At 40.4% G+C, this 58,662-nt stretch overlaps 1 protein-coding gene across 2 annotated transcripts; it reads left to right on the top strand.

Annotated features, from left to right (window-relative positions):
• The first annotated feature begins 12,707 nt into the window (after nucleotides 1-12,707).
• On the top strand, nucleotides 12,708-17,839 carry LOC139652008 (keratin, type II cytoskeletal 8-like). Of its 2 annotated transcripts, none has more exons than XM_071528930.1 (9): nucleotides 12,708-13,212; nucleotides 14,981-15,189; nucleotides 15,307-15,367; nucleotides 15,472-15,567; nucleotides 15,722-15,886; nucleotides 15,999-16,124; nucleotides 16,254-16,474; nucleotides 16,580-16,635; nucleotides 16,774-17,839. In XM_071528930.1, the coding sequence occupies exons 1-9, from the start codon at nucleotides 12,835-12,837 to the stop codon at nucleotides 16,905-16,907; spliced, it is 1,446 nt and encodes a 481-aa protein (XP_071385031.1). In that variant the 5' UTR covers nucleotides 12,708-12,834; the 3' UTR covers nucleotides 16,908-17,839. The 2 variants fall into 2 exon arrangements, with proteins under 2 accessions (XP_071385031.1, XP_071385030.1); XM_071528929.1 differs by having other exon boundaries at nucleotides 12,709-13,212; nucleotides 16,580-16,638.
• The last annotated feature ends 40,823 nt before the right edge of the window (nucleotides 17,840-58,662 follow it).

Raw genomic sequence — 58,662 nt, 5'->3', positions numbered from 1 at the left:
ATAAGTTTGGTATTGCATCCCTTACAAATTTTACATTGGTGAATAAAACCTTTGGCATAGTGATAGATACAGCATTAAAAACAAGTTATTTCAAATGAACGGTGCAGCAAAATACAATGGCTTTTTCAGATCCGCAAGTGCATAGGTATGGGGTGAGGCTAGTGACAAGAGTAGATCAGAAAAATGAAAGAAACTTGGCTGTGTTGCTGTGATTGATTGATGAGCACCTCATATTCCCTCTCGTTCTCCACCTTAACGTTGACATGGGGTTAATGACATGTATTCAATGGTGTCAACTCTAACTTTATGTTATGTAAGTCATACAACAGTCTCTGTGTACTAAAGTATATTCCAATTCCCCAAGGCTCTCTGCATAGTAAATATGTTCACACCTCAGTGAGAAAAGAAAATCAAATTAATGCATTTCTTTTTGCTTCATCCAATTGCCTGCAGGGCAATGTTGTAACACTGTGTAAAATACTTGTATAGTCCTTATGATTATCTTAGGTTACAGTTATAAGGACATATTCATTCATTTTCCTAAATTTCCATAATATGATGGAAAACCTTTCCACAAAATACTTGATTAATATAGTTTACAGTTCTTTCAGGAACATTAATTTGACCATGTTCAGTGTTTTCCACTGGACATGCCACTGAAATTTCACTGCAGGCTCGCAAGGCAGCACATGTCACATTTCTAATGTAGTTACAGCCAACATCACACAAGCATACTGTACAGTATGTATTGCATAATTATTGAAACACATAACAGGAGAGTACTGAGCACCTCAATGGGTGGCGAGGCAACAAGTCAGCCCATGAGCGCAGTATAACACCTGCAGCCACAGTCTCAATGAGACTGTATACGAGACTTGGAAATAAAGTTTGTCATGCTTGCCAACTGGTTTCTAAGAGGTTAAATTACTTCGTTGTGCACAATGACTCTTCAGTGGTGCTTAAGTAGACTAATTCAGTAATATTAAAGGCCAATTTAAGAAACAGCACCATTATTTGTAATAAACTATTACATGTTTGATCTCTCTCCAGGTTAGTCTTGTAAAATGTCAGATTTAATAGCCTCTATTCACTCTCACACTACACCCCCGGCAATACAATTCATTACCAAGTCAATTTGTCTCATCCTGGATCTGTCCATACAAGACTCAACATAAACTGTGCAAGTGTACTCTACAATAGCAATGTAGACTGCAGATTTCAACCTCTCTCAAAGCTTGAGTAACAGGTTTGAATTCCTGTTGGCTTGGGTTGGGACCACTGACACATGGATGTGCAAAATCAGTAGAAACTACGATTATTTTACATAAGGTCATGAATGTCTGGGTGAGGTGTGTCTCACTCCTTGTGTTGGGAAAGAAAACAGTGAACAACAACAGCTTTCTCATCAAGTCAAAATCTTCTTAAAATGGTTTGGTTGCAGGGCAATTGAATGTTTACTAGGTGTAACCAGTCCAAAAAAAATATATATATTATCATTGTAAAATGACAAAAAGCAATTTATGGAAAGCATCCTAAGAATTGATTATTTAGTTAACATAACCTGCCACAGCAGCTTGCTCTTTTAGAGATACCATCTCCTGTCATTCTCCATTGACACTGATTGACAGGTAGTGCAATCACTCTAGGACACGCCACAGGACTGGATAGACGCTTTGGTTAAATTACTGCATAACTCAAGACCACCTGACAGCTGAACCAACCTGTAAGATGGACCAGTTCAGTTTCAGCAAGGTCTATCTCAGCTATGATCTGACTGCACCAACCTGCCCTGCCCCAAGGGTGGGGTCTGGTTGTGGGTAGCTCAATAGTTTCACTGTTGTCAACAGAATCCATTAAGTTCAGTTTCCAAAATAAGATCTAATAACTATGTGACAGTGACATCCAGGTTGAGAGGTCAACTCACCGGTTAAAAATCAACCAATAGGCCGGTCACAATGTTTAGAACAACAGCCACTCTGGCATCTGCACAGTGGCTACGTTGCATAACTCTATTGTCCTGTTGGCAAATCACACAACTAAAACAATACATGGTGAGAGTTTTTCCTAATTCTCATCCATTCCCATGCAGATATCAATTTGTCTTTTGTTATACCGCATCTATGAATTGCTTTGTTGTATTGCTGTATGTTTTAGACCTGGTGGGACAGAATCTATGTATGTATTAAGATGTCTATGTACTGATTGCAATGTCAAATATTTTGTTTTGGTTTTTGTGTTCAGGTTCATTCTATAGCAACAGAAAACGCTCTCTCAGCAAAAGGTTTGTGTTAAAATGACAAAAGGCGACATGAAGAAGATGTGTTGACATGGTGTGACTCAGTCTTTCATTGTGTGTGAAGCCTTGGGTTAGTCACTCTCACTGATCTTATGGGCAACACCTGCAAGTCTGCTGAGGGTTTGTTACCTCATTTCAGTCTGTGATCTCCTCTCCAACAATCACACATGATGAGATACTGAGGTCTAGGATTGTCCTGCAGAGTAATTAGTGATCTCCAGCTTTGGTTGACAATGCATCTGGGTCTGCACGCACTCTCTCTTTTTTTCTTTCTCTCTCTCACACACACATACACCTTATTGTCACTGATGAAGAATGCAAGGGTGTGTCCCTAACAAAACGCTTCTGGTCCCACACATACTTTCAAATGGAAAAAGATTCGGCCAGGTCTCATGTCAGAGTTAAGATTGTCGACTTGATTTTCTCTTTCATGATGAGCTGTTGAGAATGATCCTCATGCATAACACAAGTGTACATATAAATTGTACAAAAAGGTTAAATTAACTTAAATTTACTGCTCATGAGCAACTGCCCCACCGCGAAGTGTCAAGATACTTGTTTAGAAATGAATTTTGTTCCAAAACCAGGTGCGTATAGATTATTAAAGGCTATGTTCACACTGCAAGCCTTAGTGCTCAATTTGGATTTATTGCTCAGATCCGATTTTTTTGTTTGGCTGTTCACATTATTAGTCACAGTCTGGTCACAGTCTGGTCACAGTCCTGAACTGACCCACATGCACAAAAGAACAATAAAAAAAGACGTCACACGCAGCACGCTGTCGTACGGAAGTAAACATGGAGGCCACTGAAGTCAGCGTTTATGGTTTCATTTATAAGTTGATGTGCAGTGGAAGCCAACAAATTTGTGAGCAGATGATAACGAGGACGAGGATGAGGAGAAAGAGAGACAAATTTTTACTTATGGCTTTTTGTGGAGCAATGGCTGCTACTTCTGTACGGAGGTGTGTGTGGATGCGGAGTCGGAGCCAGGAGTGGTGGGATCGTGACGTGAATGGCTTCACTGAAACAGATTTCATCCAAAATTTCACCCCAAATACTTATGAGGTCTAACACCTCACTGTCCCTCCACTGACTACCTCCATCGCAGCTGTCTTCCATGTTTGTATTCACCGAGTGACTCCCGCCAGCGCAGAACTGTGACGAATGTCGGTCTAGAGTGACGTAAAAGTTGCATGAATTCCGATTTGACTGTTCAGACTGAGGTTGCATTGCAAAAAATCAGACCTGTATCTGATTTAGGACCACATATGAAAGTGGCCCAAATCAGAATTGAAAAGATCAGATTCCATGTGATTTGTGCTGTTCACACTGTTCACACACAAACAGATCTGAGTCGCAAAAAAATCAGATTTGGGCCACTTTTGCCTGCAGTCTGAACGTAGCCATATACTCAAAGGAAAAAGTCAGAGAACATTTTACAAATGAGACCCCAGATCCTATTCATGTACTCTGTCATGTGTGAAGACTACTGCTACTATCATTTTTTTTTTTTTTTAAATGGGATGAAATATTGCTTCTATTCCCCACTTTATTTCTTTGATCCAACCTCCTGATTTTGGCAGGCAGGCAGATTGTTGTTTTTCCTTAAAAGTCAGTTTATTCATTGTTTAACCTTAACATTATCTGAATGAAGGCTAGGAATGTAGCGTTATGGTGATTTGAATACTGACAGGTTTGCCAATAGCACAGTTCTGGCATTCTGTTGACAGAAAGCCGCTCCACACACCCAAGTTAATAATTTCCCACTATCTCTGCTGAGTTTTAGTGGTGATCTGGCAAGGACGTAAAAAAGGGTGGGGAGGGTTTATGGCCACACATACTCACTTTCGCTCATTCAAACATGCAAGTATGTGCCTAGTAGCGCATACCACACACACACCACACCCCCAGACACTGCAAAATTAAAGTTTGTTAGAAATCTACAACTGTCTGCCATCTGCATTTTTGGTACATATGTTTACCGATGAGAAGCTAAATCTTTCTTGGAGCGATTCCTCTCTCTGAGGCACATGAATGAATTCAAGTGGAATTAATACCTGATGATGCAAGCCATAACTACACAGACTCTCTCTCTCTCTCACACACACACACACACACACACACACACACACACACACACACACACACACACACACACACACAGTGGATGTGTGAGTATATAATGACAAGACAGTGGTTGCTAGGCACTGCATCAACAATCAACAGGAGGTGGCTAGACATCAGTCATGATGAACTATGGGAGAGAAAGAAAAGATAACCTCTCTGAAAACAGGAAGCAGAGTTGTTAATCTTTTTCTCGATATGTGCTGCTGTTGCAGGACATTCAGAAAGTGTATACCATTTATGTCGCTGCCCAAAGGAAAACATTTATACTCAACATTTGTGTTTACTACACAGACTAGCAAATTGCAGTAAGAATGGACTATGTGGTTCCTCAGAAAATTATGTAACACATAAACCTTCACCCTCAAACAGTTACAGGACACCAGGACAGACAACTAATATATGACAAGAATAAAAAGTACTAAAAACGAGAGGTAGAGGTGTCCTCCACATAATCCTCCACAAGTCATCATGTCTGTCTTTACCACTCTAAAACCTTTTGACAGGTGAGCTAGTTGCAACACCAAACAGGTTTCTAATCCTATAGGGGCCTTTAACTCATGAGTGCATTGTTGGAGCGGTGTGAGCACAACTATTCACATCTTTTATGAGTTGATTTGTAGACAGATGCTATAGGTTTATCTACGCATAATGTAGACTCTTGAGCATCTGGCAGTAAATGCTGCAGATTGCTATTGAAAGTGGTGATGGATGTGTAGGCTCAGAGAAGTGCATGCCTTTGGAGATATGGTGCAGTGAGTCAGCGTGAGGCCAGTGGTAGCACTAAACGTCTGACTGATTGAGGAGTGGTTTCACAGGAATGTGTTTCACCACAGGGCGGAGTAGACAGACCTGCTTTGACAAGTTATCTGGGTCTTAAAGCTGCCCAGCACTACAGGTCATGAACTGTCCAATGTGAGAAGTAGGATATATAATATTATGGTGAGACATATAGAAAATGTATATCTCTATATTAAGTCCAAGATTGGATGGCAAAGTAAAATGATTGGCAATAATAAACATGAAAAGAACATTGTGTCAAAAGGGGATTTGTATTTTTACTCCAAAAACTGGAAGCAAATCTGCCAGTTTTATGAATACAAAGGACGTTGCTAGCATTGTTTTGCCGATGACCTCTGAATTGTGTCCTAAAGACAGTGAAATTGAGTGTGACTATTTTATTAAACCTTAGTCTGCACACACAGAGTTGGTGCTGGTCATCCTAGTAACAGTTTAAACAAAAACAAAAAGTCACTAGCAAAGTTCTGTACATGCACAAATATATGAGATCATGCAAAAGCAGGTGTTTTTCAATGCCCACTCACACAAACACACCTTTGATTCAGTTGCTAGGTTTTTATTTGGCTAGACAAGTCACATTATCTTCTTTCCTTGTCTCACTGAGTGAGTCATTCGACAGGACCGCAAGACTCACAAGTCTTTGTATCAGTGTTCCCATGCCTGATTTCTTCCCCCAGTTATGGTGAGGAGTTGTGTACTATCAGCAAGATCTTAAAGTCCAAACAGTATTACAGTAATAATTTCTAGTAGTAATTTCTATGCGGAGTGCGGATGTCTTCTGACACTTGTTTGCATGCCAACATAGTGTTGACATAGCAACTCTTCCAAAGATGAGGAAACTGTGGCAACTGTGGCAACTGTGCAATATGACTGAATTTGAGGGAGCATTTTTACAGTTTCATTTATCTTTTCCATTTCATGAGATGCTCGTTGTTGTACTAACAATCCTTTTACTCCACACATTCATTGCAGGTAAACCACATTCCCGTAACTGTGCCATTAAGGGTGTGTACCTTTGCAGGTGGTGAAAGCCTGCAAGAGTCCGAGAATCAAATCCGATCCAACAACACTCCCACATGAACACACCCACTACCCTATGAGGAAGCCAAAACAAGCATGAAGGGGTGTGTTTGTGTGTGAAAAGGCTTCAGATTTTCTCTGTTGTGTTTGCACATTATTCTTCATATAGTCTATGAATGGTTTGATTATACTCAACCTGATAGGGTTGGTTGGCTTTCTGATCCTTCTGAATGTTGCTGTGATGAAGCTGCAGTTTGAACACAGCTGTATTAATCATATTCTAATAATGCATCAAAATAAACAAAAGTGCTATTTGAGTGAAATTCAATCCTTAAAGCACGTATTGAAGTTGTGCAGTCTATCTGATTTAAACACATTGGCACAAACAACTGTGAAACATAATACCCAATGGGTTAAATAAAAGTCCTCCAGTAAATTCCCTCATTTAACTGAAAAACATTTTAGACATTAAAGTTTGTGGTATAAAGCTGCTTTTCAGACATCATATGCTGTTTGTTATATGCATGATTACACTCCTTACACTCCTTTTCCATATGCTTCACATCCGCTGAACTTGTGCTTACACACGTTTAACTAATTTGCCACTGTTAGCTCAATACCAAGCTACATAGCTTTCTACAGTTGGCATGTTGGCCCATTCAAAAATATTTATTGTAGCTACCACAGTTAATGTTGATTAGTGCTTGAACTGGGCACATTAAGGGTATGTAGGTGTGTCACTGCAGTGACACACCTACATACTGGCACTTCCATTGCACATCACCACTTTTGATGCATTCCAGTGCCTAATCAAGTACAGTATATTTAACTAATCAAGTACAACAGTAATCTCACCAAACAGTAATTTGTAGAAAAAATTTAATTCAAGCTTTTCATAACAGATCATTTCATATAAAAGACACAGGCGACAGTGTATGGTGTAGAAGCTAAGAGTTGCTCTTACAGGCTGGGTCAAAATAGTGGATGGACCAAAAGGATCATAATAATGAAAAATCAAAGAGGTTGGAGTGAGACAATAAGAAACAGTTTGATCCTCCCCGAGACCGACTCCCACCATCACCACTGACTGAGCCTGTTCTGACCAGGCAAACACTATGAGAGGATATGATGCACCTACTGCAGTCTGTCTGTTTGTGTGTTCAGTGTTATAGGGAACAGAAGTGGTAAGAGATGCTGTTAGGCTGTCTAGGTGGATGAGGGGATGAGACAGAATAACACATGTTGCCTTGCCTTGCCTTGCATGCTTGCAAGAGAGTTTCACAAATTAAGACCTGGGAGACCAAACTTTATGTTTCATTGTGGCTTTCCTGGAGATGGGCATTAATGACATTAAATGTTTAGTTACAGGTACAGTTACATGTTACATACTTGGACTTGTTTTATTATCACAACTAAACTGACTACTGAAGCAAGCAATGGTATAATGTTATACATTGTGGCTTTACACTTAAAATTATAGCTTTTGTGATCACAAATGTTGTGACAGTTCATACATTTAGCATAAATTTAGGATGAAATTGTGACAGCAAATATCAAATTTGAAGGCTATCTTCATGTCCAGCTGACTTGGAGTCTTGTGTTATATGTGGCAGTTTCTGCAAGCATTTGAGAGAAAGGATATCTGTAGATACATCTATAGACTTTAAGGCCTTACATATTTTCTTTGTAGGAAATGGTAAAATCATACCTTGGTTAAATTATAATGAAACACAATTATTTGAGTGTTTGTTATTATATTGGTATTTGAAAACTGCATCATCACAGAGAAATATGTTTTAAAATCTGCCCTTGGTGGTATGGTTTACATTGTTTTCCAATTCAAACACAGGTGGCAATAATAAAGACACATAATATTAATGTTAGCTAGCCAGCTAACAAGCTAGCTTACAGACATGGTAGTGATTGTGTAGTGCTACCAACCTATGTTAACAATTTCAGAGGATGTTTACGTTAAATAAACAATTTAAATTAAGAGGCAGACAATGAGAAGCCAAAATAAATTACCGCAGGACCTGGGTGGTTGGAGCTGTTCAACAGGTTTCAGCTGATCCTGAGGCAAAGCTGAAACACTGCAAAGAAAACTTGTGACCACAATGCCTGAAGCAAGAGACAAAGGGAAAGTTACTGTTTCTCAAGTGGAATTCCCTGTCTTTTATGTGAATTCTTGACCAGTGACCTTTCGGTATGGGGGGAATTTTTTTGTTTTATTACTAAACCTTTATTTAACCAGGTGAGTCCCATTGAGATTACAAGATCTCTTTTTCGAGGGAGCCCTGGCCAAGATAGCAGCAATACAGAGTTTCAAACAACATACAAGCAAACATTAAAAGCACATAAAACAAATCATACAATAGCAACTCACAGAATTATATGCCTAAAAGACAGACAGGAGGAAACAGGTCTAGCTAAGGAAGCAATTACAAATTCCAATTGAATTTGGCTCCAAACCCTTCACTACATTTTGAATGCCCTAATCATGATCATCTCATCTAGCTGCAAATCTGTCTGCAAGTGGTTCCAGGCTGCAGGGGCAGAGAATATAAAGGCCTGTTTGCCAAATTCAGTGCAAACCTTAGGGACGGACAGTAAGAGGGTGTAATTTGAGCGCAAACAATAATTACTAGATATGGCCATGTAGCAAATGATTGCTACATGGCCATAAAACATCTCTTTCAAAAAAAAATTTAGCAACCATCCCTTCTATTCAAAGACTGTAATGAATGATGCATTTCTCTCTTTTAAGAAAACAATTCAAAGTGTTTGCACTGTCCTGGGCTGGCATGACATTGTTTTAGCACAGTCAAATGTAGTTGCTTTTGAATAGCCTGTGCAATACACTATAGCAGTTTATGCAAAGCCTTATAATATAGTCTTAGAAATTTAAATATACGTTGAAATATTTTGCTGCAAATATACTGTGAATACACTAATTTTGAGCAGCAGACAATGCTTCCCTTTCCCCCTGTGAATGGCTTTTACAGCCTTAACTTTCTCTTCCACCTCCTGTACTCTTCACAAGCTTGACGACTTGCTTGACAAGCTGCAGTGGGTGAAAGTAGATGACAGCTGCCAGGGTGTGCACCTTGAGCAGGTGTGAGAGGATGCTCAGAGCTAGATGTTGAAAGATTTTTATGTATGTATGTGTGTTTGTAATGCGTGTGCATACCGTAACACTTTACATTTTTTCAAGGATAATAAGCGTCCAGTCACTTAATCTGTACCCAATAAAAACCCTGTTTTATGAACAACAACCCTTGGAAATTATGTTGGGCCACTGCAACACATGCAATGTAAATTTGTATCATCATAGCACATGAATAAGACATGGAGTTACTAGTTGCACTATGAGCTGCACCTGTTTGACCTTTTATGCTGACATTCAAAATGTACCGCTCAAGACTAAACTTGATTTTGTAATTTATAGTACTGTATGTATAGTGACTTTGAGAACAGAAAATCTCATAGGCAGTGTCCCACACACAACATACAAAGACATGACATGAGTTGCATAGGCAAAACAGATCCTTATATAGACTGGACAGGGCTTTCATTACAATGCAAAACCTGCCTTGCTCAATCCATTAGATGGTGATGTGCATCACTACATTTGTCTGTATAGCAGCTCATTAATATATTCAGTATATCAATGTACCAAAGGATAGGCTGTCAAACTACACTTCAAACATTGTAGTGTCCACACCCAGTTTTCACATACTGCAGAGGGACAAAAGGACAGACCAGTAAGTACACTAACAGACTAAGGTTTTGTTTGTGAAGTTGAGATGAGAAATTAAACCACTTCGTCACCTCTTGTTTCTTGGAAATGTGTCCATTCTCATGAAGAGTCTTAGTAAGACAAACAAACAAACAAACAAACAAAAAACTTTGATGCACTGATATCTGGTCCGGCCACATACTTTATGCATTCCAGTGCCATTTTTATTCTGGACCAAACCTGCAAACCTGCATTCTACCACCTAACCAAACTGTCAAGTTTCAAGCATCAATGACACCTGCAAAGATTTCTCAGCCAATTTAATTGCGATTTCAACCACTGAGAATATGCAAATCCAGAATGGGCAAGTCAGCCAAGAGAGAGTGAGAGGATGAGCAGTGTGGGAGTGAGACTGGGGAATGCAAAAGGCCGGGCAGGGGCAGTAACACTTTCCTTTACAGAGGCCTTGTTCCAGTGTCCTCTGGAAAAAGTATTTCATCTAGTATTACTGTGTGTTTACAATGCTTTTCATTGGTTAATACAGATTCATGAACTGGAAGAGAGACACTTAAAGTTAAATTGTTACCATGTAGGTCAACAGAGATTGTCAGCTCAGTAAATGAAAGTTTAAATGAAAGAAGGAGATGGTTAGAAATATGATAAAGAGAATGTATCATATAAGGATGTGCATTACCACTTTGTCATTGTCATTTTACCAAGCGACGGAATTTATAATTTGCTCCACATCTTTTCTTCACTCTTATATTATTATTATATCACAGGATGAGGATAGGTCTCTCTTTCTATGTGATTGTGTGTGTGTGTGAGCGTTTGTACACAAGTGTTGTGTGTGTTTCTGATAAACAAAAGTAAGTAACAAGTAAAACAAAAAAGTCATGATGTGGCAAGTGCCTTTCCTTTGGGTGATTTTAACATGCTTCTGCTAGAAAACAATTCCCATTCACATAATTCACATTTGCCCCTGGACAGCAGCGCATTTGATATATATCTTACACATTAACACATGGATGCAACAATGTGTCTACCATTTCTGACATAGCACTGCATGAACTGATAACCCCCGTCCTGCCCCTAGGGCACATGTGCATACGTTCACATTTAGAATTAATATTCACTGAGAAACCTGTGCAAAAACATACACAACACGATCTCACACACCCGGTAGCATAAACCTCAAATTCATAATGAGGATGTATGAGGATGTGGAAGTTGAGTTGCTCCAAATGATAGAGGCCAGACCAGCGTCTAGGACTTTCAAAAACTATTACTGCCATTTCAGACAAGCACAGGCAAGGCCCATACCAAGTGTGATCTATGTCTACCCTTTCTGCATGTTACATCATTGACAAACCTTAAGCTTTAGGCTGTGATGTGTATTTTCTCTGGTTCTTCCTCTCTTTAGTAGTTTACTAGGCTTTTCCACAATGCGGCTATTGATATTGGCTGCCATGGCCTCACCCTGCTTGTCATCTGTATTGTATGTTTGTGATTTATTCACACCATGTAGCACTCAAGTATGTACACAGAGTGTTTCTGTTTAAAGATGCCACAGCATGAGAAAATGAGATGAGAGTTAGAATTGGTGTGTGTGTGTGTGCTGAGGGTATTGATCAGTCAATAAATGTTCTATTTTTTTGTTGTTGAGTTCTATACATCTGCCCATAATTACAAGGAAGCAATAGCACATAAATTTTCTCCCAATGGCTGCTGGAGAGCAGAGATGGAGCTTTAGAGTAAAGTTCCACACCATGGTAGAAATGAAAGGCATGTGCATGTGAAAAGTTAGAGAAGAACGAAAAAGAATGCAGGCCTCACCTATACCAAAGGTATAGAGGGAAAAAAAACTGGGGTTAGTGTTTGAGTACAGCACAACTGGGTGTGGTAACATTTCTCAAGTGTAATTACTACGATGAAAACTGTGATGCACATCACTCATTCATGTGCAAAGTTGTTTTCACCAGTGTATGGATGTTTGCCAGTACGTAGTAATGTTCTAATTAAACTTAAATTGTGCACATAAAATCCCTTTACACAATGAGATGTAACTCTGCCCAAGGCATTTAGTTGAATAAGCTACTGTAAAGTTTAGTTTAATTATGCTATGCTGGAGTTTAGCACTTACATTGTAGCTACAACTCTGTTGAACACACAAACCTGAGTAGAAGTTACAGTCTAAATGTTTGCATATGTGAATGTGTGTAAGTTTGGAAATGTATGTCTCTATGATTATAAGCAAGCACTGAGTATTCTGAGTACTCTCCAAAACAACTGTTATTTTATTCATTCACTTATAATCACATGATCGTGCATAAATGAACTCTGAGGTCTGATGCTAAATGAATCGTGTTTCAAGCCAATGCACATTCTCCTTGTTTGTCAAACACTAATTTTGCACTTTTCAAATTAAATAAACTTACGTAAAAGACGCCCTGCTTCCTCACATAATCGCATTTTCACTTAATTTGTTCACCACTCTCCCTTCCCCTTTAGCCAGTCCCAGTGAAGGGAGTGTCACGGCTTATCTCCTGACAGTCCCTCTCTACCTGTTTTACAGGACTAGCCACTCCTGCCACCCAGAGCCGGAGGCGGGTGGGCTGAGGTGGAGGGGAGGGTAGACGGCAAAAGTGAGAGCGCAGGTTGAAGTGGCTGAAAGTTGAGGAAGGCCCTCCCACTGGCTCAGCACAGCCATAAAAGCAGGCAGAGACAGCAGTTAGACACTCAGAGGGACTTGACTCTCCTTTTGAAGCCTGCTCATCTCCAGTCCTCCTCCGGGCACACACGCTCTCTTTCCGAGTCTTCAACTTTTGGCTTGTAAAACCCTTACAACTGCAAACATGAGCTTGAAGAGAGTCACTCAGAGCTACTCCTCCAGGTCCTCCACTGGAGTACCTTCACGCTTCTCCTCTGGTTCCAGAAGTAGCGTATCTTACTCCAGTGGCTATGGCGGTGGTGCCGGTCAAGGCTTCAGTGGTGGTTCCAGTGCTAGCTTCGGTGCTGGCCTCGGTTCTGGCTTCGGAGGTGGCTTCGGAAGTGGCTTCGGAGGTGGTGTCAGTGGAGGATTTGTGTCAGCTCCCATCACAGCTGTGACCGTCAACCAGAGCCTGCTGGCCCCCCTGAACCTGGAGATCGACCCCAGCATCCAGGCAGTCCGCACCCAGGAGAAGGAACAGATCAAGACCCTCAACAACCGCTTCGCTTCCTTCATCGACAAGGTTGGTTCCTGTTTGGCTTTCTTCCATATGCACAACTTAGTCCTCATCACCTTAGTACTGACAAACCACATGCTGACTCTAGGCTATATGCACATCTTTTAGTAGCTGTCACAAGTAAATCTTCTAAATTCTCTCCTTTCATTTATAATAGCATTTCAACAGTAATTAAAAGAAAGTTAAAGGGTCAGTGTTGAAATGTTGTTTTCAACGATGCCACAATTATATAGCAGTCATCACAGATATTTGAAGGTGGTCTTGTATGATCTTTTTATACCTATCAATGTGTAGGTTAGTCTTAACCTGATTGAATAATTGGATTCAGTAACAGCAGTGTGCTTCTAGACATTCATTAAAACTGCTGAGCACTGTTCACTAGATGCAAACATACATGCTGACAAAGCTTTCACTGACATGTCATAACTATCCTGAACCTCAGGAATCTGAGTCTGTGTCTTGAAATGGGAAAAAAAAAGATTAGCAAAGCAAGATAGCTGTGAGTCTTATCTCTCTGGTGGTGCATCAATGAGTTACAGCCTCTGGGATTAGGAAAGCTTATAAAAAACTCTCAAAGGCTGTTTCTGATCATGCATCCATCTGTAAACTTACCTTGGGTGCCCCACCCTAAGGTTACCTATGTAAAGAAGTTACGCTGTAGCCTTGTCTGAGTCAGTGGCAGTCTCTTTGCCCACTATCTAAACATGGGTGTGGACTTTTGCTCTGACTCGCCCATCCCATCTCCCACCTAGGAGACTAGCAGGCAGAATAGGGATCTATCTGCACCATTCCCACAGAGTCCAAAGTCTGGCACCTGCACATTAGGCCTATCGCCTGCTTGAACACTGTACTTAGCAACATGAATGCTAAGTACAGAGCAGTCAAACAACTTTCACTTGCTTTTGACCTGGTGGAGTCGTACTGCATATGCTGCAACCACACTCTTCATTTGCACTTGCATGCCAACTGCATGTTGATTTCCTTTATGCACAGCAGAGTGACACTCCCTAAACACCATAAATTGGCAATGAGTCAAACCCTCACAAAACAAAGCACACATCCCTTGATACTGAGCTGCTTTGTCTTCTGTGCTTTATCTGCCACACCTAGTTTTATGGCTGGACTGTGTGGCCTTCAGAGCTCAACAGAGCATGTGGGATGAGTCATCATAGTCAAATGAGAGATAGGTGAAACATTTAAATGCACATACACAATAGGCTGACAGAGACAGTCTGCATAAATTATAACAAATATATCACAGCAAACTGTCTTTTGTTCTTTTCTTTTGAGAAAGAATAATTAGAATGATGAATCTTATGGTTTTATGGTATGGTATTAAAGATAATGTCCTCATATTTCTTAGGATCTCAACTGGTCAGACAGGGTGTATACTCAGAGATTACCATGCCTTCATGAGTTACAGTTGTTGTGAACAGGGTGTGGCAATTCAGATGGCTATCTATTCAGCCATACAGGTAAAGGTGTGGTATTTTCCTGTGTTCCTGCTGCTTGGTTAAACTTGATATAGCAGCATACCACAAAATGACACACCCTTAAAATCCTTTTGTACTCATCTTTCTTCTTTAAAAATGATAAGAATGTTTCACTTCACTTTTGTGCTTCGAGGCATTTCAGGAGGTTTTCAAATCATGAAAGTGGCAACATCCAATCCATTGCAATGCATCCTTATTTACATATATTGTTCAATATAAAAAACAGTGAAATTAAAGTATTTGAAATAGCATCTGACAATCTTCTCTGTTTCTCTCTACAGGTCCGCTTCCTGGAACAGCAGAACAAGATGCTTGAGACCAAGTGGAGTCTCCTGCAGGACCAGACCACCACCCGCTCCAACATAGACGGCATGTTCGAGGCCTACATTAGCAACCTGCGCAGACAGCTCGATGGGCTCGGCAATGAGAAGATCAAGCTGGACGGAGAGCTGAAGAACATGCAGGGCCTGGTTGAGGACTTCAAGAGAAAGTGAGTGTTGGCATTACATGGCCAATATATATTAATATTTTCACCAGATAAAAACATTACTGTTCTCAAGATGCCCAGAGAGAATGTGCGCTAAAAGGTTGCCTTGTGTTTCAATAGGTATGAAGATGAAATCAACAAGCGTGCATCAGTGGAGAATGAGTTTGTGCTGCTGAAGAAGGTGCAAATTCAAGACAGTCCCTCTAATTTTTCATCCTGGAGTTTGATACAGTGTGTTTGATTGAATCCCCTTCTGTTAACATTTGTTAATGATTCTCTTTACAGGATGTTGATGGTGCCTACATGAATAAGGTGGAGCTGGAGGCCAAGGTCGATGCTCTTCAGGATGAGATCAACTTCCTCAGGGCTATCTATGAGGCTGTAAGTACTATCCATATTGTGTAATACAACCCAGTCATCTGTTACATACTACATAACACTATCAGTACAAGCTGATGATCTTCCAGTCATAGTATAAATCACTTAACAATAAGACAAAGATTCAACTGTTCTGCAACATCCATTGGTTCTCTAGGAGCTGCGTGAGCTGCAGGGCCAGATCAAGGACACCTCAGTCATTGTGGAGATGGACAACAGCCGTAACCTCGACATGGATTCTATTGTGGCTGAAGTGCGTGCTCAGTATGAGGACATCGCCAACCGCAGCAGAGCCGAGGCAGAGACATGGTACAAACAGAAGGTGAGTGAAGAGCAAAGCCAAGAGATATCTCATGTGCCTTTGATTAAAAACATGCTTCTCCAACTTTCTGGATCATATTTTTCACACAACTTGCTGTGTTTTTGCATAACAGTATGAGGAGATGCAGTCCTCTGCTGGACAGTATGGTGACGACCTGCGCACAACCAAGGCTGAGATCGCTGAGCTGAACCGCATGATTGCCCGTCTTCAGAATGAGATTGAGGCTGTCAAGGGACAGGTACAGTATATTTCTAGAACCTCTTATAGACAACCTCTGCCTAAATGTTAGCAAATGCTAAACGTAAGAACTAACTAACTGACAAAGATGTCTAATTATTAAACCATTTATGCCATCTATTTTCTACAGAGGGCTAGCCTTGAGGCTCAGATCGCAGAGGCTGAGGAGCGTGGTGAGCTGGCAGTGAAGGATGCCAAGCTCCGCATCAGGGACCTGGAGGATGCTCTTCAGAGAGCCAAGCAGGACATGGCCCGCCAGGTGCGCGAATACCAGGAGCTGATGAACGTCAAGCTGGCCCTGGACATTGAGATCGCCACCTACAGGAAGCTGCTGGAGGGAGAGGAGAGCAGGTAGGGTAACATTAGATATTGAATGTTGTTCCAAGGTTGCAGCACTTGATGCACTCCTCAACCTTAATCAAGCACTACACTAACATGACTTTATTCTATCATTAGACTGTCCTCTGGTGGTGCAGCTGCAACCATCCATGTGCAGCAGAGCTCTGGAGGTGGTGGTAAGTGTTGTGCTTTAATACCAATATTTATAATCATTAATGATCATCATGAGCAGTACCACAAAACTACGCTCACACCAAAGAAAAACCTTTTACAGGTTCATGTAACTGACCCCTGTTTCTCTGTGCTCACAGGATACTCCAGCTCTAGCTCCAGTGGTGGATTTGGCTATGGTGGCAGCAGCCTGAGTGGAGGTTATGGAATGGGCGGTGGTGCCACAATCACCAAGTCCTCCGTCACAAGCACAAGTTCAAGGCGTTACAATTAGAAAGGAGAGCAGTCCCTCTTCCCCTTCTGAAACCCTTAAATTTGATGTAAATCTGTACTCTCTCACGGTGCTATCCAATAATGTTAAACATGTTCAATGATAGGGTTGAATATCTAGTGATCTGAAAAATTCTTTAAATCATATCGAACCAAAAAATAGTCAGTAGATTGTGTTACACTGCCTTCAGTTGTGTTTCAAGGATCAATAGATGTTCCCCCTACATTGCACTGTTCAACATCATTTAACAGGAGGTTCTGAAGGTAAACATGGCCTTAAACACTCAAGTGCCAATTCAGTCAACGAGGCCAAATTGTCATCTTTCTGCACTGACATGCAAGGAATAGAAAAAAAGCATAAAAACCCCCAAAGATCTTGAGAAAATGTTAAAACTAAGCCACTTAAAGCATTACAAAACACATTGCTCTATCAGGTCAACTTGCATACTGTATGTAACGCACTGGGTAAATTGCTCTGTAAACAGACTCATAGACCAGTGGGCTTTACTTTCTGTAGCTCAGGCTTTATGATTAGTGGGCAGAATAATAACAATTGTGTCCAGTTTAGGTTGTCGTTCCCAGTTGACATCCCCATTACTGTATATGAGTGGTGATATGAGTATATTTTGAGAGGGGCAAGTCATTGACCAAATCTGGTCACTGAAATAATACAAAATATCAGAAACAGTCTCTATGACTTAAGCTTTCTGCCTTTACTGTTTTACTGTTGGGTGCTTACTTTGAACTGTTTGGTTATGACTTGTTCCTGCCAGTGTTCTGTCAAATGTTTTCCTGCTTAGTTTTGCTTTTCCTTGCCATCAAACTAAAACTATGTTGTAACCAGATTTATTTTGTAAAGACCTTATCAGCAACATGACAGACTGTTGCAAATGTCTTAACTCAAAAAATTGAATAAAATAAATCTGAGAATTGAAATGATTGTCTCTTAGTCTTATTACTGCAGTAACAATTCAAACACTAATCTTAAAGGGAGGCCACTGCCTGGCTACCAACGTCCACATGACTAAGTAACCAGTTTGATAGCAAATACTACTACTACTACTAATAGTACTACTACTAATGATAATAATAATAATAATGATGATAATAATAATAATAATAATATTACTAAGTATTATTATTATAATGCACTTTATATTACCATAAAGCATAAAGTGCAGCTCAAAGTGTTAAAATGAGAAAACATGAAGTGTGGACAATGCAGGGTTATTTGGCAATGTTCAGTTGTATTTGTAAATGCAACTGGATGACTAGTGCAACCACAAGTGAAGAATTCTATTAATTCATTGATTTGAACATGAAGATTTTGACCACATCCTTCCGACTTTTTCTCCTTACAAGCTTCTTACCTTCTCTTGTCTTAAGTGATTCATTGATTGAAGGAAACATTAAGTACAGTGTGAAGTTCTGTGGGTACTGGGAGTGTTGGAAATAACTTCTATGATTTCTACATTGACAGAATTTCACATGAGGGCAGTGTTGTGCCATTTTTCCTCTGACAGCCTCACTTGCCTCATACTTGGTGTTGCAGTCCACTAGGGCTACATCTATCTCTGCCTCCACATTGTCATTGCTAGTTAATATCAAAATCATAACCCACAAAGCTTTTGCCACAAAGCTTTGCTCTCATTATTGTGTTGCCATTCAGTGACACCACATGCAGACTGGACTACGCAGAAAACCCTTTGGCATTTCAATAATTAATCCCATAAACAATAGCATTGGCTGAAAGAGCATCAGCTGCTGATGGGGGACTCTGAGGTACACAAAATTTCCACAGTCGTTGTTTTATGCACAACAACACAAAGGCTCTGAAACCTGTCAGGATTAGTTGGTGGACACATTGTGGCTGGGCCTGATCTTTGCTGTTAGTACATTATTTTATATCAGAACGGGTGGTGGATGTGTTTTTGTCCATGCAGAGGAACCTCTGTCGAGCAAAACAAAGCCCCAGCCGCTCTGTGCTCATTAATAGATTGCTCAAACCTCGACAGGCAGCTCTCCATCAACGGTCTCCCAGTAAAGCCAAGTGGAGATTGAGCTGCCTGGTCTGGATTTGGCAATCAATGCTCCGAAGGGATATGGGGGAGGAAATGCACTGCAGGGGGGAGATAGGATAGTTTTATCCTCTGTGTGTGTGTGTGTGTGTGTGTGTGTGTACATCTCCATTTACAGATTAGAGTAAAATATATAATCCTATGTGGTATTTTCTAAACTGTAACTGAATAATATACTGTACATACATACTGTATCCTTTTTTATTGTTGTGCAGAGGGAAGGATCCAGTCCCTGAATGCACAAGGCACAAACCTTAAAACTGGCAATGATTTATTAAAAAAGGCAATATTGATGAATGCTTGCGTTGCATACAATATTAGTTGGTTTGTTATTCAGAAATCACATTCATTCTTTTACTCTTCAGAAGTCACTTTTATTTTTAAAACGCAAACAGCATGCCTAAGCTGCAGCATTAAAGAAGCAAGCCTTGTTTTTTGAACAGCTTTCAAATAATTGCAGTCACTCTGGACTTGATTTCCAATAACTAATACCTCTGCTGACATGATTGTAAAGGCATCATCCCCAAACCTAAAGCTGAAAATGAACTATCAAAATGTTTACAAGGGCCACAACACAATACTTAATCTGTTTTTTCTGAACATTTCAGAACATGCACAAGATCTTGTTTGAGTTTGTTAAAAAAAAATAGTTTTTTGTGAGCTACTCTTTTACTGTTATTTGAGTGATTTTTAAGACAAGAGTAAAATTTAACTAAAGTAGCAGTACCCAAATTAAATAATTTAGTACTCTTTCCAGGCAGACAAGTCCGGCAGGGACTATTTCTAATGTACATCATAACTAGCTAAGATATGCATGTGGTCTATACCAAAGGATATTACAGGCACTCCTCATATGAACAACAATGGAATATGTATGTTGATGTGACTGATTTCTGATTTGATATTCACTGTGTAAAAGATACGTAAATGTACGTCAGTTATAACCTAAAAGCAATGTGTTGTCAGTGCCTTGTTAGTCCCAGCTCTGGATGTTGCAAGTCAACATTAATGAAATCATACCAGCTTAAAAAGCCTATTTATCTGATATACTGTATGTGAATTGTCATAGTATATTCAACTTCACCGATTGCAGGAGTGTAAAGCTAAATCGCAATGTTACACTGAAATGTTTTATTAGGATTAGGAATGTTGGTCATAAAATATCTAACTGACTATTTATGATCACTGACATTAAACAATTTAGAAAAAGTAGTTAGGGACTACTTTGTGTATTTGGACCCTATTGTACCTAGCCAACAACTTGCACATTTACTAGTCATTAAAGGAAAAATGTCCAAGAGGCAGAGCTCCAGCTGAAGAATATGTCCCCTTTATGTGTTGTAATGTGTTAATATTGGTGGTGACTTGCTTTTGAACATTGTCACATTGTGTACAACACTGTGTAGAGGTTTTCACAGGGAAATGAAGAAACAGACACTGTGATTACCTGGCCGGTGCCCTTTGTCAGTCTTTGAACAGAACCCGTGATTTAATTAGAGATAACACTGAGTGACTTTGCTTCTGTGCTATAAGGCGCGTGGCAAGGAGCTTCAATCTAGGAATAATAAAAAAAGAGAGGCAGTGCTATTAAGTTGTTAACATTCACAGTGACGCACTATTACTTTGCACATTTTCAGGTACTGTCATGGATGCCGTTAGCCTTCCTTGTGCCCCCTTGTCAAACTCAGCTGCAGATAAGAGGCTCAAGCAAGAGACCAGCAAGCAAGATTCAGGAAAGATCGCTCATGCACAGACCACATAGCAACACTACGCATGATCATTAAACAGTCTACTGAATGGAACACGTCCCTGTACATCAACTTCATCGACTTTGAGAAAGTGTTTGACAGCTTAGACAGGACAACACTATGGCGCCTAATGGACCACTATGGAATTCCCACCAAGATCATAAACTTAACCAAGAACTCGTATGATGGAACCTCATGCAAAGTCATACATGCAGGCCAGCTCTCCCAGAGCTTTAATGTCAAGACGGGCGTTTTAAGCAGGGATGTCTACTTTCACCATTCCTGTTCCTGGCAATTGACTGGATCATGATGGAAACAACTGAAAGGAAGAGAAATGGGATTCAGTGGACAATGTGGGAGCAGCTGGATGACCTTGACTTTGTGGATGACATAGCTCTCCTTTCACACACACAGATACAAATGCAGGAGAAGACGGACAGACTCCCACAAGCTGCGACAAAACTTGGTCTTACACCCAGTACAGCAAAGACACAGGTGATGAAGATCCACTCCAAAACCAGCAACCCTATCCTCATGCACAGCACTGCCCTAGGGGTTGTAGAAGCATTCACATACCTAAACAGTGTTGTGGACACCACCGGAGGGACAGATGCCAACATAAAAAGCAGGATCAATAAGGCTAGGGTGGTGTTTAACATGCTCAGGAAGATCTGGAGCTCAAAACACATCTCAATCAACACCAAAATACGCATCGTTAACTCCAACGTGAAGCAGGTGATGCTGTATGGAGCAGAGACATGGAGAACAACAAAACACACAACAAACAGGCTGCAAACATTCATTAACACCTGCCTCAGGAGAATACTAAACATCTGGTGGAGAGACAAAGTAAGCAATGTGGACCTGTGGAAAAGAACAAGCCAGGATCCCATTGACTTACAAATTCAAAGGAGAAAGTGGAGTTGGATTGGACACACCCTCAGAAAACCTGCCACAAACATCACCCGACAAGCCCTGAAATGGAACCCCCAATGAACAAGGAAAAGAGGTCGCCCCAGGAACAGCTGGAGAAGAGGTGTCCAGGCAGAAATGTCTGGGAGGGGGCTCAACTGGGGTGATCTCGAAAGAACCGCCAACAACAGAGTGAAGTGGAGGACATTTGTCAATGGCCTAGAGGAGCAAAGGGCTTAAATCAAGTAACTCAAGTGTCAATGCTTCATGAGGAGAAAAAATATGCATGTACCTTGTCCTTGAAATTTCTTTGTGAATCATGCAGACCGCCTTGCTTCAATATTTTATTAGTTAAAAGATGCCCTTCATGCCAAGGACTATAGCTTTCAGTAGTTAAAATCCACAAGTCCTGTCTGTGCCTGCTGGCATCCCAGACAGACACTGAAGTTAATTCAGAAGCACATCCTGTAAGGTAAGCTTGAGGTTACTCTACAAGAGACAAGAGTGTCAAAGAGAATAGATAAGGAGGGCAGGTAACAGGGATTATGAGCCTTTCAGGGTTCAAAAATAAGGATTGACTTGGGCCAGTTGATTGTTAGTCAGTGGCCAACTTGGAGCAGTGATCTGACTCTCTGCTCTGCCATTGGCCCACTCTCCTCTCTTGTGCTTTTTCTGACTAATCAGATTGGACACCTAAGAGTTAGTCAGAGAATTGTGTGGAGAGTTGGGTGGCAGCTACATCAAATTGCTAATAATTACTAATAAATATGAATACTTATAGTCATAATTCCTAACCCAATAGTATAGTTAGAAATTAACTTTATGGCTGATTTGCCAATTTGGCTAGTGGATTTCCAACCTGTTCTCATATGACTGGCTCTTGCTTTCTGTGTCGCAAAATGCGCATGTGCTCCATATGAATGTAGATGTGCCATCCACATACCTTGGTCATCATGCTTCTTGCACACCTAAAAACTCACAACTTCAGTTCCTCCAGCCAATCCTGGACCGAGATGTGTTTAAGCAACTGCACCACATCTTTATGATTAATTATCATTTTGATTAGGCAGTGTGATAATGCATTTTATTTGTATCAGTGTATAAGAAATATTAAAGTTGGGGATTGATAAGATTTGATAAGTGTTGATTCCTTGATAATTCCTTTTTAACAATCCAATCCAATTCTTTAAGTCTTTAATCGGCTCCATTCTTATATTACCTTTATATACTTTTATAGCACCTTAAAAATCTTTAGCTGAGTTTACTGAAATTCTGCTACCAATCCCAAAATAGAATGAATTAGAAATTGTTATTAAGTGTTTATACCATAATGTTTTATTATGGTGTTTCTCACAATACCCTTGACTCCAAAGCTTTACACGCATCACACAACTGAACACTGTGTGTGAGTAACAGCGAGGTTGTGACATGATGCAGTGAGCTATTGTATAGAATCACAGGAGCTGCTTCCTTTTAGCTGATAAGTTCACAACAGCACAATGACAAAGAGAACAAACAAGACTCTTTACAGAAGCGTAGCCACATTTTTGATCTCTTCTTTCAAATGTTCACCATGCTCACAATGCTGCTACACACTTCAGCAACAAGGGTGCTGCTGCCGTGTTGCAGAGAACTGAGCTAAACACCCGGCTGTCTGAGCCTCACTAGCCTCAGCCGCTCACACAGCAGACCATGGAATGGACAGCAAAACAATTCAGTGTTGAATTAAAATCTGTGAATTTTGTTCCATTTTAAATAAGTGAAACGTGTCATCCCCCACGAATGATGCAGGCACCCTTTGGGCCAATCAGTCACAAGATGCATCATCCCTCCTTTGCTTTCAAATCGGCAGGTTCTGAACTCCCACTGACATTGCATTGTACTGAAAATGGTGCGTGCCAAATTAGCATTCGGGGTACATAAACTGCGCACGTGGCCTGACCCAGCTGGGCCTGGCAATTCTGCCTCTGGAATTCGAATTTGATTCAAACTATGATCACAGTTCTCCCCAAAGGGTATAGAAAGACATATTTTGCTTTTGAAAATGGGTGTCATTCCCCTTTAATTAGTAGAAGTATAATTAATTAAACTATACTATACTATAGTCAAAGGTCAAAATTTCAGACTTTGAAAGGCCATAATCCCAGTTGAAATTATGTCCCCATAATGTTGTGACAATCAGATGAAGTTTCATCATGGCAACATTACAGCATATGCTGTCACAACCAGAAAAGTGAAATTCCAGCATTCATCACTATGATGTAACTTGGTAACTTGAAGAAAGAGTGTATATTAATTTATGTCATTGGTCATTTTAATATAATGGACTGATAATCAAAGACACCATTTATCATAATATTGACAATTTTAATAAATCAATTAAAACAGTAAAAACACCAGTTGGGTAGAGCAAATGGTGTTTAATTGTACTGTTCAGCAGCAACAGTAATGAATGTGCAGGAGCAACATGGGTCAGGAAGGACTTGATGCTGCTCCTGCAAATGGAGTAGAGCCTTCTGATGAGTAGCACTCAGTGCCATGAAGGCACTCTGTTATTATTTACTTACTAATATAGCGACTCTCCACAGATAGCCAACACAGTTTTACCTTGTATCAAAACAACATAAATCAATTGCTGAATTATGCAGATGTAGAACTTTGCATCACATTTGTAACTGTTGACAATGTCAACTAGTCTGAAACCAACAGGTTTTTTCCAATGAGAGTCATTTATCACATTTGCATATCAATTAGTGAACAGCTGGCCGCATACTACCTCCAGGAAAACAGTCAGCAGCTGAGTCAAGCAGCCACAGATAGATGGAAGACCGGGGGTGAGGCCATTTTGTCTTCAAATTAAACACCTACAATTTGTCACTTTTGAAAATAAAATAATTATTGTGGTACACAGAACATTTTCGAAAATAACATAAATGTACATTTTACTTCAGATTCCTTCTGAAATGTATTCTTTATATTTTCACTTTACTTTCACCTTTAAAAAAAATGGCATATGTTGAATGGCTTTATTTTCAAACCTGTGGCTGGAATTCTCTATTTCCTTTATTCTGGCTGGCTTTACACTGGTACAAGTTAGATCACTTAACATACAATCTAACCCTGCCTGGGAGGTTTGCTACAATGCAAGTAATATAATAACAATATTGGGTCAATTGCCCAGTTAAACAGTTTTAATTGGGAGATTAAAATATCTTGCTCTGCATCTTTATCTACAGTAAGTTAGTAAATCAAGAACATACGAGGAAATTATTACTTTTATACAAAGTGTTGTTCAGCTTTTGCAATCTCATTGGGTTTGTTCATAATTTGAAGCTAACCTGAACAGTTAGCTTGGTAAATGACCAAATGGTAAGGTTAGGTATTGACTATCCAACTACAACGTTGTGGGTTGGTAAATCTGAAATTGGACTGGATTACATAGATTTAGTTGGTACTTCATGAAATGAAGTTACCTGAAGTTACATAGCTGTTATGCAATAGCTATCTTAGCTGGGGCACCACTGGTCCAACTTTCATGAAACTTAGGGGGATAATGCATCTTTGCATCTTCCAGCATTTAAAAAAATTACACTGATTGGCCTGACGCGAGCACCATGAATTAAAGGTCAAAATGTCAACTTTGAAAAGCCCGAACTCCTCAGTCAGGAAGAGAGTGCACTGATAGAGGACACTAATACTCTTGGGGTGAGTCTCTTCCAGTTTCCAATGTTAATCTGTTTGTCTGACTGTAACATGCTTGCTAGTGCACTGTTTCTTAGTAGTACATTCACTGGTAGGCTATTTTGTCTATTTCGTAGTTTCAGTTGGATTGTTAGCACGGTTGTTTGTAGCATGCTAGCTAACACATTGTTTGCTAATAGCATGGTTGCTATGCTGGTTTTGGTTTTTCCCCAAATAATTATATCAATACAAGTTGAAAAAAAAAAAGATGTACAAACTTGAAGTTATTTGAAGGCTATCTGTCTGTGACACACACACACACACACAGAGCGAGATAATGGATAGATACTGGATAGGAGAATGGAGAATGCTGTCAGTGTGTATACCTCCATGCAAGCTCCACACCATGCGTACACAGACCTTTATGAGTCAGCTGAGCTGAGAGCAATATAGCAATGTGGCAAAGATTTGATATGACAATATGAAAGAGGGAATTTTGGCAACATTTTATTTTGAGCCTCAATCTGTTGAGCACATCATAGTGGCCTGTTAGGTCTTAATATAGTTTATTACAACCAGGCTCAGGGAAGTAACTATGATGGAGACCATGCACAAGTTCCAAAATGCCCAAAACATTTATAAATTATAAAGATTATTATTGTTTGGTTATATTATAAAGAATATAACCAAACAAAGTAAGTAGGTCAGTGATAAGGTGGACTGCATGGATGAGTGGAAAGTGTGATGCAGGGTGCTGTGTGGTGTGAAAAGTCAAAGGCCAAAAAACCAAGACATCTTCAGGGAGAGAGAGCTGCTGGCCCTGTCAGCCACAACCCAGGTGCAACAGATCCAGGTAACGATCCACCCAGCGTCCACCAGCTTCACTTCTGGAAAAGGAAAAACCAAACAGCAAAGCAAGAAGGCAAGAACAAGTAGACAGAGCGGGTGAGGTCGTCACAAGTTAAATATAATATTTATAGATGTGTGCGTTGACATCCTTTTTCTGCAAGCGTGATTTTTATTCTAGTGCGAGTAAATAGGTTTACATATTGTCACCATATCACACATAATATGGGCATAAGAATAACGCACATCAAATCATAAATTAGACCAACTCATGTGTGATGAATCAATAGGCTATTATGGCTCACAATATATAATGGCTGTGCATAACGATGCAGTGGCTGCTTTGCTGCTGTTGGAGGATGCTTGAATCTACAGTTTTATGCATCTGGCCCATAGACCATGATCTGGGCCCAGGTGATTGCAAGCTATAGTCAGCATGTGTTTGTGGGCAGCAGCAATGCCGACTTTAATATTCCAAATATGGGAATGGCGCTGAATAAAGAAAAAAGGCCATAGCCAATCTACCACTATAATTTAGCTTATCATTATGCCTAATTCGGTTGTAGCCTAAGATTTCTCACTTGATGACGGACCTACTTCTTGTTCTACACTTTTTAGATGGATCATGGGCAGATTGTTGCCCTTCTTTTATCAGCATCTCTACATACTTATGAGCTGGAAAGACAACAACTTCTGTAATCCGTGCGTGAAAAGGGAGAAAACCCCTATGGTGTTTTTTTGGATGTTGTTTGCGCCATTTACTATCAGATTGAAGAAATTCATGTATTTTATTCACTGACAGAATAAAACATACCAGAGAGGGGTAAAAAGCGTGTCCCTATCGGCGATTAAATTTAATGATCAGAGGAAGGGAAATCGAAAGCAGAGACAGGGAAGTCCCCCCACCGCACCCCAGCAAATCACACCCTGAGCATATCTCTCTATTGCTATGTTGGCTTGTTAGCTTGTGTTTGTAGGATGCTATGTGATAGTTGCTGTATTGCCAGTAGCATGGTTGCTCAGATTTGTTAGTAACACGCAAGGTACGTTGGCTTGTTAGATTTGGTTGTAGCATGCTATGTTTGCTAGGAGATTGGTTGCTTTGTTTGAAAAGAAAGAACAGATGGGGTACAAAATTGCAAAAAAACATATCTATGACAGAAGTTATATATGATTGCATAGTAACTGGAGTGAGTGACACACTGTTCACAGCTGTTGGTATAGCTAATTGTTTGCTGATACAATTTGGTTTCTGAACTGCTGTGGGCTATTTCAAGCTAGCAGTGCCAGCTGTCCCATTAGCCTATTGTTGTTGAGATCAATAGTGAGTGAGAAAATTAGCAGTGTTATAATGTTGGGAACTAGGGATAAGCCTAAGTGTAGGTACAGGGCAGTGTAGGTGAATGTAGCTGTAGGCTATTTGGTGTCAAGGGGGGGTGAGTCTGGGATGGGACACTGACCCTCCTGGTGTGATGGGCCTCATTCAATGAAATATCTGTAATGGGAGGTTCCCACTTGATAACCCCAGTGACACACTTGCACTCATAACCATGTAACATTTAGATTAGGTGCCTGGTGGTGAATGGTGCTGCCTGTCTGATCGTCCTGTAGATTTATGACAATGTAGCCTGCTGTCCGCTATAGTCACCATTTGTAGTTTAGAACATCATTCTTTTGACATTTCTGTACGAAGGCTCACTCTGAGTACTGGCACAAAGCAACATCAAATCCTGTGTATTGGTAAATGCTGTACTTTTCCTCTCCCGGCACTGGGGAAAGGTCAAATAGAAATGCATTAAGATTCTGTAGTAGCACTTCACTTAAAGACCCATGTTTATGACTTTAAATTCACTTTGTACTGTTGGCAAACCACCTTAAAAGTACAATAAAGACACTTAAAACATTTTTGCCTTCATTTTCACAAAAAAATGCTGGTTTTATGCACCTACATTTTTACTACATCTAGTGCCTGTCTTGATAACTATCAGCATTTCATTTCTGTTCACAATAGATCTTTGATTGATAAGTTGAGGGCCAACAGAGCAATATGATACTTTCCAAAGCTCACCGTAATGTTTCCTCCTGGGATTCTGCAGGTTGACACCCTGTTATTCTGGAACGACAACTATCTACCATGTTTGATTAGCTTCTCAAAAGTAACTCTTGCAGTCACAACAGACCGGTTACGCTCACGTGGTGAGAAGGAGAGCGGACAAAAAAAATGCAAAATGGGACAAAAAATGCAACCAATGGTATTTACTTTAATTCTTGACATAAAATATGTCATGCATTTCACTGAAGTCTAACTTTGGTCATACATTTATTTGAAATATAACAAACACTGATTTTCAATATTCATTCACTTTACAGCTCAAATGCCTCATAGCCATGCAGAAAGCTGGAGGAACATGTTTTTCAATGGAATGTGCCTTTAAGCTACACTGCCAAAGCTAAAGGACGGTAACTGCATAAGAGCAAGACAGAGTGAAACTGAGAAAAATGACTTCATTATCTCCTGTTCTGACAAAAGTATTTTTGGTACAGAAGTGGATAATATATATATTTTTAGTAGCAGCAATGGGTCTAATTTTTGTTAAAAATAAATCTAAACTTGAGTCATGGCGTTTGACCTTTGAAAAAAAATAATGATAATAATAATGTGACAAGTGCCTGAAAAGTCACAATGACACAGAAATAGTGGGGGGAGCGAAGCTTCAAAGTTATAAGGAATACACAAACCACAATAAAACAAATGCTTGAGTTCTTGGCATCAAAAAGTAAAAATTTTGGTAACACTTTACAATAAGGATACATTAATTAAGAGTTACTTAATTACAATTACAATTTCACATTTGGCAGACGCTTTTATCCAAAGCGACTTACACATGAGATTTGCATACAACACAAGCAAGTATCTAGATAGGATAGAACAACGAGAGTAAGTGCTATAGAGCTAAGTTCTGGTCCAACAGGACAAAGGTGCTACGAGACAGTGCAACAAGCGAAGTTCTGGTCCAACAGGACATAGGTGCTACGAGGGAGTGCTACAAGGCACAGTTAGTTAATTAGTTAATTAACAGTTAACTAATGTGTCTGGTAATCATTTACTAATGGTGTTCATATTAACTAAGGTATTAATTTATACATTATTTAATAGTCATCTTTATAAACTATTAAATAATGTATAAATTAATACCTTAGTTAACATGAACACCATTAGTAAATTACACATTAGTTAACTGTTAATTAAGGGTTAGTTAATGCTTATTAAGCAATTATTAAGCAGTGCTTATTAAGCTCAAGTACAGGTAAAAATACAGTAGATATTAGATAATACAGCGGTTTCTCTAAACAAAGGTACACACATTACACTGTTGTCAATCTTACTGTCTCCCAGCCCCTAAAAACTAAATAATGCAGACCAAGCAAACAAGTTCACTGAGAGAGTCTACCTGCTGAGCACTGAGGCCGCTTAGTAGTCTATTTTAGTTGAATAGATAAAGGAGAATGCCTAGAGGCTTACATTATTCAATATTTCTGTGAAAAAAAAATATTTGTCACAAAAATCACATCACTTTTTTCAAATTTTCTCAATCATTTTGCAACCCCAAGATTGATAAGCACTTTCCCAAAGGTAGACACTCAGTTTGGACCTATGAAAAACAATACATGGAGACTTTCATCATGTTCATCCAATTTACAAACCTGGTATAGCTTCCGTTATTGCTCCTACTGTAGAATGTAGTTTCCCCTGTCAGGGCTCTCTGTAGCCACCCGTGACTCAGAGGACTACCACCAGAAATAGGCTGTTTATTACACCCATACATCACACATTTGGAGTTAAGAGTCAAGATGACAAAGATGATTTTGCACTCTGTTTTCCTCAAATTGTGAAGTGGAGAACGGAAATTGATTAAAAACTGGGTATCGCCAAAAGCTTCAGGTAATGCCTGTCCATTTGTTGCTGGACAAAGCCTGTAAAAATTAAATGCAAATTAAACAAAACTGAAACATAAATGTAGACTGTTTCATCTCAAAATCAGACTCAACCACCATTTCGCATGTGGAACATCATTACATGTAACTGAAAGTAATAAAAAACAGCAGATGTTATACAAGTAGACAACTGAAGTTAGAACTTCAAATTATTAAAGTTTAATATCACCTCAGGAAGCACAAATGACAGCTCAACTTTCTGCACTCATGCCTTCATCGGCAAGTTTAGCAACAACATTGAGTAATGTTCAGCAAGATGCATTTTGGCAATGCTGTCATATCTGAGGCCTCAGAGCTTACATCAGGGAGAAGCAGGGGTGAAATAACTGGCACATTCTAATTATGTAGATGAATGGATATAATAATGATAATAACTTGAAACAATGGTGATTTTAATTTTGTGCCAGCTTGACTGGAAAAAAGAGGTTAACTATGTACTGTTGGGTTGATTGTGTGGAGAAATAACGACTCAAATGAGTCAATATTCTTTGTGTCGTTGAAATTGTTTACTTCAGTGTGCTCAGATGAAGTCGCCTACTGTTTGCAGCCAGAATCTATGTAAAAAACAAAAACAAAAAACACAAACAAAAAAATTGAATCTATAAATATATTAAATTAATGTTAAATGTGTGCGCATGAAATGTGTGTACATGAAATATCATCTATCTATCTATCTATCTATCTATCTATCTATCTATCTATCTATAATAGCCTATGTATGCCTACTGTAGATAGAGTATGAATAGAAATATGAATGGAATGAATAAGAGCTTTTCTCAAACTGAAGGTGCTGTATGCTTATGAGCCTGGATTCCTGACAAAGACCCTTAACAGTGTGAGCGTTGTGATCCCAATCACTCCACAGCAGGGCAAAGTTCATTAGGAGGCTGATGCCGTAACCGCCATATAAAATGACCTGCGTTTTCTCTGCCCTTACTGTAGTGTGAAGAAGAGCACAATAATGAGCTATTGATTGGGGGCCTGTTCCGCAGGACTGGGAGAAATCCTCAGGAGTGATTGAAAAGACTGACCTTACCCTTAACCCGAGCCCAGCGCTGCGATCGATAGACATTACACCTTCCACAAACCCTGACACCCCAATCGATGGTGGTGAATATCATCAGCAACGTTTGGGAACACTGACGAGCAGTGTGCTGCATGTGGAGTGGGAAGGGGCCAAATCACTTAGTGTCTTTGTCAGGTGGTAATGAGGTGACTGCAGTGTGTGTGTGTGTGGGTTGGAAGGAGGGGTTCAGATGTCATCTTATGTTGAGTTACTTTGCTGCTTACTTGAAATCCCCTATGACTTCAAGAAAATGATAAAGTTACCAAGCAGCATCATGCTGCACTTACCATGACATCTGCATTAACTGTAGATCAGATGTTTATGGGGAGTGGGTGGGGAATGTGGGGTCAAGTGTGTGTGTGTGTTAATGACAGCCAGACACTTCTCACAATGACTGAAACGCGTTAATCTGCAGGCAGTTTGGTGTGGAGTCGTGGTCTGTCTTACAGTTTAGGAAGTGGAACCCCTAAGGTGACAAGATGACGGATGAATCCCCCCGTGGTGCGGGCTCACCGACAGCTGGATAGAAACAGAGAAGGCACAATTACAGGGTTATCGCACATATAACCTGCCTGTTACCTTATCGCTATAGAAAATAGAGGAAGGCTCACAGACATGATTTCACCCTCCTTTAAATAAAGCGGAAATAAAGCTCATTAGTGTGTTTTGCAGGTGGCTCTGTTTACTATAGGTTTACGAATGAGAAAGTTATGTACCAACAGAGTATTCTTTTCCTGTGTGTGTGTGTGTGTGTGTGTGTGTGTGTGTGTGTGCGCGCATGTAGAGTAATGTAGAATTGCAATATTCAGTTTATTGTGAAAGTGTGGTGCACTCCTGGGTGTTCATAATGACCTTTATCATGCAAATGATGATTAGTTTCTGGAATGATTAAGTAAATTTGGCTTATTCTCCATTTGAGCAATGTTGAATTATGTAAAACAGTGACTGATTTTTTTTTTTTTTTTTTTACGTATTATGATGCTGGGTAATCCTGTAAATATTGTTAAAGGTGAATAATTAGTTCCCCCAGCTTTACACAGAAAAAAAAGCAGTAAATTTCTAAAATAGAAATTTTCATCAAATGCAGACAACATCTTCTGCATGTGAGTAAATCAAGGGTGCAAAAAGAAGATCAAGTAAATTAAGCAACACCATAACCACATTATAAACTACATAGGATACAGTCGCAAATATGGAAGTGTAGTAATTCTCCAACTTAAATTTAGGCTACTCAGACAATATTATCATTTCAAAGGAGCTTTTTTGCGGGCTGCAATAAAGAAACTTTGACCTCAGGTGTATAATTCCATAGTCTATTGGTATTGCAAAATAAGGCAGGTGTGTAATGTCACAGTATATTAACCCACATAGTCAACTGCAGCTGAATAATAGGCTGCCGTGTGTTTGCACTCCTGCTCCTCCATGCCCTCCAGCTGATGTGTTGTAGCTCTTGTCCACTGTTCAGACACCCCAGCTCTTAAATGGGTGGAGATTTATGGTGATGTCAGCCATGCTCTTGCAGCTTTAGCCTCAGTGAAAAACAGCAGTAAACAATTTTTAAGGAATGCTCTGTTTACTGGATATGTTTAACACGAGATATATGATGTGTCACAGGCAGTTTTTCCACCCAACTATTGCAAAGCATAAAGAGTTTCTGAGTTCAATGGACAAAAAAATGATGTAGAATATGAATAAACAATTTGGTGGTTTGTTTTCTCCAGGTAGTATTTGTTTCTTGGACCATGTCTTAGTCAATAACGAGCAGTGCTTTCTCCTCACCCTTTCAATCCCGTGTTTGTTGCATGCAGTGATGCTTCCTTTATGTTGCCATTGTTGGATGTTCTCCGCAGAGCATGCGCGAATGTAACTCCCTGAGTGTTTGCTTGTGTGTCCTACAGCAATATCTCTCTCCCCCGCGGGCGCTGCCTCTGTCCTCTGTGACAAGACAGTGTGTTTGACTGATGGTGCATTGAGGCGGGACAGACGGACATGAGGTGACAGATTGCCTGTGCCAGGGCCCCGACACCAACCTATTCAGCCGGTAGGAAATGATAGATGCCCAGGCTAATTTTAAACACTGTGAACTAAATTCCTGTTACCAGAGGCAGCGTTGGGTAACTGGGGCACAGCTGGAGGGTCTAGATAAGACCTGCACTCACCTGTATCTCCACACCTTCCTTGCCCTTTCAGCTGCCACACACACTGCAAACTGTTTAATAATGACAGAATATTAATGATTGATTGGACAGTGAGTGAAGAGGTAGGCGGAGTTGTTGGTGGTAGGTGCTTGTGATGGGTCAATTTCGGTGGTGTTACAGAAATCACTAAAGTTTGATGTGAAGATACAACAGGAGCTGCTACCTTAAAGCTGCACTAGGCAACTTCGCACATTGGCAGCAAGAAGCAACTGTCTGAAAAACTTGAACTTCATTTCCCAGAAATCATGGAAGGTGATGTCAGTAGACTGCACACTGCCCTCTCATGTTTACCAACCTGGCTGGTCTGTGATCACTTTATACCAAGGATACCAAAGGGCAAAAGAGCTTTCTCTAGACGGAGCGCTCACTCACTGCTGTTTAGGTATGTGTGTTTCACTCAAGTTTTGATTCATCACTTCGTGTTGGCGGAGAAGTGTCAATACCTGACATCAGAATTATATTTGGGCAAATAGGGCGAATCTAGGGGGTCTCAGTTAGAGGGGATGGTACATTCTTTGATATTGCAGCCCTACTTGTTGACTTAGGCTAAGACTGGTGTATTTTTACATAAAAACATCTTGCCTATAGTGCAGCTTTAAAGTTAGTGAAACGTGAGAGTGGATCTTGAGCGGAATGAGTCCTGGTTCTAGAGTCTGGTTTCTGCCCTACTCAATGCACCACTCGGGCCAGACCGCTGGGTGCAGTACTACTCAAGGACCCTGTCACATTTGTCTAATTGGATCAGACACAAACAGAGATCTTTGGGATGGAGAAAGATCTATCTCACTGCTGCCACCATTGTAGTGGGAATCAGCCAAGTGCAGTTTATAGTGCTGACATCGTACTTTGCTGTCACTTGCACCTTATCTTTTTAGTAATGGTACCACAGAATATCACGTATCCTCAGAGCTGACTGGTGGAATTTAAGGCAATTAACATTTTTATGTACTGTAATGTAAACTGATCTAATCTCTGTTATGGATGTACACACTATTCTCTGCAGAAAGCTAAAGCTACAGATAGGAGATTGTTAGGATTATTCACAGCAACTGTTCAAAACCCTCAGTTTGACTCTCTTTCATCTGTTAGGAAGGAAGAGGGGAATTTTGATTGAGGCGTACAACTGTGATTGTTTATTTAATCACAGCTAGTTTCATTATCTCACAGCATGTACCCCTGCAAAGCAGCGCTAGTTTTAATCATGAAGTATTACAGCTTACACAAAAGGATTTTCTAACTACTGACTGGCATCCCAACAACTTCAGCAAGGCTTTCATTGAGGATGTAACAAATGGACAAAGATATTTGTAAACATGCTTGTTAGCTATACGTCGAATCAGTAATGCCATATCATTCTGTCAGCATGCATACAATAAAGCTTTTTTTAATTACGCAGAATTAACTTGTACACTTTTATCCGTTTAAAGCCCCTGTGTGTAGAATATTAACCGTAATATATCATTCTCAAATTAATTTTAATAGCTTAGTATAATGGCTGTAGAAAAATGAGACCATCATAGTGAAAATTGGTTTATGCTGTGTTGCTTTCTATGCGTTTACTCTGTGTGTCCCCAGGTGATTTCCTGTGAATTGTGCAGGACTGACTTACTGCTCAAAGGAGACGAGGCCTCAACAACAGGAAGAGAACAGCCTTGCTTTTTCGTAGGTGAGCAAATACATAAACAAGTCCAGATGCTGTCCAGTCCCACAGCGCCTAGCTAGGTGTGCAGCATCAACTGTTGCTGTAGTTGAAGTCACTACAGTCCTGGAATAATCAGGATTGGTGAATGATGTGGTTCATTCACCGATGTATTGTCAATAAGAAGAGATCCACTGTACTATTTTGTACTGTACTATGCTCCGGTAGGTTAGCTGTCATTCAGTATCATAGTAGCCTGTTAGACAAAATGTTTCGTTAGCATTGCCCAAACTTAATAAATTCCTAAGATATACCTAACACTGGTTTAGCAAACATCACTTAAAACGAGGAAAGGTCACACAATTGGCAAGTCATCTTTGATGTAAAATACTCAAGGGGTCGTCAAAGCCATCAAGTTTCAAATTCTACTGGTAGTAGCTCTAACAAATTATAAAGTTGCAGTTCTTCATCCCAGCTGAGTCTTTAAAGAGTGTGCATTGTTACCAGCGTATGAGGTTTTGACTACCATTGATTCCCTTAATACAAGTTTGTGTAATAAAAAGTTTTTAAGTGCACTGGGTATTGATGCATTCTGCCTTGGGACCCAGTGGAAACTGGCTATCTGGACTCATTATCAGACAAATCAATGGGCTTGCTGATGTTGATTGGTGTCTTTGACTTTGTAATCTATTGCATGAAAACCCCTATCGACAGCTGGAGCAACAGCGGTAACAGACCATGCATAAGAATCTAAGCTAGAAGAATAGAATGGTAGAGGGAAGTCCAAATTGTTAACTTTTAATGAGATCTCACTTTACTTTTGCTTTGGTTACGGTGACAGTTACAGATCAGACTCAGGGACACTGACTGTCATACAAAAACTCTCATAAGGAATCAAATCCCTTTATTAGTGTTCTGTGAAAAAAAAAGCATGAAAAGGGATTTGTTATTGTCAAAGCTGTTAGCTGCAGAAATTATGGGTTTTGAGGTGACCGTGTAGTGTATGGAATGATGTTCTCTACATCTAGTCAATCCCTGCTGTTCAGGAACATAACAGCCTGACGTTGACCTGGAGGAGTAGCTACATGCAACCTTGAGGTGAGGTCAGGCTTGGGGCGATGTTTATTCATTTGGTTTGTTTAGCCCTGGTGATGAAGAGACGGCCCTGCACTACTTTCAACAGATGACCGTGGCTGGGCTGTATGACAAATGCCAAACACAGAATGGAGGCCAGGATTGTTATTATTTTTTGTCTGCTGATTGAGGATGAGTAATATGGATCACAGTCATAACACAGCGACTGAATTGCATTTGAATTGAGAAGACAGAAATAGGTGTGACCTTGTAAACATTTATTTGACTTTGTGGATGGTCGCACAAAAATGATAATGAGAAATGGAGTTGAGATTTCAATAGCTTCATTAATAATATCATACCATTACGTTTTATTTTATTTTTTTTCTTACTACATATTTCTACAGTCCTTTACTGTGGAAATATGGAGAGTGGGCTCTATAAAAAGCAATCAATATTCTTTTGCAAAATATTGGGATTCAGCTGTGTGTGAAACCAGAGGGACTATAAAGTTATTGATGAATGAATGTGATATTTCATTCCCATACATTTCATGATCGATGTCACAGGAGTATAGAATGGGTCTGATTATGTGCAGCTGCAAGCTGGCCCTGAGTACGGAAATTTTTATTTTGTTATTTCTATATTTGTCCACTCCGTTGTATCTAATGTAATCTAACAGAACAGAATAGATAAGAAGCCTCTTACTTTTTACTTTTTTTTTTTTTATTATTATTATTTTTATTAACAAAGGAATAATATACAAACATTCAGGTAAACAATAGCAGCACATATAGATAAAATTTAAGGACACAAATGTATATGAGGAACATAGAGGGAAAATTTAAAAGACAATTGCATAAAAATAAAAACAGGAGTACACATATACACAAATATAAACATATTTAGTCAAAGGTTTCAGGGAAAAAAGTTCCATAATGTTTCAATAGCTTATTACTTTTTTGTTGTTTAATAAACTGAGTTATTTAAGTAGAGAATTCAGTTCTAGGAGAAATCTTAGGTAGTGATTTAGCAAACGTTGTTTGTGAATAAAAAACTTTGCATATAGGATAATGAAATTAATCAGATATTCAAGAGCGCCATCATCTGGATTATTATAGTAACAGATAATATCCCTAAGATTAAAAGAGTAGACAGAGTTAGCAGCTTCAAAAAAGTGAGACTCTAGATCTGTCCAAAATTTCCGGGATATTTCACAATCAAAAAATAGGTGAGAAATTGTTTCTATATTATGTTTGCAGAAGGTACAATAAATATCACTGTCTGTAAACTTAGCAATAAGACAATTAGCAGGGTATATCTTATGTAAAATTTTTAAATGTACTTCCTTAGCCTTGTTTGAAATACAGTAGGCTACTTATAAGGTAAGAGCCAAGCCCTTCTCCAGTTTATGTTCTCAATTTGAGACCTCCAGAAAAACTTGCCTCTAGGAACAGTTTTATTCTTTCTTTGAAAAGTTTGGTGAATATGCTTGTTGTTACACTTTATATCTGTCAGTTCAATTCCATCCAACATCAGTAAAGGCTGTGTTAAGTGGCTTTTCACAAGTTGAATTAAACCATTTAGAATAGCACGAGTTAAATAATTAAATTCTCTGAAAGGAATTGGAAAACTGTGTACAGCCATAAACCGTTCATAGGACAGCATATTACCAAATTCATCAAAAAAACGGAGAATATGATTTATATCTCTTTGGAACCATTTAAGAAAGAATAAAGATTTGTTTCTGATAAGTATGTCACAGTTGTTCAAGAGAAAAGTTTTGTGAGGTGAGAAATTGTGGACAAAAGACAGCTTCCAAGCTAGAAGGGCTTGTTGATGGAATTTTGACAATTTGATTGGCAATCTGTTCGGCAAAAAATGAAAAAAAAAGACATAAAAAAAAAGACACTTTTTTAACCAGTTAACCTTAAAGGTATTAACAGTATCAACGAAATCCAGGACTGCAAGACCTCCTTATGCTTTGCTATTAGAAAGTACAAATTTCTTTAGTTTATGTGATTTATTCTTCCAAATAAAATCTAGAAAAATTCTCTTTGCTTCTGTGGCTGTTGAATCATTTAAAAATAAAGATAAAGATGGATACACAAAGCGAGATAGGCCTTCTGCTTTGGAGAGGAGAACTCTACCTAGGATAGACAAATCCCTTTGAAGCAAAATATTGAAAATAGTCTTGGTCTTTTTTAGTCTGTTTGAGAAATGTATAGCTATAAGATTTTTAGTCATAAATATTCCCAAATACTTAACGGAATCCTTTACCGGGATATTTTCAGTTACAGAATCATCACAATCATGCAGTGACAAGATTTCACACTTGGACATATTCAATCTTAGACCTGAAGCACTAGAGAATTGGTTAATCAAATTAAAAGAATTACACAACTTTACGCTCTTTAAAAAAAGCGTAGTATCATCTGCCAATTGGGAAATCTTTAACCCCCTACCAAAAATCAAAATTCCTTCAAAATTTCTGTAATTTACAATATTATTTGACAATGATTTGATGACTAAAATAAATAAAAAAGGAGAAATAGGGCAACCTCGCCTGACCCCTCTATTAATCTGGAATCTATTAGAGGTATTAAAATTAATTATAACAGAGCTATTAATATCTTTGTAGAACATACTGACAAGGTCAACAAAGTTATTACCAAAACCAAATGCCTTGAGGGACTGTAAAAGAAATTTGTGCTTTGTGCTAGTCTTATATTACAACTAATATGTCGGTTTTTCATAAATCCTGTTTGAGTTTCAGCTATAATAGGATCTAGCCCTTTCTTTAATCTGTTAGAATATACTAAGGCCAAAATCGTATAATCTATTGTTAAAAGAGTGATAGGACGCCAATGATCTATTAATAAAGGATCTTTATCGGGTTTGGGGGTAAGAGATATAATGCCTTGCTTCATTGTAGCTGCCATCTCTCTTCGACTGATCCATTCTTTGTACATACCGATTAATGGGTTTTGAATAGTTCCCAAAAGTGTATATAAAATTCAACAGATAGACCATTGACTCCTGGAGATTTGCCTTTCTTCATTGAAAATAATGCATCTTTAATTTCATTAGCTGACAAGTCAGTCACACATAGATTTAAATTCTTCATCAATTGAAGGGATATTAGTACAATTTTTTGCATTAAATTTGGATTCATATAATTTTCCATAAATTACAGTGACAAAATTAGAACTTAACTTTGGATCTTTTGAAGGAGTTCCGTCAATTTTAAGTTAATGATTTCCTTTTAACATTTCTTTTCTCAAGAGCAAAAAAGTAATTTGTGTTCCTTTCCCCTTCCTCTAGCCATTTGGCTCTAGACCTAATAAATGCTCCTTTTGCCATGTCTAAATAAATTTGATCCAACTGTAGCTGGATGTCCTTCAGTTCAAGTTCTTCTTCCAAAGAAATGTTTTCTTTTGTCAGTAGAAGGTCAAGTTTGTGCATCAAGTCAGCTTCTTGCATACTTTTTCCTTTCTTTTGTTCCTTACGTCTTTTAATAGCAACATATCTGACCTTATATTTAAAGAATTCACATTTTTTCCTATAGTCATTGTTTAAGCCATCATTGAAGATTTATTCTGCTAGTTTTTTAATTGTGTCATTGAATGAGTCATCATTTAAAAGAGAGTTGTTGAATTTCCAATACCCTCGCATATCAGAGGTCTCCTGGGTAGCACCTAATTTCAAAATTATTTGCTTATGGTCCGATAATGGGGCATAAAAATGATTCACTTCTTTCACAAATTGAAGGGTAGAGGAAGAAATTAAAAATAGATAGATCTATTACACCAAGTGAATTATTTTGTACTAGGGTTGAAGAAACACCATGCATCAGTCAAAGAAAGGTTGGAGCAGAGCAACGAAACAGGGTTACTGCTCTGTGAAACTTGGTTTAGCCTAGGGGGGTATCTATCCTTCATATCATCAGGACATTCATTAAAGTCACCGCAAAGAATTATATATGAACCTTGGTTCCTTCAATTTGGATGTTATTTCATTAAATAAGACCTTGTTAGAAGCATGGGAATTAAACCTGTATATATTACAAACAATAAATATAGCATTTTCTTGCTTAATTATCAGTGCAATCCATCTACCATCACTAGAGGGCACTGTTTCAAGAACATCCCCTTTAAATGTATGTAAAAAAAAAATTAAAACCCCAGCTGAATGATTAGTACCATGGTTAAAATGAGCTAAGTTACCCCATTGTGTCTTCCAGAATTTTGTATCTGATTCACAAGAATGTGTTTCCTGAAGTAAAATTAAATCAGCCTCAGTTCTCTTGCATAACAGAAAGGCTGCTTTCCTCTTAGTAATATCCCTAATACCCCTGACATTTAAAGACATGACATTAAGAGAATTAAATGTAAAATCCATAGAAAAAAGACTTAAGAAAAAGAGGTTTACCTGTAAACCAACTGAACTCCAAAAAACCTTGAAATGTGCTGAAGAATACCACCGAGAATGAGGTGGTGATTAACAACCATTTGAACTGGCTTAAGTAACAGAGAAGGCGGTTCTATAGCCCTAACTATTGTGGATTCAAATTAAAAATAATTAGGAAAGAAAACCCATAACTTTTATGAGCATTGATGAGCTTGCATGACACTTCTCAGCTAAGCTGAGTTTTAACTCTGAGTATATGTTACCTCTGAGCAGTCAATCTTTTTTCCATTTATGAAGACAAAAGGGCCGTGGAAAGAGGCCCTCTCCCCTTGCTTTCTTCACTAAGGGCCAAAGCTCCTCTCTTGCTGCTTTATCCTCTGGGGACAGTACTTCTGCGATCCTTAGTTTGTTGTCAAGAAGACACTTTGAGCCTTTCAACTCCTTCCAGATAGCATCTCGATGACGTCGCATTGCAAACAGGACGATAGTTGATCTACTTGAGCCGTCTTGTCGTCGTTGCCCGATGCGATGGACAATGTCGACCCCCTCCTTCAGACTGTTATGAATTTTGGGAGCCATTTTCCCTAGGATATCAATGATCCTGCTCCTGATGTCTTCTCCATCTTCCTCCCTCACGGCATGAATCTTCAGGGACCACCTTCGGCTATAACGCTGACAGTCAGCGATAACTGCCTTCAGTGTCTTATTTTCTGCTTGTAATTCATGAATCTCGTTTTTTATAAAGGTGTTGTTGATAAACATCCAAAGTAAGCTGCTGGACTGTCGAGGTTAGCTTCTCCATCTGTTTTGAAGTTGACTCCGTTGTTTTTTCAATGGCAGAGATTTTCCGGAAAGTCTCATCATGTTTTCCAGATAGCACACAGATTGCTTCTAGAATTTCAGCATTTTCTCTGCCGTCACGCTTTGCCTTTTTCGTTGGAGGTTTCAAGGGAGTATCTGGGAGTGGAAATGCGAGGTCATCAGATTGGAAGTCTGGGTTAGCTTCGAACCAGTTACCATCTTCTATTAACTCTTGTCCATGAGGTTCATTCAAATCCTGCATGGCTACTGGGTTGTTGCAAGCCCCAGCCTCGTGTGGCATGTCTGGTGTCGTGGTCATGGACAAAACTTTTCTGCCTTTTCTTTTTCCCATTCAAGTTTAATTCAGCTCAACATGTAAAAGTTATCACTAGTGTATTGCCTTATATTAATATTTAAGGTTGCATCGGTTGTTTAATCACAAACCCTCTGAATTACCCGACAGAGCGAAGAACACACGCCCTCCTACATCGCCACCATCTTGGCCTCCTTTGAAAGCCAAGAAGCCTCTTACTAAAACTACTGAAACCTAACATCCACTGTCCACTAAAAAGCAATCCAGAGAATTAAGCAATCTGCTTTTGCATCCTCTTATTGGGACACACAAATCTGTCAGTGGAGGTGAATTACACAGCCCTGACCTAAACTCAAAGAATAAATGCCCTTTCCAGATATAATGAACCAAGAATAACTATCAAACAACAAAACTTAAAGGATCTCTTGAGTATATTTGCTAGCAGTGACAGAAGAAACCGTTTCAAATCAAGCCCCAGGTGTGTCCAATCTGTCATGGTGATGGAGGATTTCTCCCGGTATGTGCTGATAAAAACAGTCCCCCTGTTCATTATGGCACCCCGGTGATCCCCTTCTGTCGAGTTCCTCCCTGTGTCTGATCATCACACCACAACCTCCCTGCTCGCTCGCTCGCCAACAACTGACGGGGTATTTAAGGGAGACGAATGAACACCGACCTTATCAGGTAATAGATATCCCATGGAGGAAGAATGGGTAATTGTGCTGGGTTTTCATTTCGCCCTCTTTCCTGTAGAGCTTTTTTTTTATGGCAGCAGAGGGGAAAAATCTCCCCCGGTCATCACTTCATACCTGCCCACACCATTGATAAACACAGAGGGAATTTCACAAGGCTTCTCTTCATTTGAGGGAGATATGGTTGTGTTTATGGTATCAGTGCTCACCGGTTCACAGCATGGTGGTTACAGTTATGCCATAGCCATCAACCTAAGGTAGGTTTTTGGTGATTGTGATATCTCTGTCAGAAATTCTCATGGAAGCCTATGAATAGTGCATAAGGAATTCTAATTTCAAAACAGAAAGAGTCTTCAGATATAAATCGGTTTTGGCCCATGTCACCTTAGTGAAGAAGGATATACTTTCTTTCATGTGAAGGCTGATTAACTATTTCCGACACTTCAGTAGAAAAAGCGTGAATACCAGGTTTCTGCTTAGAATACACAAGCATGATCTGGCATTAAATTAAATCAGTCAAACTACAGCGGAGAAATCTCCATGTTGTATTTCTGAGTGTGAGAGATGCATTTTGGCTCAGTACCGTACAACCTTGTGTGTGTGTGTCGCAAAAATCATCAAAAACTAAACATTGAACAAAAAGTTCGTAAATTTGTGTTTGGTAGATTATTTCTCTGTTGTAACAATGCTTCTTGGCAATACATTTTATACCGTTGGAAAGCCTGTTTATTTCCCTTTTAAATGGTGCCTCATTTGTAAGGAACATGCATTTGTGGGATGAGCAGCACAGCTGAGTATGTGGGTTGCACTCATGTAAGATTTGCCACATCTTCTCTGCCAATGCCAAACAGCTTATTCTGCTGTTGCTATTGACTCTTGTTTGGTGTTGTTTGGTGGATTGGATGATTGAAGTCTATCAGTAACAAGGAAGAAACAAGACATATTGGCAATTTTACAATTTATTCATTTAACAAACAGTCAGGAGCCTCAGTAGCGTGTGGAAGAACCATACACAGCCACAACAGCCTGGCACCTCCTCCTCATGCTGGTCACCAGCCTGGTCACACACTGCTGTGGGATGGCATTCCACTCCTCAACCAGGATTTGTCGCAAGTCAGCCAACGTGGTTGTGTTGGTCACTCTAGCACGAACAGCACGCCCAAGCTGATCCCATAAGTGTTCAATTGGTTGAGGTCAGGACTGTTGGCAGGCCATTCCATTCTCTCTACTCCCAAATTCTGGAGGTAGTCTCTGATAAACCCCGCTCTGTGGGGGCGAGCGGTGTCATCTTGGAGGATGGAGTTCGGTCCCAGACTGTGGAGATATGGGATTGCCACTGGTTGCAGAATCTCATCTCGATATCTCTCTGCATTGAGATTCGCCTCGTTTTTCCAGTGATGGAGATGCCGCCCCACACCATCACACTGCCTCCACCAAAAGGTGTTACTCTATCGGTGCAGCGATCAGCATAGCGTTCTCCCCGTCTTCTCCACACTTTGACCCTACGATCCAACTTCCGTAGGCAGAATCTGGACTCATCACTGAACATAACGTTCCTCCACATGTTCAGGATCCAGTGCAGGTGCCAATCAGGTACCTGATTGTCAGCACCTGGGGGTACCGGAAGCTCAAAACAAGAGTCAATAGCAACAGCAGAATAAGCTGTTTGGCATTGGCAGAGAAGATTTGGCAAATTTTTCATGAGTGCAACCCACATACTCAGCTGTGCTGCTCATCCCAGAAATGCATGTTCCTTACAAATGGGGCACCATTTAAAAGGGAAATAAACAGGCTTTCCAACGGTATAAAATGTATTGCCAAGAAGCATTGTTACAACAGAGAAATAATCTACCAAACACAAATTTCCGAACTTTTTGTTCGATGTTTAGTTGAAGCCAATTTCCAAGACATAAAATAATAAAAATTTACCATAGCAACACATAAATGGGTTGTGGGTGTGGAGGCTGCAAGGAGGGATCTGCGTCCCACCCATCAGGGTGTAGGAGGCGGCTGCTGGGAGGAAGTTGGGAGGAGGTGGTCATATGTGCCAAAGCAATTCCTCAAGCCAACAGGGAAAGTATAGAGAAAAAGTTAAGGTGGTATGGAGGCATCCAGAATAAAACAGATTACTGGATTAACACATTATGTGCTGCTAATTTCAGTTAGTGGCTTGGTGAAGGCCCCACACTGTCTGTTTTGAGACACAGAAATGCTTAGACCTATCATTCTGTAAAGTCAATACACTTGGCAGCATAACCAAGTATTGAAGTGCCTGGCAAGAGAGTAAACAAACAAATCAAATCTTTACCTGTTAGCAGCAAAAACCCTATGCATCAAATTGTCTCTGTGCATGGAGAACAAATCAGGATTTTGTTACTGGGTAAGAATACCTTAGGGCTGCTAGAGGCTAGAGATGGGTAAATGTCACCAGATTTACAGTTCCACTCTGCATAATCCTGCTTTACCTGGTATTGTGGCTCAACTTCGCAGGCTGTTTACTGTGCAGATCTCATTGTGCCATAGGGAAACACAGTGGATGAGGCATAGGAGAGCATGAGGCTTAGATAGACCAAACTTGCAGTTGAGGCTGTGGTGCAAGGCAGGAAAGTCAGGATACATCCACTACTAGATTACCAAGGGAGTCAGTGGCTTTGGCTGATTGGGCCCAAAATATGGAAGTCCATCTCAGATCTTAGACAGGTGTCTTAACATGTCATCTGATTGTACAGCTATGGTAGCAGAACTGGATTGTCATACACCAGCCACAGCTCGTGACATTCACTTTTTCAGCCACTGGTCTGTCCTATGGATGAGTGCAACTGCAATTGAATGTAGATTACAGACTAGACTAGACTAGACAACAGACTAAACACAGGCTGACAGAACAGGAGACATAAATTAGGGTGATCAGTCCTTGAGCTCTGCATCCTCTTCACTATCCACTAGAACTCAGCATTAAAATTCAATAAATGTTCATTTGGAACTGTAGTCCATATGTGGAAAACATCAGCAACCCAATACAAAAAAAACAATTATGGAAAAAATAAAGAACAAACAGACTAAATAGATCATTTGAGAGAAAAGAAAGTTTTCCTAAACATTTAAGAAGGCTATATTACATGCTGCTAATATCAGCAGCATGTAATATAGCCTATTGTGTTTTGCTTTCTTATGTGCCTATTTGTGCTCATTGAGCTTTATTAAAAGTACTTTTTGCTTTCAAGGTGCCTCCTATTCTTTTGTTTGTTTTTTGTAATGAAATAATGCAGGCTAACCTCTAGTAGAATGAATCCATTAGCACAGTATATACACTTTGCAATGTTGCAAAACATACACCTAGGCCTATTTAACATTATTCATAAACATTTTATCTTAATAATGCTGTTTAGACAAAAAAGAGTCAGTTACAAATTGATTAACTGACAGAAGAGATCAACGTCTGACGTCGTCAGGGCAACACGTGATGCCACAAAGTGTTGTCCCATTCCTCATATACCATTTGGAGCCCCCACAACTTCTCGCACTCACGCACTACAGCTGCACACCCAGGTGACGTCAATTAAGCCTGTGAGGGCTCAGTGCTCTGTCCATAGGGTGGATATTGGGATTGGGCCTGAGTCTGGTATTTCCCTGCCTTCCATCCAGTGCATGCTGGGATAGGCTCCAGCCCCCCATGACCCTGCATAGGAATAAACAGGTAAAGACAATGGGCCTCATTCACAAAACTTTTCTTAAATTGTTCTTACTTTTGTTCTTAAGAAACATGCCTACACAAAACCAACGTGGGATTCATGAAGCATGTGCAGAGTCTCGATTTTTGCGTATTCCAGGTGTATCTGATGATGAATGCCACTTGTTCCTTAATTGGATGCACGTGCCTGTTGATGGTGATTAGCATAGTTAGACGCCCTGGCAACTCCATAAAAGGCCTGCTGTCTGAAGGGTTGTGCACAAATGGAAAGCATTACTGGAGTGGTGGAGAATGGCAAACTCTGAAATAGAAGTGTTGTTGTTGGGAGTGAACTTTTTAAAAGTGTAAGCGGTGGAGTGACAGCAACTGAGAAAAAAAAAAAAAAAACATGGCAAGAAATTACTGATGCTGTCAATGCTGCAACATCAGAAACATACCTTGAATTAAATGAAAAAAAAAACAGTTTGACTTAAGTTAGGTTAGGGTTAGACTAATTCCAAATAGATGCAGTTTATTAACTACAGGCGGACGGCAGGGCGCTGTCAAAAGGATTGGGGGAATAATATGGAGACTGTGCTGTCAGGTGTCCAGTCATCAGCGGAGTTGGACACTGGTTTAATTCAAGCAGCATCTCCATCTGATGGTAAGCTCAGACTTTAGACTATATAATAATAATACTGTTGGTTTTGACTGTAGCTATTGACAGGAGCTTTCTTCCAAGCACATCCAACAGCCTTCCAGCTCAGTATGCTGCGCTCGCTCTGTGGTGGAGCGAGTGCGCATATGATAATTATATGATCGCTGCTGGGTGCTATGCCATTGTTCCGACGGCCCATTATTCCGAAACCTCCATGCCTGGCTCCATCCACGACCGTGGCTTCTGACAGCCTTGACCGTAAGCTTGCTCTAACCCTAACCTCAGTGACCCCATGCCTCAACCCAACCACCTCCGGGATAACGGGCTTTCGGTCCAATGGGTGGACATTTTTCGGACTATTGGGGTTTCGGAATAATGGGCCGTCAGATCAATGGGCAGTCCCCCGCTGCTCAGGGGTCTGAAGGTTTATCAGTTGTGGCTTTAGCATTGTGGTCAAGGCAGAACCTCTATCACCTAGAGACAAACTAGTTAGTCTTGAGACTCTGGTTAATTTAACTTCCTGTCACGTGTGAGGAGGGGGGCTGGACCCAAATGCAAGACCGGCTCAGGACAGGGGTAACGAAAAAAGTTTTAATGAAAAACTAGGCAAACATACAAAACTAAAGTAGACAATCGAAAAAAGCAAAAGGCAAAACTAACAAAAGGCTAACCAAAAACAACCACAACCAGGCTGGCAGAACAAAAGGCAAACAGAACCAAACCTGGGTGGTGACCGTCAAGGAGGAAGACAGGGTAACAAGGAACGAGGCAGGAAACAGGCGAGACAACAGAACACATAACAGGACACAACGAACTGGCAAGGAGCACAAGGAACAAAGACAAGATATACACACAGACTGATTACACACAAGGGGCAGCTGGCTGGCAGGGGGAGAGTCCGGAAGGTGATTGGTTGGAAAGCAGGCTGGTGAAGGGGGAACAAGGTAACCGGGCTAATGGGCTGACGGAAGACAGGTGTGGTGGAAGCAGGAGGGGGAGAACAGGTGAAGCGAGGAAGTCAGAGGACATCTGCTGGACAGGTGGAGAATGGCAGGACTGGGGAGTGAAGAGTGAAGGGAGAGAGGCAGGTCAGGAGGTGAGACACAAGGGCAGACAGGAAACACAGAAACAAGGAAAATACAAACACAAGGGCAGGCCATGGCAGAACCATGACACTTCCATTCAGTCTAATATGCGCTGTGCGTCTCCAGCAGCACCTGCTCAAGACGCATGACCACCCTACGTTCTGCAGCACCAACGAGTCGCGGCTCCCTCCTGGACAGGGGAAACCACATGTAGGAGGTTAAGTTGGCTTCACAAATTAATTGTTTGTGAATGTTTACGGTGTGTTATTGTTTGCGATTTAAATAGGAAAATGCGTTTGGAGACGGTGCTTTGATGCGCAGTCTGTTTCTCCCGTGGTAAGATAAGATAGAACTTTATTGATCAATAAATAATATGATAATATGTATGATCATTATATACATATACAATAATAATTAATCACTTTAATCACGTATGTTTACAAGTTAATAGAATTGCCTATGAATTTGTTCATATCGGCCAATAGCTTTGTTAATATGGTTATTATCACCAAGCTTACAAATGGAAACACATTTTGTTGTTAATATGAGGTCTGGAACTGCTTTAATAGATTTTGCTTAAAGAATAAGGCATTCTAAGTAGAAACCACTTAATGGGTAATGCCCCCATGCATGTTTCCAAACACATAGATTTTGATCGTACCAAAGAACAAATTCAGGTAAGAAAAAAAATTATGAATGCCGAAATGTTTGTGGAAATGTTCGTAAGTACACTTTAAGATCAAATCTGATCGTACGCACGTTTTGTGATTGAGGCCAAATGAGTGAATGAATGATAAATATAAAACAAATTGCCTAAACATCAAGGACTTCATAGACAGATAATAAGCAATATCTTTTAGCCCAGTTGATAGACAAGTGACTAATGTACAATATCAAAGAAGTCCTGTTTGGTAACTGGCAATTTGTAGCTTCCTCAAAATCAGGAAGTGACCTTTACAGCAGCAGGTAGCTGGGACACGACAACATTGCCTTGAGTCAAAGCTTAGCTGCTAGCTAGATAGCTAACTTTCACTAGCTGTCAGCTGACTGTGTTGTGTGACAATCATATTGGCACACATGCCGAATTGCTCATACAATGGGAAGTCTTTCCACTTGGTTAGCTACAAGTAATGAACTTACAAGTATGTCAGCAACCTGAGGGAAATCCTGACACACTGATCAGTACCTTGTTTCTTCACAGTCTGCAGTGTCACCCCCTGACCCCCTTCACACACACACACACACACACTTCTATAATTAATAATTTGCTCCTTGTCTTATTTGATATTGGCTCATTTGATATTCCCATCCCCATCCACACAAACAAAAGGCCAAGTGATTGCTCGGGTTATTGGTGGACGGCAGAGATCAACTGCTTGACCCAACACAGAGGTCTGTCCACCTTGTTCGCTGCCATTTCCTACTCATAAAAGTGGCCTTTCCTTCTAAGGTTCCTGGTGATTATCATCCAACCCCTGTGATGCTCTTATCACTCGCCCCTTTCACTCACATGTGAAAAGGTAATGAAAATGTCCTTTAAAAGGACAGTAAATACAAGTCAAAGCAGACCTCAGATGAGAGCCTCAAAGACCTGGAGGTTATGCAATGTACAGTGCTTTATTTCTCAAGCCCTTCTTGAAATGTTAACTGCAAACTGAATGTCTAGCATTTCATGACATACTGTATTGGTAGCATTAGCATTGACACTGGAAAATGGCTACATCCTAATTTGGATTGCAGATTATTCCACCTTAATTATTCTTGTTCAGCAAGGAATTTCAGCAAGGTTTCTTTTAATCCATTGTCAATAACAATGTAATGCTGTTTCTCTTTTGTGAATACAAAGCATCAAAGCATCTAAATTATTACTGATCTATTGTCAACAAACTATCAAGGACCTTGTGACATCTAAAAATTCTGCTGTTTATCTTTGCCCAAAGACTTGAGGCTGTGCACTTTTCTCTGCAGAAGTGAATATCAGTATTTTGGGTGATAACTGAGCTTTCCTCCTATTCCTTGCCTCTAAGATATGATATACTTTGATATACTGTTGTGTCCATTGGCAGTTCATTCAGTTCAGTTACTGTTGCAGTTCATTTGAGCTCAGCTAGGTTCCCACAGGCGGCTCCTTGGTGAATCAGAGGTGTTTGTTCTGTAAATGGCCACTTGAGATTAAATAAAAAAAATGACAGTAACCTAAAATAGAGGCTGGTCAAATGTCTTTCTCTTTGTCCCAATTTTCAATTATCTCACCTCAGTAAAGGATATGGGTAATCATATTTTTGTGATACACATTGGTGTGTGTGTTTGCGTGTGTGTTGTATGTTCTTACAGATCCAGCTGTTATTTAGCCCCAAACTGATCCAGCTGTTCACCAATGTGAATCCATAAGTAAACCAGCACAAAATCTGCCATGTAAACCCTCATCCAGTTAAAGTGAACGATAAACACTGGGCGTGTTGCACAAACCTTTCGCTTCCTTGTCTTTGTTGTCCTTGTCTTTTCTATGTAATCCAAAAGTGAATACGTCCTCTTCATCTTCTTTGCAAAGACTGAAATGCATCCATTCAAAGAGGATGTGGGATGATCCAGAGATCCGTGGTATAACCTTTTTCTTTTGTCTTAAAATCAAATACAAGAGGAGAGAGTCCATGCAGCTTTGCACTGTTTTGTTTGAAAAGGCTCATTTTATAGCCGAGGAGAAGCCTAACAAGGGAAAACTAAACATCTATTAAAATTCTCTGGTATTAGAGAGGCTATGCTAATGGATGTCAACTTGTATTAAATCAGCCTCGTGGCTCATGACCCTGGGTCAAACTGAAAAGCTTGACAGGAAACATTGTCACTGTGCTTTCACAGCAGCTCTTAAGATTTACTTCCCCACCCCCTAAAAAGAACACACCAGTTTTAACAATCTAAATTGAAAACTGCTGGACGGGAAAATGATAGTGTGGCGCAGGCAGGGAGGTGTCAGTGGCAGAGGGGGGCGTAAAGAGGGACAGCGACAGGCCGATGTGTTGGCACCCATCAGGGAGAAATGATTACTGCAATTGAATGAGAACACTGAGGAGAGGGGAGGGGAGATTAACACTTACAAACACACACACGCATATGCACACAGCCAAGCACAACACCCAGCCACTCCACCTAATCTGCATGCATACAGGCAGACAGACAGGCATCACACACACACACACACACACACACACACACCACAACACACATTCATGTTGATCCACTTGTTTTAAATACAGGCACAGTATAGACGACTGCTATCAAGTGTTTTTCTCACAAGTACTCCTATAATCTGTGTTATTGTTCAATGGATGGAAAAATGATTTTTTACCTTCGCCAGCGGAGTTTGACGGGGGTTATGTTTTTTTGTCTGTCTGTCCAAAAGTTATGACTGGATTTGCATGAAACTTTGTGGAAAGTTTGGTCATAGGGCAAGGAAGAACTGATTAACTTTTCACACTGATTGGGGGGCATGGCAGTGGGTGTGGCTTTGCATAAAAAGCCACGTAATATGCGTTAGGAAATTGAAAACAGAAACTGATCTTCAGCTACAAAATTAACCTGAGTTGATTCATGTAACACCATCAAACTTGATGGCCTTTCAGCAGACATAAGAAGAGACAAACCATCTATTATTGGCCCAGTCAAACAACATGGGGGCAGTAGAGAGCATTTCCGGTTTAGACATAACCATCCTGCCTTTCTACCACTTGGCAGTAGAGGTCTTCATGGGTCTACCCGGACCCTAGGATCCGAGACCCGACCCGGGACCCGTACGGGTTCAGGTCCACGTTTTATTATGGTCAATCGGGTCCGGGTCGGGTCCCATTCTATTACCGTGGGTCCCGGGTCTGTTTATCATTATGTGTAATACCCGAGTGGATCCGAGAAGACCCATGATCAGCGCTGATCACGTGACGAGACGAGAAACGCATGGAAGCACTGTGTAACTTGCGTGATGATTAGGCTGACCATTAGGATCAGATTACAAGAGCAAAAATAAGGTGAAAAAACACTGAGCCGCGCCAGCGAGTTGGAGTGGAGGAGAGGCGCAAGATGGATACCTTCTTCACTGAGGTGAAAAATAAGCTAAAAGAAAATGAATATAAAGAGGTCAAACCTTGCGGCACCACTTCTGTTGTAGGCTATTGAAGGCTACGCTAGATTCCATTATGGAGTCTCACTGTCATCTACTGGACAAACTGGTCGGGTCTGTAATATCTCGGGCAAAAACGGGTCGGTATTAGGGTTGGGCGGTAATACGGTAATACGGTATCCCAGGGTATTTGAAAATAGCAACGGTGTCCGTTTCATTACCGTCATAAAAAAAATTCTGCTGCCCAATGTGCGCATATATATAATAAACGCCTTAAGAGTGTTTATCCAGCACCACTGTCTGTGTGGTTGAAGATGCTATGAAAGTGATGACAGAACTTTTTGTAAACAATGTAATTTGTCAAATAAATAACCTGTCAAAAAAGACTAACTAGTTAGAAGCGATCATAATCGCGCGTCATGTGACAGCTTCTCCTCAAAAGGGAGAATTAGAAAAAAAAGATGGCGAGCGCAAGCGTGTTGGTCCCTAAAAAGAATGCAACTGCTGCAATTTGGCAGCATTTCGGGTTCCGACTAGGGATGGGCATTTCAAGCAAGAATACTATTCGATATTCATTGGGAACTATTCGACAATTCTTTGAAGATCAACCCCCCCCCCCCCCCGCCTGCACGGACGGTGCGAACTAGGCTAGCCATATTGACGTTAGCTAACCAGGCTAACTAGCAAGTCAGGCGGACGTTAGCATAGAGCTAGCAAGCTAAGCCAGCTACCTAGTCTGGCTAAATAGCCCCAAACCGGTCCTTCTCTCGTTTTACGTGCCCATCTCAGAATCAATCACCCGCTAACCGCTGCGAGGATGAACATCTCGTCCAGTTCAAAGCCCCCCGCTGCTGCTGCTGCTGCCCAAGCAGGACCATCCACTGTAAATATGTTGTAAATATGTAACGTTTGCTATTCCGTTTCTGATGTTCAGAGAATAAAACTGGAACATGCATCACATGTTTGTCGTCGTGTGAAAATCACAGTTGAAGTGCACTGCAGCCACCTTGTGGCGGGAAACGGTATAGCAGCGACTACATAAATTCATCATTTGGAATTGCCGGCTCCCTCCAAGCCCTACAATGTGATTTTTAATCAGACGGTAATACCGTATACCGCGGGAAAATTTGGGGAAGGTTTAACAGTGTCAAAAATTGGATACCGCCCAACCCTAGTCGGTATATATATATTTTTTTTTAAATTATCAGGTCCAATCGGATCTCGGAACAAATTTCCTGGGTCCAGTTGGGTTTGGGTCCGTCATTTTGGACTCGTGAAGACCTCTACTTGGCAGCAGTAGAAGGTAGAAGGCCCTAATGGCCACTGAACATAGATAGTTACAGTATGATTGGCCATGAGGTGCTGTGATAATCGGCTAAAATGCTTAAAAGTGACTAGAATTTGCACAGGCATATTTCATGTCCCATTACAGGTCCAGTCATGAAAATGTGTGCAACTCCTGATGTGACACAAGTTGGTAATGCAGCATGGAAGAAATTATTACATTTTGGTGAAAATCTCACGTGTAACTGGCATATATTGACATTTGCATAACGTTGGAGGTATGAGTGCCATCTAGTTTCTGTTTGCCTTCTTACAGTTTTATTGTATAATGAATTTTGTATTGAATTTTGTTGTTTGTACTGTATATTTCAACTTTAAAAACTGTATTTATCTGGGCAGCTGCATCCGTGAACAGCAGAATACACAAGACATTTTTTAAGCAATCTCATCTCATTTAAGAGGAGGATCATTCTGTCAACATTAATCAGCATATCCATCATGGATATATAGACATCTTAACAGTGTCAATTTCAGGCACCATTCGTCAAATGCATTCATCTTGAATATGAAGCAGGGTAGTGCTTAGGAAGAGCGTGCCTGCTCAGAATAAAGGTTAAAAGTATAAACAATTCTGAAAGAGCTCTGAACCAAAATACCCCATGGAGTGTTTTCATAGTTACCATTTTTTAATTATTCACAGTGAAGCTCTATATCAAGGTACCATAACAAATTAGTGTGTGATACAAAGCTTACAGAAGTGAAAGTTCAATAATACACAGGACACAAGGAAAACATTGAACACTGAAATTTAGTGGTGTCCCCCTTTAATGATTTTTGATAAGGCCTTTGGGTCTAATTGAAGCCATGTCTGTGAAACTGGCTCTTAGTGTTTAACAAGCCCATAGAGTAAGTGCTTACATACTGTCCTCTCATAATTGCTGTATTAAAAGCTTAACTCCTGCTATTCATGGAGCATAAGAATATATAGAAGAGTGGACAGACTTAGGGGTCATTTAGATGAATGGCCTCTGTCAGTGCCATGAAGCTCATTGTTCTTCCACACAATGTACTCAGATCCACTGGGCCGCACTCCTACAGTCAAGTGCTATATCTAGGGGGCTGAGAGCTGGTTTGTGATCAGCTATAAGTACAGAAAATTCATTTGTTCTTCTCCAACCACAGAACATCAGTCATACAGGCGGTCCCAGTCCACCAGGAGTGCACCAGCCTCTGGCCAACTTTCATGGTGGTCTCTACTCCATGAAAGGTGTAAAAATAATTGCACTCTCCTCCACTTTCCTGTGCTCTGTATGTGTGTGTGTGTGTGTGTGTGTGTGTGTGTGTGTGTGTGTGTGTGTGCGTGCGCACATGCATGAATTGCGTTAGGAAATTGAAAACAGAAATTGATCTTCAGCTACAAAATTAACCTGAGTTGAAAGGTAGCAGGTGGGTGTATTCTAGCCTACCCAATACAATATCGACAATGAAATTGTACTTGATTGTACTTCACAGTAGCATAACTTCCCAGTTGTTTTTTAATAAAACTTGCCTCAGGTCCAAGTGATTATGACTCTACACTTAAATTTGCTCACAGTGTTTATCAAACTGTCATACCTATCTCATGCCTTTATAACAGGCTATTCAAACTGTAAGTATTGATGTCAATTGGCTATAACACATTGCTGACATTTATTGACAAACTAACCAGATGAATTGATTCCCAATATGTAACCTTGACAATAGGGCCATCTCTTCATCCCATTCTCCACACAATCTTTCTTTCTTGCATGTTTCCACAGAGTGATGAAGGACACGTCCATTTCATGGGTCAGTTCATTTTAATTAGCCCTCATGTCAATATCACGGGGGAGAGAAGTTGCATCTGACAGGTTGCGAGAACCCTAATTGAACTCAAAGCTCTTTGACACCCACTCAGGCTAAACCGAAGTCAAGTTTGACAAGACTCATCAAATGAGGTTTGAGCTGACTGAGCATTAAGTGGCGGTGATGGAAGACACTGTATCTGCCCATGGTGTTGTATTTGTAACTGTATCACTGCCTTTTTTCTGCTATTTGGAATGTTGATAACTATATTACTATCAAGAAGTTATGTTGTTTTATCCATTACATTATCATAGTACATTGATGAAAGATGCCATTTACAGCATTTGAATGTTTGCCCTAAAGGAAAACATAACTATCTCTCTTTGAATTTCAAAGCCATAACCTTTCGGCTCCATATTAATTATGGTGGTGTCTGTTCTGATGCATTCTATAAAAACCCTATTGGATATGGTTATTGAGAAAGGCATTGTGTGTGGATAGTTTCAATATCATGCTGCTCCTTGTGCCAGGAGAAAATTTTAATAATCAAATAATCAAAGATATCTGCAGAAAAATCTCCCTCTGCTAATTTGGTGAATGAAGAAGGAGGAACATCAGGCCAAAAGCCCAACAGAAGCAGGCTTCACTGCACACCTTGTGTTCCAGATCACTGTCCCCTGTCTAACCTCATTATCCCAGCACGCCAGGGTAAAGGTAATTTGGCACTGACTGATTTAGATTAATACCACACTCTCTGCACAACAGCTGCACGCAGTGGACCACCGATTTAGTGGTTCCACTCCCTGCTACCTTGCATTTCAATGAAGGCCACAGAGCTCACTCAATATTCAGCAAATGACAGTGTGATTGTTACAGCTGATGGGGACTCATCTCGGTGGCTTATTAATAGGAGCAACAGTGAGCGCCCAAAGCATACGTCTTATGAATAGCTTTTAATTGAAAAGACCAATGTTTTAGTTACTGCTTGCTGGGGATGGGGTGGCCTTACTGCCAAGGTCTTTTCTGCAACACATATATGATCATGCCATGGTTTTGTAAACTAGGAAATTTCAGGGTGAATTACAGTATATTTCCAGGACAGTCACTTCACTGTGACTACAATAGCCTTAGACCTTATCTGCCTTCAGACATTGTATCCATCCCTGGCCTTCAGTTTCGTTATTTTTTGTTTGTTTTTATTTAATTTAAAAACATGCAACAAGAATAAGAATAGAACATAGAAGAGAAAAACACATCATGATCACTTCACTTGACTTTGTATATTTGTTAGCGGTTAACATTTTTAGACTAAAAAAAGCAAAACAAAACCATGTGAGTAAAATCACTATGAGTGACTGAGACTGCCAATACTGGTGAATAACTGATTTGTGAATCTATGCGCTGATGTTTACCCAAATCTACAAAATGTTTTTCAGATATGAAATAGCTCTTAAATATAAATTCAGTCATAACCATTTCATCATTTCAGTATCTGCAATCAATACAGAAATCCCATAACAGTATAAGGCAGACATATCCAAAATTATTTCTCGATGAACACAGTCCAAATTGATAATCGTCTCTCTCTCTCTCTCTCTCTCTCTCTCTCTCTCTCTCTCTCTCTTTCTCTCTCTCTCTCAGATCAGCCTCTCCAGTATAAGTTGCTCTGTGTACAATTTCCTTCTCTCCATACTCTTGCTTCCTCCAAACATCGAGGATACCTGATTTAAATTCCTCCTGACTGTACCATTCCATACCCCATGATCCCCAGTTCCACTGGTAATGGCAGCCCAGCCTCCATTAGTGACACTGATTAACCCCGCGGTGTCTGGCCGTTCACCGCTTGATGGGGCCAGACAGGTGCTGGTCTGGGAACAGGCCAGTTGAGGAGAGAGGTAGCCAGAGTGAGCTTGTTAAAATGTATGAGTTTTATCACATCTTATTGAGGCTACTTCATTTGCTGATTGAAACGGAGATGTACAAGAGTGCTGCTGAATGAGATTTGGTATTGGATTTTCACAGAGGTGTTGACCGGCCTGCCAATTAGATGTAATTTGAATGGTGCACCTCAAATTTGTTCCCTCTTCAATTGGTAGCCGGCTCAAGTTCTGGATCTGGAAAACAGAGGGGATTTCTTACAGCTTTGAGTGCTGGTTTCTTATACTCTCTTGTTGAAGATTGTTGTTGAACTATACCTGTGGCTGAAAATGAACAATTCCTGGGCATACTTCTCACCATGCTCATCCCACTACTGACTAAGAATGATACAATTCCATGTCTGGTGCTTCAAGCTGTGGCCTCAATTTGCATTGTCAATTCACACCCATGTCTATAGAAAGGGGGGTGTGAAAAACCAACGCTGCACTTAATCATGTCGACAAACAGTAAGGTGTAACGCAGGCGAACCCAGTGGCTGGTCTCCATCGAGCTTCAACATGAGAGACTCAGGCCTAGTAGGTCATTTCTTCACAGGTCTCGTGTACCAGTACTGAGCACAGAACCGGAGAAAGACCCAGACACATCCAACAGATAGAACCTGATGAATGGACAGGGCGTCGACCAGGATGCCACTGTGCAGATCTCCACACCTGTTCCACTAAACAGTACCATCGACGCAGCCACACTCCGTGTTGAGTGCGCGCGGATGACTGCAGGAGGGTCCCTACCCACCAGCACATAAGCCTGTGATATTCCTTCACAGAGCCAGTAGGCAAGTCTCTGCTTTTACAGGGGCTTGCCAGCCACACTGTCTGCATAGTACACAAAAAGCTGCTGTGTGCACCTCACCGTGGCTGTGCGTTCCACATAACATTCCAACGCACGCACAGGGAATAAACGGTGCAACCTATCCTCTCTCTCCTCACCATGAGGAGGAGGAGGATAGAAAGCCTCCAGCTGAATCGTCCTAGACCGAAAAGAACTATTGATGTTCTTGGGTGCAAAAGACGGATTCTGTCTGAGTGTGGCGCCACTCAGGTCCTCACGTATCAGCAAACAGCTGGGATAGACCGAAAGAGCGCACAAGTCACTCACTCTCTTAGCTGAGGTCAAAGCAAGCAGCAGAGCCGTCTTGACCAACAACAGCTTAAGAGAAGTCTGCCTAATCGGTTCAAAAGGCTCCTTAGACAGAGCCTCCAAGACCAAAGGCAGTTCCCACTGGGGGGCGGTGGAACGCACCACTGGGCGTTTTCTCCTAGCCCCCTGCAAAAAACGCTTCATGAGGGGGTGGCCGAAAACCGACCTCTCTCCAAACCCCTCATGGCAGGAAGAGATTGCCGACGCATACACTTTAATAGTGGAGTGCGCCAGCCCCCTTTGCGGCAGGCACTGGAGGAAAGAGAGAACAGATCCAATTGAACAGTTCAAAGGATCGATGTTCCGCTCCCCGCACCATTTCTGAAAGCCCAACCATTTAGCCTTGTAGCTATCAATGGTGGATTGAGCCCTCACACCCTGGATGGTCTGCACCACATCCACAGCCAGTCCAGTGCGCATCAGTCTGTCCCTCTCAGGAACCAAACCCTGAGAGGCTGTCCCAGGCTGGGCATCGCGCCTATTGCTCCATTCGCCTGAGACAATGCCCCCCAAAACTGGGGAACTGTCCAGGGCGGAGCCATCAGCAGCTGTCTCATCTCCGTGTACCATGGCGCTGTTGTGCGGTCCGCGGCCACCA

Source organism: Centroberyx affinis, unplaced genomic scaffold (assembly GCF_046629955.1).
Source record: "Centroberyx affinis isolate AG114_WGS23_722 - 3 ecotype Tasmania unplaced genomic scaffold, CSIRO-AGI_Caff_v1 ptg001738l_1, whole genome shotgun sequence".
Taxonomy (NCBI): domain Eukaryota; kingdom Metazoa; phylum Chordata; class Actinopteri; order Beryciformes; family Berycidae; genus Centroberyx; species Centroberyx affinis.
This window is presented reverse-complemented; position numbering and strand designations above follow the sequence as displayed.

Excerpts from the sequence above, each read along its gene's own strand:
- LOC139652008 (XM_071528929.1), top strand. The coding sequence starts at position 12,835 with ATGAGCTTGAAGAGAGTCACTCAGAGCTACTCCTCCAGGTCCTCCACT. Across the intron at positions 13,213-14,980 it reads TCGCTTCCTTCATCGACAAG|GTCCGCTTCCTGGAACAGCA; the intron begins GTTGGTTCCTGT and ends TTCTCTCTACAG. Across the intron at positions 15,887-15,998 it reads AGACATGGTACAAACAGAAG|TATGAGGAGATGCAGTCCTC; the intron begins GTGAGTGAAGAG and ends TTTGCATAACAG.